Source organism: Mytilus edulis, chromosome 6 (genome assembly GCF_963676685.1).
Source record: "Mytilus edulis chromosome 6, xbMytEdul2.2, whole genome shotgun sequence".
In the NCBI taxonomy this organism is placed as follows: domain Eukaryota; kingdom Metazoa; phylum Mollusca; class Bivalvia; order Mytilida; family Mytilidae; genus Mytilus; species Mytilus edulis.
In genome coordinates, this window is record NC_092349.1 from 88,564,605 (window position 1) to 88,636,693 (window position 72,089).

The 72,089-nt window shown below is 32.4% G+C and overlaps 5 protein-coding genes across 6 annotated transcripts in view; 1 reads left to right on the forward strand and 4 right to left on the reverse strand.

Annotated features, from left to right (window-relative positions):
* Positions 1 to 358, reverse strand: part of LOC139526739 (carbonic anhydrase 2-like) — a 10,561-nt gene extending 10,203 nt beyond the window's left edge. The window contains exon 1 of the mRNA XM_071321903.1: positions 333 to 358. The gene's annotated coding sequence lies outside the window, so the exon portion shown is untranslated. The remainder of the gene's footprint in view (positions 1 to 332) is intronic.
* A 23,594-nt stretch (positions 359 to 23,952) lies between these two features.
* On the forward strand, positions 23,953 to 32,547 carry LOC139528813 (uncharacterized). Of its 2 annotated transcripts, none has more exons than XM_071325019.1 (8): positions 23,953 to 24,049; positions 24,532 to 24,679; positions 25,770 to 25,988; positions 26,958 to 27,251; positions 28,124 to 28,264; positions 29,199 to 29,279; positions 30,878 to 30,910; positions 32,112 to 32,547. In XM_071325019.1, the coding sequence occupies exons 2-8, from the start codon at positions 24,541 to 24,543 to the stop codon at positions 32,150 to 32,152; spliced, it is 948 nt and encodes a 315-aa protein (XP_071181120.1). In that variant the 5' UTR covers positions 23,953 to 24,049; positions 24,532 to 24,540; the 3' UTR covers positions 32,153 to 32,547. The 2 variants fall into 2 exon arrangements, with proteins under 2 accessions (XP_071181120.1, XP_071181119.1); XM_071325018.1 differs by having other exon boundaries at positions 23,955 to 24,049; positions 29,202 to 29,279.
* Positions 32,548 to 35,052: 2,505 nt separating this feature from the next.
* Positions 35,053 to 40,479, reverse strand: LOC139528814 (probable ATP-dependent RNA helicase ddx42). The gene is made up of 2 exons (XM_071325020.1): positions 40,184 to 40,479; positions 35,053 to 36,283 (listed from the first exon to the last, which is right to left on the reverse strand). Exon 2 carries the CDS (start codon positions 36,203 to 36,205, stop codon positions 35,303 to 35,305), a length of 903 nt encoding a protein of 300 aa, XP_071181121.1. The 5' UTR covers positions 36,206 to 36,283; positions 40,184 to 40,479; the 3' UTR covers positions 35,053 to 35,302.
* A 16,010-nt stretch (positions 40,480 to 56,489) lies between these two features.
* On the reverse strand, positions 56,490 to 58,355 carry LOC139526740 (putative leucine-rich repeat-containing protein DDB_G0290503). The gene has a single exon (XM_071321905.1). It carries the CDS (start codon positions 58,353 to 58,355, stop codon positions 56,490 to 56,492), a length of 1,866 nt encoding a protein of 621 aa, XP_071178006.1.
* Positions 58,356 to 71,797: 13,442 nt separating this feature from the next.
* The window catches only part of LOC139528815 (rac guanine nucleotide exchange factor JJ-like), a 12,864-nt gene continuing 12,572 nt past the window's right edge, over positions 71,798 to 72,089 (reverse strand). The window contains exon 2 of the mRNA XM_071325021.1: positions 71,798 to 72,089. This exon is cut by the window's right edge and continues 1,015 nt beyond it. Within this exon, the coding sequence (XP_071181122.1) occupies positions 72,048 to 72,089 (42 nt within the window). The 3' untranslated portion in view covers positions 71,798 to 72,047.

Genomic DNA, 72,089 nt, shown 5'->3' on the forward strand with positions numbered 1-72,089 from the left:
GACTAATTTATTTTTACAATTATAACATTCTTAGACTAGTATGATACTATACAATGTGATTTTTTTTCAATTTTTCAATTTATAATAAAACATTCAATAGTGTCGATTTTTATTTGAATGTAAATTTTTAAAATTTGAAATGCAAGAAAAAACTGGTCATTTATGTTCGTTTAAAACATATACATTTGTTTGTCATATCTTCACTTTTGTGTGCATCTTTGTCCCGATTTGTATGTATCGTTATTCTTATGTGTGTGTATTTTAATGTTTATATGGCATTAAAAACCCGTTAATTCCAATTATTGGTTATAAACTATGTATGTGTTACGTACGTACGCCATCTTGATATCCCCAACTGTTTCCTGCAAAAGTCAATAGTAAAAGTTTTATATGATGTAAGACAGTATATCACAATTAATAAATCAAATCTCTTTATTTCTGATGTAGGACAAAATAAAATTATTGTCTTTCCCTATTTTGTATATCCGACACAGTGAAAAGGTAGACGGTAATGAAATATGTAAAGAACAGCACACTAGACATTTTAATTTAGCAATTTTGTCCATTGACTTTGTTCTTAAACGACAATCGTCGAGGAAAAAATCTTTAACATATTTCCATATATATGTCTGATTAAATTTCATTTTACAAATATTAAACTCATATGATTTAATTCACTTTTAAGAAAACACGACAAAATAGGTTAAACATTGCCTAAAACGCTTAGAACTATGTTTTAAATGAATCATTTTAATTCTGCTAGTATTAAAGCTGTTGTCTAACTGCACCACCGGTGACTGATATCCGTCTTCCAGTAACATGTCATGTCGTTTTGAATGGGGGCTGAAATATTCGCTTTATTGCTTGGGTTCTTAAAGACAAAAAACGAATTACAATACCTATTATAGAATTTCAGCAAATTATATTCACAGTCTTTAGGGGAACACCAATATACACAAAATGGACGGAAAATGTTAACATGCTTAGTGTAGAAGCAGCAAAAATTAATTTTCAAGTTTTTTGTCTCCATTAGACTGGAGGTCGGACCAACAACTTCGAGACGAGCAGGCTACCACAAGACACACTCTGCTAATAAAGAAATTTTTCATATGATTGAGTTACTGAACCCTCTTGAAAAGTAAATCCCAAAACATTCCAAGAACATTTGTAAACACGCTCACATGCCCCACGTCCCTCTCATTGTAATTGGGCAAATAAAATCTCATCAAATTCCTAAGTTCACAGGAATATTACTACTTGATATAAATGTAACCAGAATATACTGTCGATTTGCACATTTACAAAGTATGACTTTGTCCTTGTAATCTACAAAGTTTCATAAAGTTCTGCAGTTTGGTTTCAGAGGAGTTGTTAAGTGAAACTGATACAGTAGGATATATATTTAGGCCATACTTCTTAATTCAAAAGAGCACAACTCCTCGAAAAAATTGAATCCAATTTTTTTGTCAATTAGCACATCTACATACATTTGTAATACATCCTTTAGTATCTACAAATTTTCGTTTTGAGGTTTTAAAAGAGTTGAGATGACCAAAAAAGAAATCCAGGAATGACGAACGAAGGGCGGACCGGTCAAAACATTATAACTTACACAATATTATAATTGTGGTTAGCATTCACATCATATATATAATATTAAAAAGTATACAAAGTGCGATGTAATTGAGTTTGCTTGATTGCTAGGTGAACACTTACACCTCACTACCAATGAAGAAAAGACAATCAGTTTAAATATTGGGGTTTTAATTAATTTTTTTTTTAAATGACTTACCTACGTTTCCTGACACATAAAACGAATTAAAACTGAGAGAAATCAAGAAAATGAACACATGTATTTGAATTAAATCCACCATGGCCGACCCCCGCAAACTTCTATGACACTGACCTGTTCGGTGAATATTCAATAATTTTATAGATAATAGTTAGGCCGGACAAAATAAATGATTTCTTACTTGATCAGTATATATATATGTTGAATGATTGGGGAAATGAATGAAGTAGTGGAATACATTTTTTTCTCTCGTTAAGATCCAAATTATACGTTGAAATCTCGCTATTTTGACATAACTGCCCAGGTTAATAAACTCCCAAAATACTGCAGTAAACTTCAGTTACGGTAGTCTTATTACATCTACTAGTGTCACGTATAACAGTGTTACAATACCTTGTAATAATGACTTATTTTTCCATAAAGTAAATTTTCAGCGATAGATTTCTTAATAAAAAAAACGACTAATTATTTGGTACGACTGTTCCACTGAAGCAATATTTTCGCAAATGCAATCTTCGATGGTGCTGAAAGAAGCTCATCCAAGTTCCAAACAGATAGATAACAAAAAGGATGAACATCATGCCAAAACATATAAAACATTTGAACTAAAGGTGAAATAAGGAAGAAAAGACAAAAAACCTTTCTCTTAAGTTCTCTAAAACATTCTTAAAATTGTCATACTTTTTATCTGAGTTAACTATTTGAAGCAACATTCCAGTCAACTATTCAGCCTAAGAGGTATTTTTGAAGCAACATTCCAGTCAGCTATTCAGCCTAAGAGGTATTTTTGAAGCAACATTCAAGTCAGCTATTCAGCCTAAGAGGTATTTTTGAAGCAACATTCAAGTCAGCTATTCAGCCTAAGAGGTATTTTTGAAGCAACATGCCAGTCAGCTATTCAGCCTAAGAGGTATTTTTGAAGCAACATTCCAGTCAGCTATTCAGCCTAAGAGGTATTTTAGAAGCAACATTCCAGTCAGCTATTCAGCCTAAGAGGTATTTTTGAAGCAACATTCCAGTCAGCTATTCAGCCTAAGAGGTATTTTTGAAGCAACATTCCAGTCAGCTATTCAGCCTAAGAGGTATTTTTTAAGCAACATTCCAGTCAGCTATTCAGCCTAAGAGGTATTTTTGGAAAATTAATGTGTGTTGTCATTATGTTTGTTTATGTGTTGCTTTGTTTGAATTTAATATATTGTACCTTGTTTTGTGGAGAAGGCTTACATCGAATATGCCTGTTGCCAAATTCAATTATTTGAATAAAATATACTGTTTAAAAACTAGTTTAAAATTAAATCTTAAGCTTTCTGTGTAATTCTTTGTGAACTTGTTTGACTTTTCATGGTGTTTTTTTTTTTAATTTTCATTTCGTTGTAGTATTTTATCTCAACTTAATTATCGGACATATTCACAATTTTTTAGTTTACTAAAAGCCTTCTGAAAAATACATGTCCTGAAAAGAATTGGAATATTAGTTTATCATGGCCTTAAATGCAACACACAACCATAAATTTCAGGTTATTGACACCTGGACACAAAAAAGTATTAAAATCTTATAAAACATCATCTTATTTCCCTAACTGTCAATAGTTTTTACCTATCTAATTGGTAGTGTGAGTTATAGGCAAACAAATATGATAAATGAACACGCTATATAATATCTTGTGATGTTTTTATATCCTTTTAATTGTATATTGATTGGTATCAACTTTACTAAATACTATTTCTAGGCATATCAATAAATACTAAAATACTATAGCCGATAGCCCAGCAATACTGGTGAACCCCATATTTTATTAATATAAATATAATAGATATACACAATATACATGAAGCATAAGTATCAATGCACTATAAATAAACTTTCATATAAAGGAATACTTTAGAAAAACGAGTAAATTGTTTTAAAAAATATGGGCTCTGTCATCAACGATCCCGCCGGCCAGGAAAACCAACAAAAACGAGTTACCTCGGTTCAAACTCCATTTAAACTGCTGTCAAAAGACTACATTTTAGATAAAGTGGAAAATTTTTGAAACCTGAGTGTGTCCAAACCAAAATGCCCGGAAGACCGTCTCGAGAGGTACATTTGGACCGAATAAATATACTATATGGAATATAAATAATAAATCAAGTTACTTTATAAATCCCTACTAAATACAAATTAGAATAACAATTCAATTGAAAATGAAATTTATTTCACTGTTGTCCAGTCTGATGCTTGGCTAGAAGTGACCAACAAGGGAAAATATTCCCGCTAAATATCAGTATGTATACATGTATGTATATACGTGTACATAATATTTGAAGTACCCGTATCAATGGTATTCACTAGTACCGTTATTACAATAATTTCCCACTATACTATCGAACCGTTGGAAATTATAATTCTTATCGAATCTACTCGAACGCTATGCGCCGGTGTTATATAGCCATTCTTCCCCCATGCCAGTTTTTCCCCCCGGGGGAAAGATTGGCATGAGCCAATGTTTCCCCCGGGGAGATTTTAGATCATTGTCATTCGTCCCCTGCGGAAAGTTGACAGTACGTATACATATAGTAACGTTTCCCCTATGCCAATCTTTCCCCCCATTGATATAGATTTCAATATATGTATATGCATGTCTGGAAATTAAACCGAACAGTGTTAGAATTATATTTAGTTGTATACAAATTTGTTGTTCATTCAAATTTACACAAGTCTGTCTACAATTTTATCAGTCTGTCAATGTGTCAACTAGACTGTCTTTCTGTTCAGCAGTTTTCTATGTTTTTTTTTACATTTTTAACTGTCTGTCTATATGTCCACAAGTCTGTCTACATATTCATCAGTCTGTTTACATGTTTACCATTCTGTCTATGTCCCTTAGTCCGACTAGACTACATTTTTACTGGCTTTCAAATACCTTTCAGTGTAAAAAGCGAATACTTTTTACTTTCATTTCGGTGCTTTGTGTCTATTGTTTTTATGTAAGTGATTATGGTGCATCGTACTAACATTTTAGTGAAGTCAATTGCCGATGATATTTTACAGTTTTTTCTTGCGGTTGGAGGAGGGTTGAGTTTAAGGCCGCCACATTCTTTATGTGTTATTCCAAAGCCAGGAACATGTAGTACAGTGATTGTTGTCGTTTCATGTCGGTCATGTTTTTTTCGTAAATTATTTTCTTATAAATAAGTCCGTTAGTTTTGTTTCAATTTTTTCACAATTTTATGGTCGGGGCATTTTAGCCGATTATGATGGTTTCTCATTGTGAAATGCCGTACGGTCCCAGCGGCCTTAAATTACTTACTACCACGTCGAATTTGTATCATGAATGCTGGAAAGTGTTCGACCCTATGCATCCGTAGGGCAGGTTGGATTTTTTTGTAGATCTTGTACAGCTCAAACTATACTGTGGTTAGTCCTTGTACTTCTACGTATCCCGTGCTGGCTAGAGAGGGTGTTCATATCTTCTCTGGGTTGGATGAAGTTTCATCCGTATCGGACTTCTTCTCCTGAATTAAAGCTTTAAGTCGACGAGTATGCATCTCTATCCGTGCTTTTGGTGAGTTCTGTTACTTAGTAATTATACTTTGCATGATTTATCATGTGAAGTCATTTCACCATGTTACTTTGGAGACATCATAGACGTCTGGCCTGGGAAAAAAAATACTACTTGACCAGAAGTGGTTAAAGTAATTGTATTCATCTAGTCAATGATACCAAGGATTCACGAAAGAGAATGGATGTGATCATCACATCAGATTGTGTTTCGTGTGTATAAATATAACATATATATCTCTATAAATACCTATCAAATGTATAATCATACGATGAAGCTTTGGTAACTATAAACTGATAGAAGAAAAGTGACTATTCTTTTTTTTTCATAAAAAAATCTTACCGTGACGTCGCCGACGTTATATTACAAGGCGGAAAATTTAGCTTCTCACGCTAACTGTGGGGAAAAATTGGCCTGATCCTGGTTTTCCCCCCATAACGCTGAGGGGGAAAAGTAGGATCATGCCAATTTTTCCGGGGGGGGGGGGGGGGGGGATATTGGATCGATCCAGTGTTTCCCCTCGGAAAATTTGGCATGGGGGAGAATGGCTATAGGACACCGGTATGCGAACTCTTAAGACTTAATTCCACTTCCTAAAAATTAAATAACCTGATAGGGCCATGCAAATTTACTTTTTCTAATTTTATATAACAAACTAAAAATCTAACAAAACATATTAAAATTTTGATATAATAGCAGATTATCAGTTTAATGCAACAGAATATCAATATCGGTTAAAAGCTCATTAGAGCTTAAATTAAAATTGAGAAAGGAAATGGGGAATGTGTCAAAGCGACAACAACCCGACCATAGAGCAGACAACAGCCAAAGGCCACCAATGGGTCTTCAATATAGCGAGAATCAGATATGTTTATCAGAATCAGAATCAGAATCAGAATAATTTATTATAGGGTCACATACCAATATAAAACACCATGAAGACATACTTATATAATATGCAACTACAAATTAAATATTACAATTAAAATATTGGTACCCAGCCAAATTACTGACTTACGAGACACTTTAAAAATATAACACATAACATTATAAAACAATTAAAACTAATGTACTAAAATATTACTATACACAATACCTTCTTCGATATATATATATCTTTATTCTCATCACCAAATACATAGGTACAGAGAAGACATGCATGTATAATACAATATATTAACTACATAAACATAAATATACAATATATACAACAACTACAACAAAGACAAAAAGAACTTATTCAGGAGGACACACTCGCTTGTTTATAATTCGTATAAACTTACATAAATTAATGAGATCTGTCCTATTTGTAGACGACATAATTTCAGTAAATACTATAATATTTGGCCTTATACTAATATTTCGATTTATCAATTTTTTTCTCTCATCTGTAAAATGTGAACAATTAATAATGTAATGAAATTCATCTCCAATATCTAGCTTACATAAATTACACTTTCTTTTTTCCCTTTCTATATTGTACCATCTTCCAAGTTCGACTGGAAGTTAATGGTTACATATTCTAAATTTACATAATGTCAAAAAATCTTTTTCGTCTAAAATATTAAAATATTCTTCAAAACACAATAAATTCTTACAAATACGATAATTCAAGGCTTTGGAACAGTTTTGAATAGTCTCGTTCCATGTTTGTTTGAATTGATCACACAATCTTACTTTGATAATATATTTCAACCATACATCATTTAAAAAGAGCTGTGTGTTCCAGATACAAGAAAATCCACATTCATCGAATATATTTTTAACACTTATTAACCATTTAAAATCTATGTGTTGAGAACAATACAAGTGGTACAGTAGCTTATAAATAATACATGAATACTTTGACTGCTTTCCCATGATTAATTTAGACCAGTAGGATATCATCCTTAATTTTACATCAATAGAGAGTGGAAAACGTCCTAGCTCACTGGAGTGGAAGATTTCAGATTTAGGAGCAACTTACAAAATTTTCAAACATTTGATATAAAGCGTTGGCTAAAAATGGTTGAATAGTATCATTTGACATTAAAAAAAAATAATTTGTCCTGTAAATCAAGATCGTTAAAAGAATCACAAATATCACCAGATTTTTTCATTGAATCATATCTTCAATCTGCATAAAAATCGCAACCTAACAAAAAATGTTTTTAATCCTCAACACAGTTATCTGTACAATATATACAAGTACGCTCATTTAAAGGAATTTTTGGCTTAGTGTATCTACCCGTTTCAACTGCCTGTGGTAAACAGTCACTTCTAAAATATGACAAAAAACGTCTATGCTGCCTGCTACGAACTAATTTTACATAAGAACTAAATTCTAAAACATTTTTATACTCTCTATAAATACGCAATTTATTATCATTACATTGATTTCTGTCATTTAACAATTTTCAACATTTTCACATAGTTTAGATTTGATCTCTTGCAGATTATGTTTGATGGAAAAAGTATCATTAATAGCAATTTCTATACCTAAAATTTGTGCTTTCTTTATACAGTTGTTATCCCATGACCTAGAACAAGCCTTATTCCACACATAAACCTTATATGTAAGTCTTGTATCGTAAGTTTTGCTCACTCTAAGAAAAAGACGAAAAGTTTCCAAAATGTCTGCTGAATTCGTACTTTTAAGTCACATATCACCTTGAAAAGCTATAGTTGACGCGTTTTAAGCACTTCCTAAGAATAACCGACATGGTATGTTCTGTATAACTTATACATTTATTTATATCTCTCCAATGTGTATGTCCCCATATTCCAGAACCATAGTATAGAACAGGCTCAACTACAGACCTATATAGTTTCGTAAACACATCATAAGTCATTCCACCACACGAAATCATGAATTTAGCATATAAGGCTGAAAGTGCTCTGCTTGCTGATTTAGTAATTTCTCGTACTGTATGTTTATAATCCAAAAATTCATTCAATTGTAGTTCCAAATATCTAAAGGATAAAATATAATTAACTAAAACATCTCCGCATTTAAATTCAACGGCAGATCTAGCCATGTTTTTATTACGAAAATGAATAACCTTCGTTTTTTCTGTATTAAGAGTCATTCTCCATTTCCTACACCAGAGGTGGTGATCTCGAAGCTAACTTAGGATTATGACTTGTCCTAAGACCATCTTATGACAAGTCTTTGTCCTAAGTCGTGTTCTCGAAGCTGTCTTAACTTAGGATGTATCGCATTTTTCGTCCTAACTTAAGGACACCTAATTAGATATCTTATGTTCATCCTATTTTCATCATAACTTAATAAAGCTTGAATTTCGCTGTTTGCTCATTGTTTTACGTGAAGATAAATGAAACGCATCATCGGTTATTAACGCGTATGTAAAGAAATTGTGCATGATTTTAAACTTTGAACTTATTAACTCAATTTATTTCACTTGACTGGGCGGAGTTTAACCGTTTCGCTCATAATAAACCATTCCATCTATAGATAGGCGTTTTAGGATAAACTCATCAATGAAGTGTCCAGTTATTCTTTTGTTAATTCCTTTGATGGCACTGATAGGTGATTAGAAATCAGTAATAATTATAACGGCAACATCCTTATCACACACATCTTCAAATAGACTGTCCTTATGCAAATTCAAACGTAAGCTCCGCCCGATCAGTTGAAATGACATTGGTACGTGTTTTACGATACGATGACACTACAAATTCAATACTCATTTCAAAACAAATTATTTTCCAGTTTAAATATACAATCCTTTTTAATATAATTTTATAATTACATTTTAAATCATGCATTTAATTCTATACATATAATTTTAAAAATTGTAAACAATTTTATTAATTGGTTTTTTTTTTCTTTCATTTATATATATGTTTTATCAAAAAATTGCTTAAACGATTTTAAATTTCTCACTTAGGATATGTTTAGGACGTCCTAACATAAGATGTATCTGAGATAGCTGCGAGAAACACCTTAACAGTGTCCTAAGTTGATCTTAAGTCCATAGGACGATTCTTAGGATACTTTCGATAACACCACCCCTGCAGGTATTTAAACAGTCCAACATCTTTTGTAAATTCTGCTCATTTGGGAGCTATCAACAAAACATTGTCAACGTAAAGAAGAATAGACACATTTTAGTCACCAATATCTACACCAGCATTAAGCGAGCGAACATCATCCGCAAATAGGAGACATTCTACAGCCTTGTTTCATACCGTATTGAACAGGGACATATCTGTCAAGTTGTTTCCTAATTTTACATCACTTTATCTCTGTTTGTATACCTTGCCGACTCTAAAAAAGCTTATTTATTTATTTATTACAAGATTGATCGTTTATATAAATATACAGTGTTAATTTCCATTGTTTAAGTTTAACCTAAGCGTACATTTTAGATAAATAAATTGATGAAAATTACGGTTCCTTATTTGTGCATTGGGATTAAAAATTCGAAATGTATCATTACTTTCTTTTGTTTACAACTCTGTCTTGTATTGTTCTGGTCGTACTATTTCAAATATTCAATTTCATGACTGTATCATGTGTTTCCATAAGTTTACCATAGTACTATCATATGGTTGGGTTAAAAAAAAATGGTAAACCCTAGTTTTTAGTGTTTTAAAGTCTAATCTTACCGTTTTAATTTATTGACATAACTGCACGACTCGATTCTCAATTATATATGGTAAGATAATCGTTGCAAAGAATCCTGCTCAAACTTTAGTGAAAGACAGGTTTAACTAAATGCATTGTTGCGAGAGTTTATATTCTTTGTTGAGGGCAATTGTAGTGACCTGCAATACAAGTACCATTCAATTGAGTTTAGTTATAGGTCTTGTGTTTCTGTCTCTGCCCTAGGTTTTCTATATTTTGCATGTGTAGTGCATCATGACATAAGACATTGTTACGTGTACCATGGTGAGCTTTCGTGCAAGACTGCTGTGTGTATTTTTTACATGGAACATTTGATCAGACTTTGACTTTTTGACTCCTGACCTACATGTATGCACGTTGGGTGTGTCATCATGTTGCAGTGTGTTCCTCGGTATATTACCTTGACCTCAAAATATAATTTTCAATTGACCTTGCTTTTGAATATGTGGCATGTAGATGTGTTGTCATAAGATGATGAGTCTATTGGCACGAAAAACTTCATGTGAGCTTGACCTTTGCCCTCAATGTAAAAATTGTATATTTTGTTTGAATTAAATGGATAATTAACTGTATGATTGGCACTCGTACTACATCTTCTTAGATATATTAGATATATAGATATATTGTTAGTTTTGTGTACCACGATGACCCTTTTCTGAAAATCCGCTTTGTGGTTTTTTTTTTGACAAGGATCTCTTGACCAGACTATGACTTTTTAACTCTTGACCTTTGCATATTGGATGTGTCTCTTGGTATGATTACCTTGACGTCAAGTCAGGAGTCTCTGGTTTTTGTTAGTCTTGTATGTTTTTAATTGTAAGTTTATTATATGATTTGGAGTTTGAACTGGTATACATATTTTGTTAAGGGCCGTCTGAAGCCTGCCTCTGGGCGAGGGATTTTCTCGCTTTGTTGAAGATATAAAAAAGAAGATGTGGTATGATTGCCAATGAGACAACTATCCACAAAAGACCAAAATGACACAGGCATTAACAACTATAGGTCACTGTACGGCCTTCAACAATGAGCAAAGCCCATACCGCATAGTCAGCTATGAGGACCCATTAGTGGCCTTTGACTGCTTTCTGCTCTTTTGACATGGTTACTGTTTCTTTTACACATTCCACATTTCCATTCTCAATTTTTAAGAATGTTTGGTTCAGATGAAACTAAATCCTTTGATTTCCGTGAAAATCAAGTAAGAAAATTTACTGCTTCAGTAGCATCGTGTGCTGCCAGTTGTGATAAATAATGCAAAATGTTTCAATCATTTTACCTTAGATTTCATTTCATGGACATGTAGGTATGGATATTCTGCTTTTACATCATAAAAATTCACACAGAAGGTATACGCATACCAATAAACTGAACTCAATGCTAAGAACCTTTAAAGTACACTTAGACAGAGAGCTCAATCTAGTGAAACACTTTGTTAAGTTGGTCACATTTAACTTGAAATATCACTGTCTGTTACCAAACTGCACCGAGATCCTGAAAAAATGTGCAAGTTAAGTCTACTAAAAGAAGAATTCAATGGCAGGAAATAAGCTGATTACTGAAATAAATGTAGAATGTCTATTGACCACAGATGCCCCTGCTTGTGAAAAAAATGAGTAAACTTCCACATATAGATGCAGGATTCGCGTCATTTTGACCCTTTTGTGACCATAAGCATTGTGAATAAGTTTCAAAACATTTGGTTGAGGCAAATTAAAGTTAAAGAACGGAAACAATAGATTTAGCAGTTTTCTATCTCAAGGCTCCGGGTTGACATTTGTATCATTGGTACTCGTACCACAACTTTTTACATCTAAAAACTCATGAACAGTGACGCCACGGGACCCAAATTCGAACTTAATAGATCTGTGTTATGGGTTAATGTGAATCGCGTATATGGTTCCTAACATTTGACTGAGTCAGATTTATTTAAGAGAAAGAAACGAAAGAGTCAGCTCTTCATATGTTTTTAAAGGGACATGATAACTCTTGAACGGTAAAAGTGACACTTAAAAATTTAAAATTTGATTTTTTGTTGAGGTGGGGATCCCGCTTACATGTTCAACCCCGCCTTATTCGGTATGTATGTGCCTGTTGTAAGTCAGGGGCCTGTAATTCAATGAATGTCGTTTTTTATGTGTTACATACTTGTTTTTCCTTCATTTTTTGTACATAAATTTGTTCGTTTATTTTCTCGTTTGAATATTGTTTTAAAATGTCATTTCAGTGCCTTTTATTGCTGACTATATGCGGTATTGACTTTTCTCATTGTTGAAAGCTGTATATGACCTATAGTTGTTAGTGTTTGTGTCATCTGGTCTTTTGTGGAGAGTTCTCATTGGCACTCATGCTACATAAGGGGGAGGGTTGGGATCCCGCTAACATGTTTAACCCTGCCTTATTTTATATGCATGTGCCTATCTTGTTTTTCGTTTATTTTTTGTACATAAAGTAGACCGTTTGTTTTCTCGTTTGAATTGTTTTACATTGTCATGTCGGTGCCTTTAATAGCTGACTTTGCGGTATGAACCTTGCTCATTGTTGAAGACCATGTGGTGACCTAGGCTACATTGTATAATTGTTAATTTCTGTGTCATTTAGTCTCTTGTGGAGAGTTCTCATTTGCACTCGTGCACCAGCTTCTTTTATATATCATGTATATTGTGTATAAGTTTCGTAGTATTTGGTTGAGGCAAACTAAAGTTAGAAGAGCAGAACCCGTTTTTATGGGACGTTCAGGACAGACGGACTAGAATAACTCTTTATGCCCCTTAATCATGTCGCCAACACAGAAGTTCTGACTATTGTGCTGGTGATACACATCCCACTAGCCCTTTCATTAACACATGTACACATAATTTTATTATAAAAATATTCAATCTTAATTTTGATTTCTTTATTTTTGGCCGAATGAGTATATGCATGCCCTTCACAATGACTGAACGAGTATCAAATTTGACAAAGGAATAGGTCCGGCAAGACCCCTTTTTGGCCCCAAAATATAGCAGTTTTACAAAATTGTTAAAATGTAAACTTTTAAATATATATTGGACAGTAGAATGCTTCTGCTACATAAATATTGGTTGTTTTTGGCAATACAATGCACATATATCGAGTACTAGCACCATTAAGTCACGCTAAATTACTGAAATCTTCACAATTCTATCATTTTAGCTAAATTTTAGACGGTTTTACGTGTAAAACGAAAGTGGCCGCATTCGTGTTCATACTTAATATTGAAATGTAAGTTGTATTTTATGAAAAAACATAACATATATAAAGATTTTGGATGAACACGGCTGCGGCCACTTTAATTTTTGACAAAAACTATCTAAAAAGTGACATTTTTCGACATATTTGGTAGATTTTTCATATTTGAGCTTCAATCGGATCGTTTTCAATGACTAAATCAGTTAAAATCTTTCACATAAACTAATTGATTCAAATGAAATAGACACTTAAGTGTTTAAAAAGAGGTCAAATTCATTCGTCAGATGAACTTGAAATTTGAGGCCAAAATTGATCCTTTATACCGGACCTACTCCTTTATTGTACATAATTATACATTTTATTATATATATAGTTTATAACTTTTTTTCCAACTAATTAAAGCTTACCAACTTATTGATCATCGCTTTCCTTTATATGTCTTTTAACATTCTGTTTTGAACAAAAAGATTTGTTACATATACTTCACATGTATTTCTTTCAAATCTGACATTATTAATAAAAAGCCGTTAAATAAAATTCAGTCGAACTTGATAATCAATGTGCAATCAAATATATATGCAAGTCGTCAACTGGTCAAGTGGCTAGATGCACATATCGTTAGCCATATAAACAACATGTCCTAATTGGGTGGTTTTAAAACTTCTAGAATAGGCGGATCCAGGGGGGGGGGGGCTTTCGTGGGAAAAATTTGGTTGGTTATATAGGGAATCATTGAAGCATGACTGGAGCGGGCCCCCCTTAGGAAAAGTTCTGGATCCGCCACTGTCTAGACATATTTACGTAAATAAGGGATGAGTAAAAAGAAAAACAAAACAAAACAAAACGACTGAATTAAATAAAAGGTGTATACTTCGGTTTGTTTTAAAGATCTATACGATGCTTTATTTTTTTCTAGTTTCCTTATCAAAATAATTAAAATGAGAAGATAAATACCTTATAGCTTCCTTTACCGTCGATGCTAAAATGTTTAATGTTATAAAATAATTATAGCGTCTTTGACCTACTTTACCTTTTTATTCGGAGACTTGCGGTTATCTTCTGTTATGTCCAACGGGAACATTAGAATGATCTAGAATAGAACCCAGATGGAACCAAGAAGTTGGGTTGCCTTAACCAAACAACCCGGATGTTGAACCAGTTACCATGGTTTCGAACCAAAGAACCAAGGTTCAGAACCAGAAAACCCAGATGGAACCAAGGTTTAGAACCAGAGTGCCCGGATATAACCTAATTGCTTTCGGAATTCTCATGACTTTTTATACCTTCAATGTATTTTCCAAATCATTTATTTATTTAGTATATTTATATATAATTATAATTTGATATAACAACTTAGCAAGTTATCAATTAAACTAAAGCCTCTTTTAAATAACATTTAGATTGTATTTTTTTTAATTCTATTTAATATTTTAGTTCATTTATATGTTTTGGAGTTGAGTTAGTCTCGATCATCCAGCCGCTTAATTTTTCAAAGTAGAGCTATATTTAAATATGCGTTTGGGTAATCGACACTAGAGTTGAGTATGACGTCCATTTTCATTGAACTGGTACCTATTTGTATTTAGGGACTAGCTAATGTGCGTTTCCGGGTGCGGAACTTTTCGCCGCATTTAAGACCCATCGGTAGCCTTCGGTTATTATCTGCTCTTTGGTCGGGTAGTTGTCTCTTTGGCATATTCCCCATTCCTATTCTCAATTGTGATATTCATGACAATGTAATGTGGGTAAATTTAGCTTTTCACCAAAAGCATTGATCATAATTGATGACGTTACTGATAGAAACACCCGCATTTTACAAAGCAAATGCAGTTTTTGTGAACTAGTTATCACGATAAACTTATAATTTAATGTTAAGTGGTAAAAATCATAGCCATCACACTAAGGTATTCAAAGAGTATAAATATAAGGCCATGTCAGCACCATTCAAAGTTACTTTGCAATGACAACACTATAAACTTTTGTTGTTGGTGTAATCAAGGATTTGTATAGTAAGTCTTACGAAGTTAATTTGAACTAGTTGTTTATCAGTCTATGGAAGAAGCGATTCGATAAAAGCTTTTCTTATATCAACAAGCGATATTGTCTTATATCAACGAGTTGCATTGTGGGAAATTTCAGACGAATGTTAGCATTTGTACGAAGAAAGGCATATTTCTCTGTATAAAGTAATGACTCTTTTCTTAAAACAGGGTGACATTTAACATGACATACGTCTGGTGTATAATTTTCATGAGTTATTTTATGTAATAACAAGCAAGGTGTATTTAAACGAGAAAATTGAATTATTGAATAAATGAAACATAAATGCACGATTTATCATTTGTAGATGTACACATTCTATAAATATCATGTAGCAAATTCAGTGGAATGCAATTGAGATGAATTCAATTGTTTGCTACGCCAAAATCACCTATAAGTCAACGATTCTGCTATATTTTAAAATATCAATGCGATATTTGTCATATATCATAGCGATGATTTTTTAATATCAAAAATTTATGAATGCGATACTTTTCTAATATAACTGCTATAGTTTTCTAATATAGAATCAATACGATGACACGTCACAATGCATGTCAAGAAAACTGCAAACATAACTCACAAACTTAGATCATGACCAGTTAACTGTAACACAATTAACGCTTACATGAACTTATCATTCCGAAAATGTTGCTTGAACCTATTGATAGATGAAAGTGTTAACAACCTGTTCAGTCTATTGTTTTCAATCACATGGTTTAACCAACTAACTAACATGTTTAACCCCGCCACATTATTTATGTATGTGCCTTTCCCAAGTCAGGAGCCTGTAATTCAGTGGTTGTCGTTTGGTTATGTGTTACATATTTGTTTTTCGTTCATTTTTCTTTTATATAATAAGGCCGTTATTTTCTCGTTTGAATTGTTTTACATTGTCTTATCGGGGCCTTTTATAGCTGATTATGCGGTATGGGCTTTGCTCATTGTTGAAGGCCGTACGGCGACCTATAATTGTCAATGTCTGCGTTATTTTGGTCTCTTGTGGACAGTTGTCGCATTGGCAATCTTACCACATCTTCTTTTTTATAATTCTATTTGAAGTGATGATGCAATGGCAGAATTTAAAAGCGGTTGCAAATACGTCTACCGACCTATTAGAAGCTAATTTACTGGTCACACTGCTATAGTCTACCCACCTTGGTAATATCGAAATAGACACAAAATATCATTACTTAAAAGAAACATTCATTCAAACAATCCAATCCAATACAGCTCCAAATTACAATGAATATTCAAATGGTAAAATCAATAATGCAAACAAATTAAAATGTACAAATGCTGATGTCCCGCTTTTTGTAGATACCAACTGAGTAGCCTCAGACTATAAATTGGACAACTTCAGATACAACGAAAATCAAAAATCTTGTACAAACAGAAAATATATTTATTATTAACATAGCAAAAGATAGTGAGAAGGACAGTTCTTTTTGGATATCAAAGACTTTTCCCCGTTGGTAAATCGATATCTCTATGAACATAATCAGCTCGCCGAGTGGACGCTCTTTTACATCGCGATGACCGTGAGGGTATTCCGATGTATTGTTGCCACAGAGATTTGACTTTCGTTTTTGGCTAGTAAACGATCGTATAAATACGCGAACTTTTCTTAGTGCAAAATAACAATCCGTATCGCTTGTTATAAATTCATTTCTTCAATGAGTACTAAAAAAAATGTTTAGAACACAAATAAATAAGATGTAAATGTCTTTTCACGTTAGAAATGTGTATATTCGTTCATTCGTTCATTGTGTATTAATTTACGTTTTTTGATTGAGTTAAGTCTGCCAATTGATATTTTATCGTGTGTTTTTCTATGTTGTGATGTTATGCTATTGTTTCAGAAAAAGGAAGAAGGTTTGAATCCATTAAAACGTTTAATCCCGCTGCAAATGTTTGCACCTGTCCAAAGTCAGGAATCTGATTACAGTAGTTGTCGTTTGTTTATGTAATATATACGTGTTTCTCGTTTCTCGTTTTTTTATATAGATTAGACTGTTGGTTTTCCCGTTTGAATGGTTTTACACTAGTAATTTTGGGGCCCTTTATAGCGTGTTGTTCGGTGTGAGCCAATGCTCCGTGTTGAAGGCCGTACATTGACCTATAATCATGGTTTACTTTTTTTTTAAATTGTTATTTGGATGGAGAGTTGTCTCATTGGCACTCACACCACATCTTCCTATATCTATATATCTTTTCTATATTCATAAATTTAGATTGTTCAGTTGGAGGACTGGAAAGCAGTTATTTATAAGGGGAAATTTTAAAGATTTATAGATATAAGAAGATGGTGCATGAGTTCGAATGAGACAACTTTCCATCAAAGTAATAATTTGTTTAAAGTAAACCATTACAGATCAAAGTAGGTCCTTAAACACGGAGCCTTGGCTCACAGCGAACACCACGCTATATAGGAACAAGAACATTGCTAGTGTTAAACCATTCAAACAGGAAAACCAACGGTCTAATTTAAAAAAAAAAAAGGGGAGATTCAAAAGTACAGGTCAATCATTTTTATACTTAGCTATTTGATTATTTGATTACGGCATTGTTTATTAAACTCTTATTTGATAAGATTTGCTTCAAAAACCAATTGAGAAATTTGTAAGATGTTACCAAAAACAATTTGAATTTAAGCAATGGTCTTAAAACTGCTTATTTACATACAATACTACTAAGAAGTAAAATAAAAAAAAATACTGAACTCCGAGGAAAATTCAAATCAGAAAGTCCCTTATCAAATGGTATAATCAAACGATGAAACACACCAAACGAATGGATAACAACTGTGATATTTCTGACTCGGTACTGGCATTTTCAAATTTTTAAAAATGGTGGATTGAACCTGGTTTTATAGCACTTCACCTCTCACGTGTATGACAGTCTCATCAAATTCTGTCATATTTACAACGATGCGTGAACAAAACAGACATAAAAGGTAAAATTGTCAAAATATGGGTACAACAGTCTAATATTAATACTAATCGGTACTAATATTGATATAACAAAAACACCGCTATGATATTTTAAAAGTATCGCATTGATATTTTAAAAGTATCGCATTGTTTATTTATGTATATAAGAAAAACACAGCACTTCAAATTTTACACTGACATAAACTTAAGCTTCTAACTAACTTCTGCATGTATATTTAGACTCAATTGTTTTTGATATTTGAACAATAAGTTTTAAAATTAGTATTTTCTTAATTTTTCGTTGCCGAAAACAACATTTTCCGCATGGAATGTCTGCATATTTACAATTGATATTAGACAATATCGCTATGTGATATAAGAAAAGTTTTTATCGATACGCTTCTTCCATAGACTGTTTATGTAATAAAAATGTTTTCACATTAAGTCCTTGTATTAGGCATATAAATTCTTTCAATAGATGTTATGTATTCTTGAAAGCAATGCATTACTTTTTCTTTTTGATTGTCTGGATGTTATAGCTTAGATTTGGCATTGCTCAAGATTGTGTCTATCTGAACTATTTTGTTTGTACTAATTATTCAATGCAGTATATTATACATACATTTTTTTGATTTTAAACATATTTTATTCATTAAGATATGAAAAGGATTGAGCAACAGGCACAGCCTATAAAAGCTCTCTCCATATTACATGTTCAAGGTATAATTCAATTATAACAACTGTATTAAAATAATGCAATATACATGTAGTGGAACATGCATGCTACTTATGAGCACACACGAGCAAATATATGTTTACAGTGTTACTTACTAAATGCAAAGTATATTTATATTTATAAGTATATTCTACAGTCCTGTGTTTTGTTTAAAACTTAATGAAACCTGTTTTTAATTGTAATTTGTGTCTTCAGTTCGCTGTCTCCTAGGCATGAACCATTCATCTGTTTTAAGACTCTATGATTGATTGATTGATTGATCATGACTGGCTGAATGTCCAATGGCAAATATTACATGCATATTCAGGAAGTTGGGAACGATTCATGCCAATCCTGATAAAAAATAAAGAAATATGCCTGAATAAAACAATAACAAAGTAAGTGTTCCTGCATTTTAACTTCAAATATTTCTTGTAGAGTGAGAAAAATGTTATGAAACACCAGCAAAAAAGATTAGATTGTTATTCAGTCCTGACTTATACAGTGTTTCTGAAGATGGAGATTAGGTATGTAATAATGAGTTTTTAATTTGATAGAGTGTTGACTTTTAAATTGTAAAAGTTCAATGAGTTACTGTACGTTAATCCCGTTAGTGTATAAAAATTCAACAATTGCTGTTCAAGTGTAACTCGAATAATTCAAGCCCTTTCTGTGTCCGATTTTCTCCCACACGATGGTTAATGTAGGCTTCGTAGATCAGCAGAATATAACGACTGAATTATTCGGGTAAGTTCAAGTGCATAGCATAGCCATCTTTATCTTGCTGTATCCAGAGGCAATATATATATATATATATAAGAAGGGTGCCAATGAGACAACTCTCCATCCAAGTCACAATTTATAAAAGTAAATCATCAAAGGTCAAAGTACGGACTTCAACACGGAGCAAGACTGTTATTAATGACAATTAAGAGAGTGAATGATATTATATAAACAAAATAGACATCATAATTAAAAGAAAGACAGACAGTTTCTTCATCAAATATAATAAATTTTGGTATGATAACTAAAAATGTTTTGAATTTGCCGTTACTTCTTTCAGATTAGGCCTATCCAGAAGCAAGAAAAGGAACAATACATAGCACGTACATCTACAGAGAGAGACATGTTTTAAAAAACAGATTTATTTTCAATTTTAGAAAAACCTGTCGAACTTTTACTATTTCTTATCTGTTTATTTTACATTAATTATATGTTGATATTTTGTTTTTTAAAATTGCTGCACAGTTTTTTCTATTCAGTCCCATATAACAAAATCAGATGAAGAAATTGATATTTTCATATTTCAAGGGAGTGTCCTTTTGCATTGTTGATAGCAGATATAAGTATTGTCTTAAGTTGGGTTTAAAAACAGTCAGATCGCAACTTCAAATAAAATACATTTTTTATGAATGTTATATGTCATTAAATAGACATGAAAGATGGAAAATTATATAGGAACACATTTTTTATGACCTAAATGTATTGTCAGGATAAATTTATTATGTGAACATATCAAATATTATAAAAAAAACACTGCTGGTTTAAGATAAAATTATTCTATGTATTCTAATGTAATCATACAGATCAGTGTATTTTTTCCTCTAAACAATTTTAAATATTTTTATAACCAGAATAAATTTATTCTGTGTCTCAACCTTAACATAATTACTGTACTATCAAAATAAATTTATTTTATATATCATAATACTTTTAATCCACATTGAATGTAGAATAAATTTATTCTGTGTCGCCTCCTTAATATGATAACTGTACTTTCAGAATAAATTTATTTTATATATTATTATACAAGACAAAAATCACATTGAACATAGAATAAATTTATTCTGTGTCTCAACCTCACCATACAAATTACTTTACTTTCAAAATAAATTTATTTTATATATTATTATAATCATAAATGACATTAAATGTGAAATAAATTTATTCTGTATCACAGCCTCAGCGTACAGATTACTGGACTTTCAAAATAAATTTATTTTAAATATTGTTATAATCATAAATTACATTACATGTAGAATAAATTTATTCTATGATTTTCTCGAACTGATAATAGATATCAAGGCTCTTTATAATAAATTTATTTTATAAATGATTATATACAGAAAGCACCATGCATTTAGAATGAATTTATTCTAAGTTGCATCATTTATGGAGAGTTGAATGAAAATGGACAGTAAAGTGTAGAATTCAGTATAAATTTATTTTGAAATGTATCAAATAAATATTAATAAAACATAATCAGCTGATAATTGTCTTTGTTTTTCATGATTTTTTCTCAAAAAGATGGGTTATAGAATAAATTTATTATGTTCTGGTCTTATTTTGGCCTCTAATTGCACTTGTCCGAAATTAGAGTGAAAAAAGAGGAAAATTGGTTTTTTCCTTTTTTATTCTGCTCTCTGTTGTATATAGGCAATTACTCATCATGTATTGAAGAACCTTGAAACATGTAAATATCCTTTATAAGTCATTAGAAATATATATATATGGCTTGAAAGAGACACTAAGCTTGCTTAGTGGATTAAATGAATTAATGTTTAAGTGGAGGAAAAAAAAATAAAAAATAAAACTAAATGAAACAAAAAATAAGTTAGTTTCAAACAAAACGTTGAGTGTCACTGATATATTTATGAACAGATTTAAAAATAGCAATATTCATATCATATGAAAATAATCTGTTTCCAAAAAGTAATAATTCAATATTTATATCAACATTATCAGCAATGGAGTTAATGGAATCAAGAAGGATCTGTCTTACATCATTGTACTTAGGGCAAATGAAAAAGAAATGTTTGTTATCCTCAACAGGGTGATTACAGTTTGCACAAAAAGTGTTCTCGGATAAGAATTGATTAAACAGATGAGATTTTAGGTTGCTAGCATTATTTCTGAGTTGACAATGACTTATATTAAGTTTCCGTATCCCATAGTTGAAGGGTTTAAATATATCATCAGTCCTATAAAACTGTTCCAGTCCACTTCTAAATATACCCAAACTTGGGGATTTTTGTAAACTCAAAGGAAGACTGTTCCAAAGTCTTATAGTGGAAGGAATGAAACTATTGAAATAAGAGCTAGTTCTAGCAAGAGGCGGATGAAAAGTGTTATTTTCATTCCTCAAAGTATAAGGGGTTTGTCTGGGAAGATATGGCTGGACTAACTCATATAAGTATGCAGGTGTCATCCCATTTAATATTTTATAGAATAGTACAAGCTTATGTTTGTTACGTCTATTCTCCAGAGTTTCTAAACCTAATTCAATATAAAGTTTTTGTCTGGAGGAATTACGTCGTAAACCTGTAATTATTCTAGCGGCTTCTATCTGAATATTTTCAAGAAGCTCAGACTCGTGCTGGGAGCAATTGCCCCATACAACATCCCCATACTCTAATATAGGTCTAACAAAAGCATAATAAATACGTATAAGTGAACTCCTATCTAATAAATGCTTAACTTGACGAAGCACGGATAGACGAGAGCATGCTTTTTTATAAATAATATCAATATGCGAGTTCCATGAAGCTGATGACTGAAATGTTATCCCAAGATGACAGTGAATATTTATTTTCTCTACCTCTTCCCCATTTATCCCAAAAAATACAGGTGGGTGTTCCCTTTCCCTTCTTGTAAATACAATATTTTTGGTTTTCTTAGAGTTAAATTGAACAGCCCATGATTTTGCCCAATTTGAGATAACATCCAAGTCATCAGTCAAAGAAGCAGCTGCTACAGCAGGATCATCATCTACTATAACAAATAAAGAGGTGTCATCTGCAAAAAGTCTAATATCATTAGAAATGTCATTTACTATATCATTTATATAAATAAGAAACAGAAAGGGTCCTAAAACTGATCCCTGGGGGACACCTGCATGTATACTTTTTAGAGTTGACGAAAAACCTTCTGAAACGACCTTTTGCATACAGCTAATGATATTAAGTGAAGGATGGTTTGCATTCTATTCAGCAGGTTAAGTACTTTTAGCTTGATTTCAGTAACTGCCGCATATTTCAAAAATAGTTTCACCCTGATACCAAGTAGGGAACATCCCCAGACTTATCGTATACATGTAAGATTGGGTTGATTTCGTTCATCGAAGATCTATTTGCAAATTTTGCATTATTTTCGTTAAATCTAAGTTGTCTCTGTACCATTGTTCTTTGGTTTATGAGAATAAAGATATATATAATTCAAATTTCTGATAAATTTATGACCATTGAGAGCTTTTCATATTGTATGAATAGTTGTTTACTGTATAATAGAAAAACAAAGAATATGGGGTACCAAACCATGGCACAAAATCAGTACATACACAGCCAAAACACCCTTCAAACAAAGAATATCGGGTACCAAACCATGGCACAAAATCAGTACATACACAGCCAAAAACACCCTTAAAACATAGAATATGGGGTACCAAACCATGGCACAAAATCAGTACATACACAGTCAAAACACACCCTTAAAACGAAGAATATGGGGTACCAAATCATGGCACAAAATCAGTACATACACAGCAAAACACACCCTTAAAACAAAGAATATGGGGTACCAAACCATGGCACAAAATCAGTACATACACAGCAAAACACACCCTTAAAACAAAGAATATGGGGTACCAAACCATGGCACAAAATCAGTACATACACCGCAAAACACACCCTTAAAACATAGAATATGGGGTACCAAACCATGGCTCAAAATCAGTACATACACAGCAAAACACACCCTTAAAACATTGAATATGGGGTACCAAATCATGGCACAAAATCAGTACATACACAGCAAAACACACCCTTAATTTCGGTTTACTAGTATACATATATTGCTACTCAGAATCACAATCATATTCACTTTATTTCGGAGTATTGCGTTTGATTATTGAAAATATATTACATGTACTAGTTAGCATTATACTGTTCTTCTATTGTGTCTAGTATACATAGTCATTTATGGACTTCAACTCTATTTTTATGATGTTCGGGTGCATTGTGCATATTTTCTTAATACATTTAGGTCAAGGAAAAAAGATGTTTAAGAAAAAAACAATCGTTTTTAAATATAACACATTTTACCAGGAAGTGATACTTGATCGGGTTTACATCACAATAAAAATATTTACCACAGGTATGGCAGGGAAGAGCATGTTAATCTATTAATGAGGTAAGTGTATATTTGTAGAAAATTAAAAAGAAACATTTATTTTTGTTTGCAACTTTAAAGCAGGATTATGATATAAATTTTTCATTTTTGTAGTTTTTCATTTTCTTGTAACTTGTAACAAACGGAAATTGATGAATATATAACAATTACAGTACATTCATGATTTCTTAAACTTATTATTGAGAATAAAAAAAACAAGATTGAGAAATATAAAAAAAACTAAAATAAAAAATCAATGAAGTCAGTAACAAATCAGGAACAAAGGAAAATAAAGAATAGAAAAACCAATACAACAAATATACACAATGAACGACACAGGAAAACAGTTTCCGTACGCTCTTCCGAAAAGGAAAACGACACTCATAGAATCACAGCTTCTGAACTAGTCACTCCAATACTAAAATAATTGTGAATGAATAATTTAGGGATTTGTACATATTTTGATTATTTGTTTATAAGCACATTGTTATTACTTATTTTAGAATTTGAATATGCTTATAATGTCGGGAACTAATGGAACTATTATTCCTCAACTTCCTTCACAAGAATTTCCACTCAATGTGTTTCTTCAGAAACTTTCAAAAAAGCTTACAGAAGAAGAATTTGAAGAACTGAAATTTCTTTGCCAAGGTAGTAATATCATATATGGTTCGACATCTGTATAATTTTACTTAAACATCAACAAGAATGCCAACTTTCCCCCATACGGAACCCATGTAATACAATTTTAACCCAAAAAATATATAATAAAGTTTTACCTTTCATTCGGTCAAGTGTGATCATATTAGGATGGAAGTTTGCGAGTTTTCATGTTGACTGATCGATTGAATGCGGTTTTCTGTACGTTCAGTGGTAAATTCTCAATGATTATCCGGGAGAACAAATTAACAATTTAAAATACAATGGTCCTGCAACAGGCCTGGATATCAACCTGGATGAAGGGCAGAACTGACTAAAACTGTTCTAGTCGTAGAACTGCCTAAACCTGTCAGGAATGTAGAGCAGTTCTAAATGACCTCACTGCAGTTAGGGCATATCACTAGTCACCATGCAGTGATAATATTATTGTTGGTATATTATATTCTTTTGACTTATTTACAATTGAGACAACGATTTCTTATTACTGTTCTATGGATAGAACTGAATTAATCAATACTAGCCGTAGAACTGACCATATCAGTTCTAATCGTAGAACTGTTCTAGCCGTAGAACTGTTCTAGCCGTAGAACTGTTCTAGTCGTAGAACTATTCTAGTCATAGAACTGTCTAAAACTGTTGTCAGGATCAGATCTAGGTAGAACTGTCTCAATCGGTTCTAGGATAGAACTGTTCTAGCTAGAACTGTCTAAAAGGTGTCAGGATGACAGTAATACATACTGTCCTAGAACAGTTCTCCTGACACAATCTGACAGATTTCATGGGAAGTTAGAAGTGATCTCCACTGTACTTCATATTTCTATGTGTTTGAAAATGTCGTACATGTATGTTTTTTTCATCTGTCAAATGTACATGTTTTCCTTGCTGTGTATCTTTTACATCTACATGAACACTTAGTGAATGTTAGTCTCAAAGAATTTTTGAAAAGTCACTGCTTGGTCCTTCTGAAAAACGTATCTCAATATTTTACAACACATTTCGAAATTAAAAAAAAAAGATACTAAATCTGCAAATCTACAAAGTCTTCAATTTACAATTATCATTCATGTAAACTTTCTTTTAGGTAAAGGCGGTATTAGAAAAGGAGACATGTCACAGATAAAGAACACGCTGGAGCTCTTTACTATTCTTCGTCAGAGAGAAATAATTACAACGGAGAATTTGCTCACACTACAAGCTATGATATGGCATATTGGACGAAAAGATTTGTACAAAGCATTCGTTTGTTTTTGTGAGCAATTAGATAATACTCTTTACTTTTGTGAGGCTCCAGAAAAATCAGGTAAGATACTGCAATATATTATTTTTTACGTAATAATAACAGAGAACGACACACAAGCGAGTGAACATAAACATGAGGGTCTTGAATTGGTTTATAGAATTTTAGAAAAATAGATTTATACATCAGAAGAATGGGCTGAAAAAAAGAGGAATAGACCAGAAATAATTGGGTATTAATTGTTAGGAAAAAAAAAAGAATAATGACTAATGCAATGATCATGCAATGATAAAAAATATAAACCGTAGCGATCAACAATTAGAGAATACAGAAATGAATAGCACTCTTTTAACACCCTTATATATAAAGCATACTTCCTCTATTTGTTATAGAATATGACAGAGATGAAAGATACCAAAGTTACATTCAAACTTCGACGTCGAAAAAAAAACTGACAATGCCATGACAAAACACAAAACATGATGAAAAGACAAACAACAGTACACAAAAACACAAAATAGAAAACTAAAGTTTAAGTAAATAGAATCCTACCAAAAAACAGTGGTCGCAGGATCCTCAACGCTCTTCAACTTTGTACTTGTTTGGTTTTATAAATATTTTAATAAGAGCGTCACTGATGAGTGACATGTAAACAAAACGCGCGTCTGGCGTACTAAATTATAATCCTGGTACCTTTGATAACTATATATTCTCCGAAAGGGTATTCATATCCTTCTCCACATGTCGTGTAATTCTTAAATATGTGTTGAAACTTAAAATAGTACGTTTGATTGTAAATATTCAGTTCATGAACAACTAGACTGGGCATAAAATAAGGTTCGGATTCCAACCTTTCCATTTAAATATGTCAATCAAATGTACATGTGTTTCTCTTATATTTGCTTGTTTGACGATTGAAAAGTAAACGATGAAGACGACACCATACTTTACGCACACGAATTTGGGGGAAGAATTTGTTTTAGTTTGATAATTCGCAAACCACAGTAAACATGTAACTATGAATCGTTTCAGAGGACGAGCAAGAACACGTGAAGTTCCATGTAAAGGGGTATAAATCTATGACTGATTTATATGAACTAAGAGGAGCAGTTTCTAAAATTCTATGTTGCCCAGAACAATATGTAATTATAAGAGGAATAGAACAAACTAACAGTCTGTGGATAACGTTAATGATACCGGACTGGTGTATAGACATTCTAGTGTGTCTCTCAATCCAATCATGGAAAATTTTAGAAGCACTGAAAGTCGACAAAATATTCATTCACAGTGTTAATAAAGAAATAGTTTACCCATTCAATATACAAGGTAGTATATCATACGATATAAAACAACTAACGATCTAATAAAAAGGACTTATGTAATTCATGTTTAGAATATAATTGTATGCTGATGACTTTTGTTGATGAAAAGAAATTTTGAAAATAGGCAGAAGATTAGAAAACAAGATGAGAACAGACTAACATCAATACATTAATTACACAGAAAACGAACGTTTAAGAATTACGAACTTGCCATAGCCCGAGGGTACGCTCAGCTCAGGTGCTCCTTATAGGTTAGCAGTTTATGCTTCGCATTTGTAGCCAATTGATATAAAAGTTTGAAATGTGGTATCATTACAAATGATAAAGAAACTGACTACACTGAAAGTCCGCAGTAAGTGTTATTTCATTGTTCGTTATATAAAAGAAGGACGAAAGATACCAGAAAATAAACTGACAACTCCATTGCTACATTTAAATGTAAAAATGAAAAAGACAGACAAACAATAGTACACATGACACAACATATAAAACTAAAGAATAAGCAACACGAACCCACCAAAAACTGGATGTGATCTCAGGTGCTCCGGAAGGGTAAGTAGATCCTGCTCCACATGTGGCACCCGTCGTGTTGCTCATGTTATAAGAAATCCGGTAAATAGACTAATTCGGTAGGTCACATTCCAGAAGGGAAGGGGAATGTAGTTACGACGTAAGGAGCATATCCGATATCATTTGTGAAACGGTTGTTCCATAACGGTCAACCAACTCGTGATGGCGTCCGTAAAATTTACGAAGGGATGATTTCAACTTCACCATTTGGAACTCTTACGTGACAATGTGTCATTGCCTATAGTTCAGTTTTTCTATTTGTTTTGTTGATAATATTTGTTCCATGAATTGTATCGTCTGTTAAAGAAAATGTAGCAGAAACTGAACATGAAGAAAGTACTGACATGACTCATGGTGTAGACATTGATCTTAACAGTGCAACCACCAGTGTGTCTGATCCGAATAACCAGAGTATAAACAAAAGAGAAGGAGGTATTTATTCACACGGTAAGCTGTTATGTTATTCGCTTCTTTAAATCCTCAATTAGTATTGTAATGCAGACAGACTTAGTTAATGCTACAGAATGACATGCGAACACATAGCATGCTGAACCAAACTGATAAGGTCTAAACCAATTTAATTTATTTGCATTCTCTGAGATCCTTTAGGCGAAATTGTGAAAAGTTGCATATTACATGATAAAATTGAGAATGGAAATGGGGAATGTGTTAAAGAGAACAACCAGACCATCGAGTAGACAATTAACTTATTCAGTTGTTCCTTTGCCACGCCTACTAAAAACAAGATTGGTGCCTAAGTCACGACTTGCAGGATAGATGATTTTTTAATTTAAGATTTTAACATATGATTAAAACAAAAACAAAAATCATCAATACTACATGTATTTCTGAATCAAATCCAGCTGTGAGGTGTTTTGTACAAATTATATCCCGTGTCCTGACGATTGTATGAAATAAATTTAAAAAATAAATCGTACGTGTTTCATTGCGCCTGTTTCCAAAAAATAGTCACATTTATGTCAAATTTATCTTAGTCTTAATCCCGATCTCTTGCCCTCGAATGACACCAGACAATGAGACTTTAACATCAATAACATATCATATGGTAAGTGGAACAGAATCTAAGCCCGTTTTTTTCAAAATACTTTTTTAAAACTAATAAATAAATAATTAATAAAAAGTTATATCACAAAAATACTCCGAGAAAAATTCAAAAAGGAAAGTTCTTAATCAAATGGCAAAATCAAATATTCAAAAACATAAAACGAGTGGATACCAATTGTAGGTACAGGCATTTTCTAGTTTTCTAATGTAGTGTTAAAAAATAAGCGAACGTTTAGCACCTGAATGTCGGGTGCAAATTGGACATTATTATTTTTAGGTTATGCTTGTAATACTAAACGTCTTTTTATTCAAATAGAAGATGAACCTCAAGAAAAAGTGTTTGAAGAAATAAGGAAGTTTTGGTCAAATCGAGAAGATCAAACGGCCACAGCTACAGGTAAGATCCCGTGATTATCTAACATATATTTTCACATAGAACATAAATGTGATCTTTTATTTTACTATATTCTTCCATTACTGTTCACATATATAGAACAGTATGATAAATGTAAAAGCCTCAACACATAATCTTATTTTATAATCGATTTCTTTTTAAAAACTCTAATATGAACGAAGAGTGGTTGTAGTACATTCTCGTATTCAATATCAAATAATTAATTTCTTAATTTACACGCATATTTTGGCATTTATGTCCTCCGTAAATAAAGGCAACAGTAGTATACCGCTCCGTAACTCGTGCTATCGGTATTGTGCCACATTTTATTTCTTAATTAATACATTTTCGAATAGCGTAAAATGTATCTCTGTTATCATCTAAGGAAGGGTCTCCAGGCAGTCCATTTTCATTATTCAATATACGCTGTTTCTTAATTTGAGAGATATATATGCCGTTAAAACAAAGTTATGTCTGTAGTTTTTTAAATATTAATATATGTATTGAATTCGGGTTCGCCATGAAATTTGAAAAAGACGAAATTTCGGATTTCAAAATAAAAGAAAATGAAACATATCAAATATTAAAGGAACGAACACAAACGAACAACAGCAATATAACCTGCAACACAAACAGACGCCAAACTTACATCGAAAGTAAAAAACTGTACACTCCCGTAAAAATATTAGTTACGTCGAAATGTTTGAATGTTGGATTGGTGTACTCTGTACGTCACGGAAGATATTAGACAGGTAAAACTACAAAAATGCCGAACGCCGAGGAAATTCAAAACGGAAAGTATCAATCAATGGCAAAATCGAAAGCTCAAACACGAATGGATTACAACTGTTATATTCCTGATTTGGTACAGGCATTTTCTTCCGTAGAAAAACGTTTAATAACAAGTTAAATGCTTGTTTTGAAGTTTGTGTGAAACCTGCTAAAGTTCATTCATTTTTTTTTCACAAGTTGCTGTCTCATTGAGATTAAACATACGTCATATTCTATTCCCAAGGATCATTGCAGTAATTGTTTGAAAATAAGCTTCTTTCTTAAATTGCTTTTTTGTAGAACTCCTTATGATTTATTTCGTTGGAACATATATATCGGAAATGTTTTATAAATAATATTTTATCGTTATCGCTTGTTTTTTGTTACACATTAACCTACATATAAAGGCTAAGTACCGAATTATACTGTTTGACAGATTTGTAATACCATAAGCAACACGACGGGTGCTACATGTACAGCAGGATCTACTTACCCTTCCGGAGCACATGAGATCACCCCCAGGTTTTGGTGGAGTTCGTGTTGCTTAGTTCTTAGTTTTCTATGTTTTGTCTTCTGTACTTTTATTTGTCTGTTTGTCTTTTTATTTTTAGCCATGTCATTGTCAGTTTATTGTCAATCTATGAGTTTGATTATCCCTCTGGTATCTTTCTTCCCTCTTTTAATGATAGATATCTTAACAATTCCCAACATAACTGGTAATCTTTCGCGTGCAAATCTTCGATTATTGTCTAAAGAGATTATACATTTAACGAATGGTGCTCCTGAACACTGAACATAAAAAATAAACTATATATGTTTTGACTTTGCAGGATATACAAAGAGTTCACGACGGGCAGATTCTGGTATGTAAAAATAACATTTGCGTCGGCTTTTAATAAACATGAGTGTCACCGACTGTCATATCTTCGCACCCGAACGAACTGGATTTGTGTGAAATCAACAATTTTAATCATTTTAAAGAGAAATCTGGTAGTTCTTCGTTTTCAAATTATTTGAAATCTGAATTTAAGGAAATAATATGCATTTATACAACAAGACGTACATATGTTATTGTCACATTCTAGTAACTGACATCGATGTCAGCAGTATATTCTATATGCTTTTTTGTTATTCTTAGTTACATAATATTTGTTTGTTTTATAGTGATTAAGATTATAACACAATATTGACTGCAGTCCTCCTATTTTTTGACAATTTTTACCTATTATGTCTGTTTGTTTTGTTCACGCATCGTTGTCAATAAAATGGAATTTGATGCGACTGTGAAACACATAAAAGGTTTCGCTAGCTTTAAAACCAGGTTCAATCCTCAATTTTCCTCATAAGAAAATGCCTGTGCCAAGTCAGGAATATGACAGTTGTGATACATTCGTTTGATATATTTGAGTTTATCATTTGATTAGGGACTTTCCTTTATGAATTTTCCTCGGAGTTCAGTATTTTTTGTGATTTTACTTTTTACCTACATTTAGAATATATAGAAGTTGTTTAAATTTCATAAGGAAGACGTGATTTGATTTCTGTTTGTAAAATCTTGAATGCATCGAATACTTGTATATAAACTTTATTTATTAATACACATTTTGAAAAAAGTATATATATAACGTTTTTTAGAATGAAAATAGTTTGTGTAATCTTTGAATAAAATCCTGCAGGATAAACCTGCCGTTAGCCTCCAACATCATATTTACCTGCTAAATGAACCGGGGGTGCTACATATTCGTCAGGTAGTTTGTTCGCCCGTCTTTAATTTTTGTCACACATCTCCTTAACTAATGAGTATGGATTAAAAAAAATACTTAAATAAAATTGTCAGTAATTTAAACACTCGTTTGTTTCTATAAATGTACGTTTATTGTCTTAATTACAAAAATTATTAGCATTTTCATAATAAGTATTTAATTGATAATTATCTTACTATTTCAAACATTATATTATCCCTACCGCGATATAAATTTAGTTTTGCCCTCATATGTTCTAATGAGACTGTTAACTTAGACTTATAATCTTTTAAAATCTATTGACTACCCTTTCTATTTGCAGGATTCCAAGATCTTAATGAAGATGTATCGAAAGAGACATGATCTCATTTAGAAAATATCAACATTTTATGTTTAAATCAAAATTAACATATTAACCAAATATATAGTCTCAACAATAATCGAAAAAATGCCTACTACAGCCAACATGAATTTTTTAAAGGTTCATTATGGATACAAACAGTCAGTCATTAAGAAATTAATTGACTTTCAATCATTAATCTGGTCGAGATTTGTCTCATTGGTAATCATTCCATGTCATTAAATATACAAACAACATGTAGAATTTAAAAAAAAAGCAGAAACCACTTGAAAGTCATTCTACACACATTTTAAGCAATTATTAGAAACTACTTTTGGTTTTCTTAAAACTATTATTGTGATTCATTATTTAATGGGGGCTTCTGCGTACTGATTAAAATGATATATTTTGGTTTCTATGTACCTTTTTTGAATAAGGAACATAATTTGCCTTATCCGGATTAAAAAATATCACTTCTGATTACATGGATTCCAAAAATATATGTTTTTATACTTTTGCCTGAAAACAGAAGACAATTTTTAACTGCTAACTGACAAAATGTCATTTCGAATCTAATATAATAGGTATATATACACTGATTTAAAAGTATCAAGAAAATGCAAAAACAAACAACAGTGACAATGGAGCAGATTACCTTGACCTTGACCTTGATTACTCAATTTCTAAGTAAGACTATGAAAGAAGAAACAACCTACGCATGCTACGGTACATTAATAACAAAAATATAACGACAGATTTTATTATTTATTAAAGGTAGATAATTCCTATACGATTTAATCACTTCGATTCAAATCAGAGAAAAAAAATCACGAGGATGTAGCCAACAATTAAGTAAAAAAACGTATCGTTATCAGTTTTGGTAACTGATGAGGAGATACATTAACAGTGTTAAGGGAAATAACTTCTACAAGAGAAAGTCTTCTGCTAAACAAGTTCAGTTTCAAAAGCCTTATAACTGTTCAATAAAGCACCCAATAACATCGACCTTTTATGAAACAACTGTATACTTGATACTTCAAGAGACGTGTTAAGTCGAAGAAGAAATAAAATGTTCTCAGGAAAAACAATCAAGAGATCTTTCCACAAAAATTTGGTAAGACCAAATAAGAATGTATATTTTCGAATACCGATATTGAAATCTTCTAATTGTTGTTACCAAAATCCGTCATTATTTGCCCGGATGTTACAGCCACGATTTATAATTATCACTGGTTGTGTTTCAACATTAACATCATGACGGGTAAAAAAGGTGGAGCAGGAACTACTCACCATTCGAGAACACAAGAAATGGTCAATAGATTTTGGTAGAATTCATGTCAATCAATGGTTGGTTTGTAAGTTTGTTGTATTTTGATTGTTGTTTGTCTTTCAGTAGTTTCTACTGCTTTTGGCCATGGCGTTGTTAGTCTCAACGCATCCACCTCTCTTCTTGCGTAATAATCAAATGAGCTCCGAAACGACCCGTAACATTTGCCGTGACTTGTCATGGATGTTCGTATTTAAGATTGTTCAGTAGTCGCCTATTCCATCTTGCAACCTGTTTTGGTCTAGACCGTGTCTGCTCATACATTAGGGTTCAATCGACCACATTTGACTGTCAACAAGATTACTTGTTACAGGAGACCTTATGATACAGTTATTTAGAATTTAGGATGACCACACGATCAACAACAATAAGTAAAAACCATACCGCATAGACGAGACCCCAAAATGACAAAAGTAAGACATTTTAAGCAAAAAATGATAACGGACCGATTTATGTATAACTAATGAACGGAAAACAAATATGACAAACAGGACCAAAGAATAGCTACTGAATTACAGGTTTCTGTGAAAATTAACGACAGTTGCTGAAATAATAAAATATACTGTATACTGGTAACTTCTTTTCAACTAAGATTAAGTGAGAAACAAGTATGATATCCCCTCCTGTTTCAACAACAAACATTTAAGTAAAGATACTTATTTACCAGTGCCTTTTATTAATGCGTCCTTACTTACACATGGTACTATTATCTGTTCGTAAATAGCAATGACTTCGCATGATACACTTATCAAACAGAGTTTGAATGAAGTGAATGTAAGCAATAAGAGGCGTTACAATGAAAAATTGATGTCTATGAATTAAACCAATCAATTCATTGTTATTCTAATGTTTATACATTATCATTTAAAAAGCAAATAAAAAGCACTGCCAATTACAACAAAATGTGTATAGCATAATTGTGCTTGATATTCATATCATGAAGACATAATCTTTCAATCGGTTTAATTGAGGTATGGAGGTGGCATGTCAGTAACTGCTAGTAGTCTTTTGTTATTGATGTATTATTGTCATTTTGTTTATTTCTTTTGTTGCCTATTTTGACATCGGACTCAGTTTTCTCTTAAACTAAGTTTTAATGCGCGTACTGTTGTGCATTTGTTTTCTTACATTGGCTAGAGGTATAGGGGGAGGGTGTAGATCTCAAAAAACATATTTAACCCCGACTCATGTGTGTGCCTGTCACAAGTCAGAAGCCTGTGGTCTTTGTTAGTCTTATATGATTTTAAATTTTTGTTTCTTGTGTATAATTCGGAATTTAGTACATGACGTCCATTATCACTTAGTATACATATTTGTTTAGGAGCCAGCTGAAGGACTCCTCCAGATGCGGGAGTTTTTCGCTGCATTGAAGACCCTTTGGTGGGTTTCGGCTGTTGTCTTCTCTATTGTCGGATTGTTCTCTTTTTTACACATTCCCCATTTCAAGTTTATGCATTGCTTTTGATATTTTGAATGTATTTTGATATGCATTTTCATATATTTTAATTTGTATGAATAAACAATATAAAGTATATCTTGATAATTATATGCTTTCAGATTATTAAACGTTGCACGATGTTTAATGATGATGAAGAATTTGAAATGCCGATTTTTATTTTCACCAACCATGCATTTCAAGTTTGGCTAGTCTAAAGATATCAAATATAAAAATAAAGAAGTAACAAAAATCGAAATGCAAAACAGATAGAATTATATAAAAAATAACACCACCGTAAAAACACAGGAATTATGAATGTTTTACATTTTAGGTTCATCCCACCTTTTAAACTTGTCATTCAGTACATGTCTCTAGTCTCTATTGAAGTAAACAAGTTTTTGAAAATTGTTATAAAATTGTACAACAACCTTTATTGATGTCACGTTCAGCTTTGAAAGATTGTTTGTTATTTGAATCATGTCGAGGTTGTTGTCTACTAGACGACCTTGAAGGAACACGATCTGTAGACCTATCTTGGTAACTAGATCCACCACGTTCATATGACTGATACGGGCTATTGGTTTCCATCGTCGGTGTATTGGTAGAATTACTGTAATATTGTCTGTTATCGACATTCGACGAGTCATTTCTATAGGTACTCCGATTTATAATCGTCGGACTCGAAACCCTATTTGTGTTAGCGTGAGAAGGACTTGGAACTGTGGGTAGACTCGGTGGCTGATATGTTTTTCTTTGTTCACTTCGACCCGAGTAGACACTTGACATGCTAGATCTGTTACTTAAAGACATGTTTTGGTGGTAATGATTCGTAGTTGGGTTACTGACAGGATAAGACGGACTTGTATTTCTTTGAGAATACACAGCGTTACTTGTATTCAAATTGTAACTTGTTGAAATTGATCGTTGACAGCTTGAATTTGGTCGTTTTGGTTTCCACGATCTCCATAAACTGCCACCAGGTGTTCTACCTCTGATACGAATAGACTCTCCACCGTTTTCCGTTGTAAATTTGTTTTCATTTAGGTAGTACGTTTCATTTACGTCAATAGTTTCTAGGAAGCCAAGCTCCTCTGCCTTTCGAAACACCCATAATCGTCGGTTGTCTGATGTATACCATTTCCCATACTTTTTCACCACAGAAATAGTAGGTATGCTATTCACATTACAATGGCCACGTAATAATTGGTCTAATGTTTCACCTATATATGTATTTCCATGGCTTGTGTAATCCCCAAATCTGTTCATAATGGAATCTTGTGAGTAAAATATTTCTGATGGTCTCAGCTCCATATTGTGGTTTTATTCTACAGTATTTTTACTCAGATTGTACTCTTTATATCCGTTCAACAAGTTGTATATTCAAACATTCTGTAAAAAGAAAATTGGTTATTTTTAGATGATCAAGAATTCAGTGTTAACATTTTAAAAGTAATAAATTGCTTCGCTGAGCGTAGCCTGATACAACCGCAGATGTTAAACCATAAACAGTTGGGACAAATTTGGACACAATATTCAAGCTTGATACTCTTTGAATTTTTGACAAAGTATAGGTTTCTGACACAAAATAAATGTCAAACTGTGCAATTAAAAATTCTTCTTGAAAATTTTCAAAATTTGAAACTTGAAAATTTTTGATTAAAAAAAATTGGAACACCTTAAAGAAATAGAACCTCCAAACTTATGATATTCATCAACTTACACACAAGTTATTGTCCAGAAACTACAAAAAATGTTTTTGGCCCCTTTTTTGTCCTTAATTCCTAAACTTGGCACTATAACCCCCAAAATGAATCCAAACTATCTACTTGTGGTATTTAGTATTGTGGTACAATTTCAGAGCAATTGAAATACGTATACACAAGTTATTCACCTGAAAGTAGAAAAATGCTTGTTGTGGCCCCTTTTGGGTCCTTAATTCCTAAACGGTTGGGACCATCATCTCCAAAATCAATCTTAACCTTCCTTTTGAGGTATTGAACCTTCTTCTTAAATTTCATAGAGAGATCCATTGACTTAAACTAAAGTTATTGTCAGGAAACCAAATGTGTCTTCGGACGACGCAGACGACGACGACATCATACCATTATACGATCCCAAAAAAACATTTTGCGGTAGTATAAAAATGATTATGTTGTTCTATCAAAGACAATTGTTTTCTATGTTTTCAGAAGTAAACTATTTCAATTTTGGTAAAATGTTTTCTGCAAACTAACAAAACATGAATATTTTTTTCTCACAGGAGTGTAGAATAACAATTTAGTTTAATATATGGTTATACCCGTTTGTATTTTTAACTACAGGTTTTATATTTTTTAAGGTTTGTTCTCTGTTAGCAAATTTACCAAAAGAAATAATGATATAGGTCCTAAAATTCTAATAAATAGTGGAAATTTGAAACCACCATGGTTCTGAGACACTGTAAGCACAAGCCATGATCACCATTTACCATTCGGGTACTACGCTAAACTCTGACGTCGTTGCGTTACACCATCAGTGACTACCTTTGACTAGTGAAATTTATATCCCTAATGACTAATGTATTTGTTGTATTAGAGAACGTGTTCTATTTCTATTCATGCTAGCCATTTTAGGATCTACAAACAATTTATATCAACCGTTTCTGAAGCGAAAATCCTTCAAATAAAACAGCAAGACGAATGGACGAAGTTTTAGACAGTAGGAAAAAAAACACTATCATAAGATATTACCCCTCTCCTCCATGTTAAAGGGTATAAAATAAGTATACAAATAATATTGCTTGACGAGGAGTATCCCTGTATGAACGCCTTCACCATTCTAGCCTATATAATATACAACAAGAATGTGTCCCTGGTACACGTATAACCGAACCGCACTACCATTTTCTATGTTCAATGGACCGTGAGAATGGGAGAAAATCTCTTATTTGGCATTAAAATTAGAAAGATCCTATCTTAAGGAACATGTGTACTAAGTTTCAAGTTGATTGGACTTGATTGTTGATTGAACGAACGAACTGACGGATGGACGGACGAACAGACGAACGGTACGACGAACACACGGACAAACTAACGGACGGACGGACGGACGAACGAACGGACTAACGAACGGACGGACGAATGAACGAATGGACGGACGGACGGAACGAATTTAAAAAGTTATAAATAATGTTATTTTTAGATATTTTTAGATAACACAAAAATAGTTATAATGGCGAAAGTAAAAGTAAAAGTGAAAGTGAAAGGACAAAGTGGTCTTAGAATAATCATACAGTATCCAATACATTTTAAACACATCATCGTAACTAGGTTTCTACAAATAACAATATTTATAACTATTTAAATTCGTTTCGTACTCTACAATTTAGATCACCGACAATTCAGTAGAAAAACAAAGGATGAAAACATTGTATTTATCTTTTTTTGAAAGTCAATACACAGAGCTACGTTTATTGCTGAGCGATTACTTTTTGTTAGTGTGTCGGCGTTTAGGCGATAGCTATTCAACGGGACAGGTTATAATGAGAAGAGTATTTTAAATTAAGATATTATGTAGAAAAGAGAAATAGGGTTAGAGTCACATTGATATCTGCTTTACACTATAGCATGCTTAGAAACTGGAGGAAGGAGATGTTAGCAGAACCCACCAAGACATTTGGTTAAAGATCAATTGTCACCAATGGCTTCCATGGTTAACATTACCAATGGCCACCACTGTTAACATCACCAATGACTAACACAGTAAACATCACCCATTATTATCATTGTTAGCATTACTGATGACCACTATTTTTAAAAGCAGCAATGACTGAAATGATAAACGTCATCAATAACCACCAAGGTGAACATTACCAATGATTATCATAATTAACATAACAAATGACCTACGTCATATAAATAACAAAAGTATGAAAATCACCATCTTAAAATACTCATTGTGAAGTAGACATAAACACTTTCAAGAGATGAGCACTATGTGTTTGTTACCATGTCTTGAATGAACTACGAGTAGACGTACTTTTTTTACGACTGGTGTCTTATATTGAATATAAAGTTTTACATGTGTAAATGCCCAAGTGTCATCACAAATTTAACGTCTTATCAGTACTTATTAGACCCCAGACTGAGCAGTTAAATTGTTTTAAATCACTGAAATCGTTTTGTATGAGCAGTCAACATAGGAGTACTGTATACGCGGTATAATTGAATGGATATATATACTTTTCGTACAGTAATATACAAAGGTGTTATTGTCCTATATAACCATGATAACTATCAAATAACTTAATATCATAATGAAATATGTCGTTTGAAACTGTTGGTTAACTGATTACTTTTATGTTTATTTCTATACAAATACAAATCACTATAAAAGCGAAAGTAAAATTTAAATGTAAAGGACACAGTTTATAGTATCTAATACATGCTACACACAGTCATCTACGTAATTTCCATTCTTAAAATGATCAGAATAATATCTTTGAATATTATTTTAATATTATCGCTCACTATTACATTTATTCTATACTCTGAATATACTTTGACCTGTATCAAAATAGTTTTGACCAAATTAATTAAGGCATTTCAATTCTGGTGGAAAAAAAGCATTATTTACAGTTAAGTCTTAACACCAGTTTCCCCTCCGCGCCATACTCACAAGAAGTAAGCGATAAGAAATAAACGCAGCACTCACTTATCTTTTAAAAGGAACAAATTAAGTCCTTCTCCTTCAAATTATAGCTAGCGATGTAGCCTATTTTTTTTTTTGATAAATTGCCAATGAGAAAACTCTCCATAAGGGACCAAAGGACACAGAAATCAGTAATAATAGGTTACCTTACGGCCTTCAACAACGAGTAAAACCCATACTGTAAAGTCAGGTATAAAGCCTTGAAAGCAAAAAAATAATGTAAAACAATTCAACAGAAAAATAATGCTTTCATACATGTACCACTCAAGTTTGATTAAATGTATCAGAAGGCCAATACCATGATTACAACGAGCTTTTTAGTGTATTGATCAGATACTAGTAATATCATTGATATAACTACAAATTTAAAAGTTAAAGTTGAATATCACCATATCAAGGTCAATTTTGAAAGAAGACCACGGTTTCGTAATTATGCATAAGGTATTGTTTTCGATATTTTAGCAATGGTGTATATATACGATGGCCTTTATCGTCAACTGTGAAATGTCCCTTGTTATCGTTTTTTTTTTCAAATCTCAGTTTTTGTTGCTACCGTTTGTAAAAAGTGTACCTTAATCGTAATTTTAACAATTATCTTACCGTCATTCGTCATGTGGTGTACCCCATTCCTGCATTTATACCCAATGTTTGATGTAGCTGTTCAACAGTTGTACTAGTATACTTGTCTTACTCAGTTTAACTTCTGTTTAACTTCTGTTTTCGCTTGTGTACACCAGCAAGTACCCGAACTATTTATTATCAGAAGTAACAAAAATATTGGTTTGCTGACAACCCGTCATTTTGGATAAATAATAGAGAAGGAAATGCATTTCCAGAAAATCAATTTATATATAGCCGTGGAAGCTACCTTTACACTTGTAATTGTCAATCGATTCTAAAATAATATCACTTGATGTAATGTATACTATTTTGTGAATGAACTGTAACGACTTATTTAGTATGTGCATCTTTTAATGGAGTATTTAATCAGTTAAATGCTATGATATTTAGATGCTTTGAGTTATCTGAACTATTTATGTCTAGGTGGTCATGGTAATAATGGGTATATTTACGTTTATCAAAGAATGTAAATACAAATTGTATGAATGTAAATAGAGAGATATGAAAGTGAAAGTACAGGTAAGTCGTTGATAGGGAAGTTATTATGATACCATTCTAATGTTATTAACAAATGGTTTGAATGACTTTTAAAAAACTTGTTTTAATGGGTCATTTTTCAGAAAGCGTTTCAATACACTACGTATAAATTTAGAGACGTCAGGACAATGCTCAAATTAATCATATTTATTTAATCAGTATTCCTGCATTATTGCAGTGTGTTAATTATAATAAAACTGCATTACATGAAGAATCGTTTCAAAGGACGAACAAGAACATGTTAAGTTCCTTGTAATGAGTTATACATCTATGACTGATTTATATAAACTGAGAGGAGCAGTATCTAAAATTCTGTGTTGCCCCAAAAAATATGTAATTATAAGAGGAATAGAAAAATGTAACAGTTTGTGGATTACATTTATGATACCAGACTGGTGTGCCGCATTTTTGCGCCTGTCCCAAGTCAGGAGCCTCTGGCCTTTGTTAGTCTTGTATTATTTTAATTTTAGTTTCTTGTGTACAATTGGGAAATTAGTATGGCGTTCATTATCACTGAACTAGTACATATTTGTTTAGGGGCCAGCAGAAGGACGCCTCCGGGTGCGGGAATTTCTTGCTACATTGAAGACCTGTTGGTGACCTTCTGCTGTTGTTTTTTTCTATGGTCGGGTTGTTGTTTCTTTGGCACATTCCCCATTTCCATTCTCAATTTTATTCTGATGTGTCTCTCAATCAAATCATGGACAGTTTTAGATGAGCTGACAGTCAACAGAATATTCATTAAAAGTGTTAAGAAAGAAATAGTTTGCCCATTCAATATACCAGGTAGTATATCATACAATATAAAAACCACTTTCAACCTGATAAAAGGTGTTAATATTTTACATGTTTACAATATAACTGTATACTGGTGACATTTTTTTCTAATAAAAATTAATTTAAAACAAAGAGGCAGAAGATACAAAACAACACCAATACATTACACAGAAAACTAAAGTTTAATAATCATGAACATCACGACAACCCGAGGGTAAAGTCAAGTGTTATTTTTAGGTTAGCAGCTTAAGCTGCGCATTTGTAACAAATCGATTTAAAATTTAGAAGATGTTTAATGATTTCCAATGAGATAACTCTGCACAAGAGACCACATGACATAGAAGTTAACAACTATAGGTCACCGTACGGCCTTTGCAAATAAACTCATCATTGATACCGGGACTAAATTTAGTATATACGCCAGACGCGCGTTTCGTCTACAAAAAACTCATCAGTGACGCTCGAATCCAAAAGTAACTACTGTACTTTTAGAAGTCATATTCAGTAATGTTACAATCGAGTAAAAAGGGACAATCAAAAGTCATAGGTCGACGATGAAAGACAATAACATTGCAATAATCAAAGAAAACCAAAAGTTTACCAACAGTCTATAAAACACTACATAGAAAACTAAGTTTTAGCAATACGAACCTCATATTAATCCGCAGACACTGATTCATGAATGACAGTGTAAAATTTGATTTACAAATTTTACTAAACCATGTAAGAATATAAACTTTCTTGTGTACAATTTGGAAATTAGTATGGCGTTCATTATCACTGGACTAGTATATTAGGGGCCAGCTGAAGGACGCCTCCGGGTGCGTGAATTTCTCGCTACATTGAAGACCTGTTGGTGACCTTCTGCTCTTGTTTTTTTATTTGGTCGGGTTGTTGTCTCTTTGACACATTCCCCATTTCCATTCTCTATTTTATTCATCCAACGTTCTTAAGCAATGCTTGTTAAATCGTTTAAATTGTGATGCATCTGTAACAATTCATTACAAATGTGAATGCTATCTACTATTTTTACAAAAGTTTTCCAATAGTGAAGAACCTCATAGGGGTCTCAGTAAACTCTAAAAAAAAAAAAAAAAAAAAAGACATTTGCATAAATTAACAAAGAGTTTTAACTAATGATAGAAAAACATCAGCAACAGAAAATCTGGTGAACGTAATGTCAAAAAAATTAGATAAAACAAAATTAAATCAAAGACATAATAAAAGCCAAAAGGACTTATTCATCATTTGATAATAACTAGTAATACCTTTTAATATAGAAATAGAAATGTGAATGACTCAATTTGTTATCACTCAATCGACACTACATAGTGTTCACGGTAACCATCTCAAATTGGTTTACCGATATGATGCGTTTTACGGTATTCTACCTAAAAAAAAACAAAAAACTCGCCTGCTCTGCAATATAACGAGTGTGTCTTATACCTGATTGTGATTTTTTTTTCTGAGCATAGATTTTATTTTCAAGTTCTTGCGATTCCTTCAGTTTTTGTTTGATTCTTGATTTATATAGCCATAGTCGATTTATAAGACTTGTACATTGGTAAAATACTGCTGCCTTTATTCAAGTTCATAAAACAACACACAATTCCAATGTTTTATGCGTTTTCAACTATAAGTGCTATTTCATTGTTATACACACCATTCTATAATTGTCATTGCACATGATTCATTTTTTCTATCTATTGTGTTGATAGTATTTGTTCCATGAATGTATCGTCTGTTAAAGAAAATGTAGCAGAAACTGAACACGAAGAAGATACTGACATGACTCTTGATGTAGACATTGATCTTAACAGTGCAACCATGAGTGTGTCTGATCTGAATACCCAAAATATAAACAAAAGAGAAGAAAGTATTTATTCACATGGAAAGCTGTAATGATATGTATATAAAAATATTTTCTTATGAAGTGTATATTCTCAGTTCGTAGTATAATGAAGACAAATTTAAGTAATGCGAAAGAATAACATTCTGAAACAATCAGATATATAGAACCAAACTGCTAAGGTTTTAACCATTTTAATGGATTTACATTCTCAGAGATCTCATAGTAGAAACTTTGGAAACTTTCATATTACATCTCCTTATTCAATTAACTCATTAATTTGTCCATTTTCTACTTGGTAGTATAGTTGTCAAACCATCTTGTGTGAATATGTTCCTTGACCACTCCTTCTAAAACAAGATTTGTTTTTCAGACACGTTTTTTGCAGGATCAGTGACTTTTAAGTCAAAGATTCTAACATATAAAAATGAATAAAGGAGACATCGATAATATGCCTGAATCACCTCCAGCTGTAAGGTGTGTTGTTCAAATTAGAATTCATGTCTTCACGACTGTATGAAATAAATTCAATATCTGCCCTAAAAGAAACTCGAACTTTTAATAGCGCCCGTTTCTAGAATAATAGCCACAATTAAGTCTAATGTATCTTAGTCGTAATCCCGATCTCTGGTCCTCGAAATTGACATCACCAAATTATACCTTAAGATCAGTAACACAACGGATGGTATATATGGTGCAGAATGTACTTTTACTTTGGGGCACCTGCCATCATCCGTAGTTTCGGAGCTCGGTATTTGGAAATACTTTTTTTAAAACTAATTGATACTGATAGTATACCAAACAGTGTTAATAAAATAAGCGAACATTTAGCACCTGAATGTCTAATGTAATTTTGAAATTATTGCTTCGCATCACGGTGCGGAGCTATTAGTTTCGGTCGAAATACACGCCATCTTGAATAAATTACTTATCACGTATAGATTCTGATTGGATTCGGCTGATAAGACACGATAAGACATCAAATGCCGGAAAATTAACTATGTGTATTTCAGTTCCGATCAACTGTCATTAATTCATGTTCGTTTTATTATGCATTCATTTCACAAATAAATTCAATATTGAAATATCAATTACTTATGCGTGTTTATTTGCTTTGTTACTCTGCAATTTGCACGATTTGCTTTGCTTAACAATGTTCCTATACAATGTTTACAAAAATGCATTATCTGTAGCTTATAACTTCTGAAAATCTAGGCACACCTCCAGCAAGGCACCCCACAAGAGTCGTGTCTATTTATAATTGTTTTAATTTTCAAAAAGATTTTTTTTTAAAGCATGGGTGGATAACGCACACTCTAAGAGTACATCCATTTTATATCAATCAATATATAAAATATCACATTACCAATACCAATTAACAACCACATGCACACATATTACCTTAAATTAGGGTAGAGCGAAGCACTCCATAGCTTTTTAGAAAGCGCAAACTTGATATGTCTATGTTATGCTTGTAATACTAAACGTCTTTTCATATAGAAGATAAACATGAACAATTGAAAGGTCTTTCCTTTTTTCTTTTATTAATTGCCTTCTTAGTTGGAAAATATATGGTTTCTAAGGACTTTTATGTTCATAAAAAGTGGTTGCTAAGGACAAAAATCATTCCTAAGGATAAAAATATTACTACCAGTATTAAAAATGTCATGTGTACTATTCATAGTATTTAAAGTTTTAAAAAATAAGTGATTGCTAAGGACCTTTATGTCGTTGCTAGGGACAAAAATGTCATTTCCAGTATTTAAAATTTCATATTTATATTATTCATAGCCTTCTAAGTTTAAAAATATATGGTTGCTTAGGTGTTTTATGTCGTTGCTAGGGACTTGACCTCTGACCTTGACCTAACTTTGAAGATTTTAATATGCTGAACATTTGAGCATTTCAAAGTTTCTTTCTATCTCTAACCACTTTTGAGTTATAAGCAAACAATCATCGTTTCGAACCCCAAGAACAGTGCTCTAGTTCCATAACAGTTGGTCCAATAATTCTGAACCCACATAACAAATGTAAATCTCGACAAGACACATTTTCTCCGTTACATTTTATAAGCCATCTTGTACGGTTATTGAGTAAATCTGATAACAAGCTAAGGTCAAAATCTAGGTCATGACCTTGACCTTTGACCTTAGGTCAATTTCCATGGTCACGTGAATTGATGAGCATTGGTGATGATCCTAGGTGGCTACAACTTACGGTTTTAGTGGCCAACCGACATTGGTTAATTTTTCAAGGTGCATAACCCTACCAATAAGTCGTTGAACCTTTTCGATCCAAATGTAAAGAAGAACCAGGGTCTGTTCCTGAACAAATTCCAGCCTTTGGTTTTTTTTCTAACTATCATGGTTATGGAGTTAGAATGATAACAGGTTTTCGGTGTTAGGGGAGATAACCGCTATAAAGAAAATGTTACGGAGGCATGCCCTCACCACAAGATAGCTTTTGGTCAACCGATACTAGATACCTAAAATCATTTCAACATGTCGCGTACTTTTTTTGGGAAATTTCGTTAAAGTTTGGAGGAAATAATAATAATAATAATCATTAAAAGTACAGTAAGGTCTTTTCTCATAGAAAAAGGAAAGACCTTAATTATTTGAAGAAATAAGGAAGTTTTGGTAGAGAAGATCAAACAGCAACAGCAACAGGTAACTCCAGATAAGTATAAATATATTTTCGCTATTGATTTCAATAGTTCCTGATGAGTTGTTCGTTTCATACTTAAGTCCTCTTAAAGTTGATTTGTTTTTCTCGGTTTTAGTTTGTAACTTTGATTTGTTTTTGCTTAGTCGATTTAATACTATTTAACAGCGTTATACTACTGTTGCCTTTATTTACATAATTAACGTCAATGTTTATCATTATCATCACTACAGAGTTGTTAAAGTCTGAAATGGGCAGTAGGTTTGGTACCATTAAAACGTTTAAACCCACTGCATTTGTTTGCACCTGTCATAAGTCAGGAATCTGATGTTCAGTAGTTTTCGTTTGTTGATGTGGTTCATAAGTTTCTCGTTTCTCGTTTTTTATATATATAAGACCGTTGGTTTTCCCGTTTGAATGGTTTTACACTAGTAATTGTTGGGGCACTTTGTAGCTTACTGTGCGGTGTGAGCCAAGGCTCCGTGTTGAAGACCGTACTTTGACCTATCATGGTTTACTTTTATAAATTTTGTCTCATTGGCACCCATACCACATCTTCTAATATTTAAGACTGTTTCATCCTTTGAAGTATTGTTAGGATAAAGGTCGAGTTCAAGTTCAGACTGTTCCCTATTGTTCAGACAACAGTCGAAAAATATTGAGTAAAATGCAGACAAATTAAGTCAAGTACAAATCAGAACAGTAGAGTACAAAAAGTGCCTTATTCAGACTAACTGGTTTGTAATGTATGTTCTCATACCTTTCGTACATTGTAATTAGTTCATCCCATAGCTACAACAGATAAGCTGGAATTTGAACAATGGAGCCAAACTTTCCGTGGTCCAACAACTAGCCTGGACACAACTAGTGAATCAAAAACATCTGTACAGAACAACATGCATGACGCATCAGAAGTACAACGCTCCGGTAAATATTAGAAACAAGAAAACCTAAAAAACCATTATTTTATGTTTTGTGTTTACTGTAATTTAGTTGGAATTTTGACAGTTTTTATTCTAGTGTCACTGATGAGTCTTTTGAAGACGAAACACGCGTCTGGCGTGCAAAACTATAAGCGTGGTATCTTTAATGAGGTTTTTTACACAGCATGCAAACTAGTTCTAACTAAATTTCTTAAATTTTATTTTTTGACTTGTTGAACATAAACTCCTGTGAAGAAATAATAAAGAATTTACAATATATCAGCATTGGTAAAATGTTACAAATAAACTCATCATAGATACCAGGACTAAATTTAATATATACGCCAGACGCGCGTTTCGTCTACAAAAGACTCATCAGTGACGCTCGAAATGTGTTTTTTTTTTAAGTGAAGCAAATATAACACTCGGTATGAATACATGTATGTCTAGGAAAAATATACAGAGCTACATCCAGAAAAAAGACATTTGCCTTGATCAATTCTTTAAAAGGAAAAAAAACAGACAATATATACAGGTCATGAAGAATATGAGTGAAATTTGTTCGGATATGCGTTAATGAAACGATAACCAAAAGACACAAACAAACATAAACATCTTGAGCTCAACATATTTACGTATTCAACAATATACAGTATGTATTACACAGTATGTATAAGCTTGATAAGACGATCAGAGTTTTAACGTTTCCTTTACTTCTGATCTGCAGTACGTAATTGAAGAAACTGCTAATCTTTTCAGAGCACTTGAGATCATTCCCAGTTTTATAGTGAGGTTCCTGTAGCTCAATATTCAGTGTCATGCGTAGATTGTATTGGACAGTCGTTTGTCTCTTCGGTTTGACTGTTTGGTTTTGTTTGTAAGTATTTTTTTTTCTTCTGCCATGGTTATGTCTGTCTTTTTATGATATTTTGTATTATCCTCTTAGAATTATCGCCTCTTTTTTATCGTTTTGTCATGTCAGTGTTTTTAAGCCAGTACTTGATAAAAGGGCATGTATTTAGATTATTTCTTTCGTTATGTATAATACTATTTTGATTGTTACAAAATGCCAATATTTCCTACAGCGTAAACTAAAACAGAGAGCGATTTTGCGAAAGCGACTATTTAAGACAAAGATAATAAAAAAGATATCAACAATATGACTGATATGAACAGTAAAAAGAAAGCTAAAAGAGAATGAGTTAATTAAACACCTGATAAGTTAAAAAATGTGAACATATTACTATATCTCAAATAATATTTTACAACACTGATATAATGGATAAGAATTACCTATATAAAACAATAAGAATATGTTTATTAACTTTTTAATGGAGAACTGAGAAAATTTGTATTTGAATATTATAAGAAAAAAGTAAAATAATAAAAATACTGAACTCCAAGGAAAATTCAAATCGGAAAGTCCCTTATAAATGGAAAATTCAAAAGCTTAAACACACCAAACGATTGGAAAACTACTGTCATATTCCTGACTTGGTACAGGCATTTCCGTATGCAGAAAATGGTGCATTAAACCTGGTTTTATAGCTAGCTAAACCTCTCACTTGTATGTCAGAGTACCATTTTTCCGTATTGATATATAGAACATGAAATGTTATCTTTTTTATATATATATTATACCATTACAGTTCACACATGAACATATAGATAAACTCGTCATAGATACCAGGACTAAATTATAACGACCTGAAAAATTTAAACGAATCAACGCATCTCCTTATATTTATATTCGTTTTGTTTGTTAAAAATTCTAGTATGAAATTACGATTACAGAAAGATATAACGGTCTTAACAAGGACAACGAGCACTTTTACCTTTGAATTTACTTAAGAGTAAGTTCATCCAGATAAATGGTTTTGACATCTCAGAACAACAACAAAAAATTAGAAAATATCTGCAACTTTGTATATAGACATATGTCAAGTGGTGCTTCGTTGGGTCTAAATGCAGCTTCGCGATTATATTAGGGAATCTATACCGTAAAGGAACACGTGTTCAACAATGGGCACAACTATTCCGTATCGCAATACCAACTTTTCGACGTAATGCTAGAACTCTAGTGTTTTAAATCATATCTTTTCATATCCCATTTCATTATTCAAAATAGGCTATTTATTACTTACTTATTTTGCATATTTTGGCATTTGGGTCCTCCGTAACCCCTCCAATCGGCATTGTGACACATATCTACAAATAACTTTTTTTCCTTGATCAATAAGCTTTTATATAGTGTATATGGTATCTCTGTTATTAGTGAATGAAGGGTTGCAGCAGTACATTGCCGTATTCAAAATTAAATAGGCTAATTCTTAAATTTTACGCATATTTTAGCATTAAGGTCCCCCGTGACTCGTCATATCGGTATTGTGGCAAATATTAAAATTGAGAATGGAAATGGTGAATATGTCAAAGAGACAACAACCTGACCAAAGAGCAGATAACAGCCGAAGGCTACCAATGGGTCTTCAACACAGCGAGACAATCCCACACACGGAGGTGGTCCTCAGCTGACCCCTGAATAAAGTTATGTACTAGTTCAGTGAAAATGGACATCACACTAACGAAGAGTCGCAGCAGTCCATTTCATTGTTAAATATTGGCTGTTTCTTAATTTTCACGCATATTTTGGCATTTAGGACCTCCGTAAGACCTATAATCGGCATTCTGGCACATATTCACTATATGCCCTTTGTTTATCTACCAATAACTATTCGAATGGCGTCAAAGGTATCTCTGTAATCATGGGAACGGTTGTAGAGGTATTTGCAAAAATGCCAAAAAAATCCAATCTATAGTTTTTTTTAAATGTTCAATCTGATGTACAGTAGTTGTCGTTTGTTGATGTAATTTATAAGTGTTTTTCGTTTCTCGTTTCTTATATAGATTAGACCGTTGGTTTTCCCGTTTGAATAGTTTTACACTAGTAATTTTGAGGCCCTTTATAGCTTTTTGTTCGGCGTGAGCCAAGGCTCCGTGTTGAAGGCCGTACATTGACCTATAATGGTTAAACTTTTATAAATTGTTATTTGGATGGAGAGTTGTCTCATTGGCACTCACAACACATCTTCCTATATCTATATACATATTTTGAAAATCAGGTTCTCCATAAAATTTTAGAAAAAAAAGGAGTTTCCGTTAAAAGTAGTTAAGGAAAACCACTTGTTTATCTTCCGAAACTAAATAAATACATTGTAAGTAAAGATTACAAAAATATCAAAGAGTGTTTGAAAATCATTTTTTAATAAATTTTAAAATATGTAAATATGCATCATGAATTGCAAATTCAGAATACGAGATGGTATAAATATTTAAATAATAAATGATCTATTTCTTCATTCACTTTTCACATTGAATACCGATTATAAACTTTTTGAAAGGAGTAGGTCCGGTAAGGACCAATTTTGGCCTCAAATTTCAGGTTCATCCGAAGAAAGATTTTGATCTATTTTTAAACATTTTTAAAAGTGTCTATTTCATTTGAATCAATTAGTTTATGGGAAATATTATAACTGATTTGGTCATTAAAAACGATCCGATTCAAGCTCAAATATGAAAAATCTACCAAATATGTCGAAAAATGTCACTTTTCAGATTGTTTTTGTCAAAAATGAAAGTGGCCGCATCCGTGTCCATCCAAAACCTTTATATATGTTATGTATTATCATAAAATACAAGTCATATTTCAATATTAAGTATCGGATATAGATCGTATACTATGTACACTAGAAGAGTCTGAAGCTAATCAGTGTGATATTGACAAAACATATGAAAGCTTTATTAATAGTATCAAGTCGGAAATGTCGGAAAAAATCCCAAATAAGATCATTAAAATTAGCAACGGTTCCAGTAATAAGCATCGGAGAATCAAGAAACCTTGGTGGAGTACAGAATTAACAGACCTTTGGAACGAGGTGTGCAAATCGGAAACTATGTATCTTAAAACCAAAAGTTGTCATTCTAAAAAACAGTTGCGCCATTTATTATGTCAAAACAGGAAATTATTTGACAAAAATGTACAACAGGCAAAGCGTCGTTATTGGTATAAAATGCAGGATGATTTGACCAGTTCATGTGATAATCCGAAAGAATTTTGGCGTAAAATTGGAAAGATAGGCATTGGTGCAGAAAGGCAACGTAACATACCGATGGAAATAAATTTAGAAGATGGTTCGGTATCAACAGATCCAATTTTAGTTTTGAATAAATGGAAAAATGATTTTTCTTCAATGTTAAATGTAGAAAATTGTATACAGCCTTCTGAAAATGTCGATTCTAAAGATCAAGATAAATGTGATTATTAATTGGATTGCGAAATTACAAGTGAGGAAATATTTAATGTAATAAGAAAGGCTAAAAATGGGAAGGCGCCCGGTCTTGATGAGCTACCAGTAGAAGTGTTGAAAAACCAAACTGCTTTATCATTTTTAGTTCGTTTGTTTAATGTTACAATACGGGAAAGGTTCCTGTTCTATGGGCCAAAGGTGTAATTGTACCAGTACCGAAATGTTCGTCGTCTGACCCCAGAGATCCTCTTTCATATCGTAGAATAACTTTAGCTCCAGCTACTTACAAGTTGTACTGTGGTGTTCTTGACTGTCGTTTGCGGGAAAAGTTTGATGCATCGGATATTATCCATGATGAGCAGAATGGTTTCCGAAAAGATCGTAACACCATTGATCACCTTTTGTCTATAACTAGTATAATAGAGTCTAGAAAACTACGTAAACAGTCTACATATGCTGCTTTTATTGACTTTAAAAAGGCATACGATACTATAAATAGAGCATTGTTATTTAGTAAATTAGAGTTACTTGGTGTTAGTTCTAAAATGATAAAGGCATTAAGATCTTTGTATAATAATGTTCAGTCTTGTATTAAGTTGAATGGTATTTTATATGACTGGTTCCCTGTTAATACTGGTTTGAAACAAGGGTGTATAATTTCACCATTATTGTTTAATTTTTTCATTAATGATTTAATTGATGAAGTCAAAAAGTTAAATGTTGGTATTAGCATAGGTGAAGAAAAAGTGTGTATAATGTTATATGCAGACGATGTAGTTTTCTTAACAGAAGTGAAAGTGAATTACAAATCATTTTGAATACTTTAGAATATTGGTGTGATAAAAACATGATAAAGGTTAATTTAGAAAAATCAAAAGTTATGCATTTTAGAACACCTTCTGTGCCATGTACTAATTTTCCTTTTGTTTTTAATGGAAAATGTGTTGATAAAGTATCAAATTATACATATTTAGGTTTATTATTAACCGAACATTTGAGTTATGAGGATATGGCAAAAACAGTTGCCAAATCTGCCAGTAGGGCATTAGGGTTACTAATAGCAAAATGTAAAGCTCATGGTGGTTTTCAATATGATGTATTTACAAAATTGTTCAATTCAATTGTATGGTCAGTGATTGACTATGGTGCCTCTATTTGGGGTTCTAAAGAATTTTCATGTATAAACGCTGTTAAACATAAGGCTATGAGATTTTTTATGGGAGTAGGTAGATATACCCCTAACTTAGCACTTTATGGAGATATGGGATGGAAACCATGTATTGTTAAACAATGGTCTTCCATATTTAGGACATGGTCACGATTTAATAAAATGTCTAATTGTAGACTTAATAAGAAAATTTTTCTTTGGAGTAATAATATCAGTTTTAATAAAGTAAAAAATTGGAACTGTAGAGTGAATACAAAGTTTAAAGAACTTGATCTTAATCAGTATTGTAATATTGAATGTATTTTGAGCAAGTCTGTTATTAAAGATATTGAAAACAAACTATTTATTATGTACCAAAATAATTGGCATTTAAATTTACTAGCTAATGAAAGCAGTAAATTGCGTACTTACAGGCTATTTAAATCAAATTATTGTACAGAAAAATATTTAAGTATTATATATAACTTTATTTCCTCTATTATAGAGATTTGGTGTACATGAAATATATAAATCAGAAAATTACAAAAAACAAAGAATTAAAGTCACCGTTTAAAGTTAATATGAGAAAAAAAATTAGCACTGTCTATAATATCGGTAACGGACACATCTTCTATCGATTGTAGAAATCTCTGCAGATTGTTTCAACATGACGAACACAAGTCTTAGAGAAAAAAGTTAATTCATCATTTTCTAATTCATATGACGTATTGCAAGAGAGAATTGTTGTTGTGAATTCATGTGCCGAAAGACTGTCCATATAAACACTGAACTGAATGGGATTAATGTTAATAATGTCTTCCCATAGATCATCTCTTTTGTCTTGAATAAAATCACAGGATACCAGTAAGTGTTCAACGATATTCAAGAAGAACTTTCCACATTTGTCGCAAAGTAAATGTTCATCTTCGTAGCGTACTATAGAACATAAGTCAATCACATACTTGGCGGAGACACGAAGTTCGGGAAACTGTTTCGCAATTGTCCATGCTTTATGCGGTTTGATTGCAGAATGAATATGTCTAAACATATAAAAGTCATTATCGCATGAAATTCGGTAAGACCACCATGTTTCTTCACTTGCATTTATATTCTGATTTACAATAATTGACCAAAGTTTTTTTGATGGGAAAGAACCAGTATTTGCAAAATTAACAATATAATCTGTAATGTTATATTTTTCGGCTGCTTTATAGATGTCAGGTATAAAACCAAGTTGTTTTGGAACACATTTATGTTTGAATTCCATAAGTCTGCTTATCATTATTCGTTTTGGTAACGCAGAAGACTTTAACCTACATAGTCTACCAAAAAATAAAAGTTTACATCTGTTGATAATGCTTTCAACTGAAAACCAACCTAGAAGACTTGTACACTTGTCAGAACGGGTTCGTTTTGGAAGCCCTTGAATAATTTTACACACAAATCTGTGAGATCTTTCTAACATCGTAAGTTCTGTTTGAGTCAAATTGTTCCATAACTCACAACCATATAGAGCTTTGCTGTAGCATATTTGAAGTATTATCTTGGAACACGTCAAAGGGTTTAAAATTGATGGATGAATTCCAGAATTTAGAACTGAAAGAGCAGTTGATCGCAACACTCTACAAGCATTCAACGTCTGGTCCATTGATCTAAATTTACAGTTCAGAAGAATACCGACATGTTTGGCAGACGTCACGAGTGGTATGATGTCATTATACAAAGTTAGATTGCTTGTAACATTCTTGTTCTTCTTTGAATAACGTAAGACGTTGCTTTTAGTCGGAGAAAACTTGAATGCCCACTTCTCGCTATATGTCTGACAAATGTTAATAAGTTGTTGCATTCCTTTTTCTGTTGTTGAGAGTAACGCAATGTCGTCGGCTTGAACAGAGCTGCTTACACTGATATCTAGAAGAACGCATCCCAATTTAGAGTCTTCAATGTCGCACAAAAGATCGTTTATGTATACTAAATATAACAGGGCGGATAAGACGCCACCTTGGCGAACGCCTCGTTTCAGTTCAAACCAACGAGATAGCCTACCATTGAACAGTACAGAACTACGCATGTCACTGTATATTTCATCTATGAGCAGCCATAAATCACCGGTAACTCCATATTTATGTAGTTTATATAACAATGCATCATGCCATACGGTGTCGAAAGCTTTCGTGCTATCTAACAGCACAACAATAACATCACTGTTACGTTCAATATAATGACGAATCGGTTCTTGTAAGTTAAATGAAGCATGAATACTTGATAATTCCTTTTGGTATGCCATCTGAGATTGATGTGGAAACTTTATGTGCAAGGAGTCGAATCGAGGATAAAGAGACTTTTCGAATATCTTGGCGATACAACTTGTTAACGATATACCGCGGTACGAATTGGGATCAGTTTTGTTTTTATTTCCACCTTTGAATAACGGTATAATTACACTTGTTTTCCAATCTAGAGGAGTATAACGTGTTTGTATTATTAGGTTGAATAGATTGCATAAGTGTTTTTGCAATGTTTTACCACCATATTTTATATGCTCATATGAAACGTTGTCTAAACCTGTAGATTTGTTGTTACATAAACTTTTACAAATGTTGGAAATTTCTTCAAACTCAAATGGGTTGATTGGAGCTTTGATTTCCTTCTGCGTTTGTCGTATTTTATTCACTTCATGTTTTACCAAATTTATGTTTGCTGAATTTGTTAGCTTGCTATCAAACTGAAAAATGGATTCAAAATGGTCCGCCCATGCTTCGCATATTTCACTTTCGTTTGTATGAGTTATTCCATTTAAATTTAGTTCACGACAAAAAGTTTTCTGTTTACGTCTGCTTTTTAAGACCGACCATACATATCTTTGATCATTGTCGATAGACTCTTCCATTCTGTTGGCAATGTTCATAATATGTTCGTTGTAAGCTTTATCCATTTCATTTCTGAAAGTCCGTTTTGCATGTTTGTAATCAGCAAAGAACTGATCGCTTCTATCGTGAACTTTTCCGTTCAGTATCCATAAACTGCGCTTATTTAGCATTGTTTTGTGTGATAGATCTACGACTTTCGTCCAATAAGGCTTTATATGTTTCACAAATTGCTTATGTGGGAGTGTTTCTTTGTCAGCTTTTTGAACAGCAACTATAATAGTCTTATAGTAGAGCTCGATATCTTCTTTGGTCGCTGGTAGTGACGGCATTTGAACAGACCATAAAAATTGTGAGACTGCAAATGAATAGTCATTAACTGAATTCATTTCTAACGCTTTGGTCCACGATACTTTGTCAGCCATAACACTTTCGTATAAGTTGTCACTATCAGCACGACATTGTTCGATTAGTAAAGTACACGCGATAGGCTTGTGATCAGAAACGTTAAATATGCTTTCGTCTGGGACAAACACATTGTAAATATCTCGTGTATTTTCGTTATTTGTGACTATGTGATCTATCCCTGTTTTAGGACCATCCTCATAAGATTGAAATGTACATACCGGACCTTTGGCAAAGTCCTGAACATGTAATGATATACTGTTATTGTCAATAAGGAGACTTTCAAGAAGTTGACTACGACGATCTTGAGTAAACGAATATCGGGGTCCACCAATCTTGCAATTGAAATCACCAAGAATATACACCGTCCCGTGGTTCGAATACGATTTGTATGTGTCCATTAAGTATTCAAGTTCATTAACGAATGCTTCGTTGGGTTGTGTAATTGCTGGTAAGTATATAGACAGAAAAAATATACTAGGTAAATTAGGAAGTTTAAGTTCGATACCACATATCCTATTGCTATCAATTACTAATTCTGTGACATACGGAGATAAAGTTTTAGAGACCATAATCGCAACACCTCCACGGGCGCTATAACTGTATTTTTCAGGGCAGTGTTCATCGGCGCATTTTCCAAATACTAAATAGTTTTGTTTATCGATTGAATTAAGGAAGTGGAATTGTGATTTTCTAAGCCAATGTTCAGATAAACAAATAATATCAATCTTATTATCATTTAAGAATTCTAGTAGATATGGTACTGCGGACATTATTCCGCGACAGTTCCAACATGCTATGTTTAAAGACATTTATGGATGTTCGGTCTTTGTAGATAGAAAAACTGACCATGGAAGCCATTCTTTTAGAAAAATGCCTTCAGGCCAAAAAGACGGATCCCGTATTAAGGTTTCACATTGAGCATCGATATTAAGTTGTGCAGAAGCTGTTCGTCGATTTTGTTTATCAAAATATCTTAAATGTGTTACATTAACACCTCTTGCAGCGAGATATTCACGCATAGATTCTTCACATGAATTGTGTTTGTCGATACCACCTACGTAGAATCTGGATACACGGTGTCTTGTTTTTTTAACAAATCCACGAAAATTGTCAACGGTTGTGGGATTACACATGGAAGTTGGAAAATGCACTTGTATATTTGTATTTTGTTCATTTCCAGTTATATTGTTGTTGGTGTTCTTGATTTTATTTTCTATTGAAGTAGACGGAGCTGGATTAACAATATTGCTTTGTGCATGTATGTCTTTGACTAAAACGGACAGATTCGTAACATCAGAGGATCTGACGTGTTTTGTGTGTGAGTCAACAAGAGAATTGGAATGTTCATTAATGGAATTCCTTTGAATTGGCTCTTTGGACTGACTCAAATCGGATTCGATCACATTGCAATTATCTAATGCTTCAGCCGAAGCTTTAACTTGTTCAGATTTAGATTTTAGAATGTCTGCGTACGATTTTGTAGACTTGTCAAGGACTTTGACATCTTTCTCGGTGTTTATGATACGCTTTCGCAAATCACTAATTGACTTCGCATGAGAACAACAATCAATATTTACTTTTTTGAGTTCATCGTCAAATTCTTTCAGTTTATCACTCATGATGTTTGTCTTTGTTTTCAGACTTACAACGCCTTGCGCTCTTGTATCACTTAGCTGGTTAATTCTACATGACTCAGATTTCACGCTTGAACGTAGTTCATTAACGTCTAGTTTTACTGTTTTAAAGTCGTTTTTTATTTTGTTTACATCTGTTGTTAACTGTTGAATGCTGTTTTCGTATTCATCCAGTTTGTTTCGGAAAGTTCCTGAACTTTTTTCAATTGCTAATTTATTTGATTTGCATGTCATTTCCGCTTCATGTGTAACGACACTCATGTTGTTTACTGTTTTAGCTAAGTTTTCGTTGTTTTCTCGTAAGGATGAAATTTGATTCTGAAAGTTCCGTAACCGGTCATTGTTTTTCTGGTTAGCGTTGACCAGTTGCTTGTTTTCTCGTACTAATACAGATACTGTTTTATTAAGATATTCGATTTCCTGAGTGTAGTCGCCTTTCAATGTATTAATTTCTCTTTCTATGCGCACGAGAGACTCTTTCAGACACAAGTTCTGAGAAAATTCGCTGGAATGTGTTTGGTTATTTTCATCTGCTGTAGACATTTTTCGGGCACTTTGCGTATGCGAACGAGTATTAAGTGTTAATCTTAAATCTTCCGTATATTCTCCGAGTGATGCTAAATAAAGCGCATAGCAATCGCTACCAAGTTTGTTTTCAACTGATTCACCGTTTGGTTTTCTAGGACAAAGACGCTTTTTAAGAGTTGCATTCAGATATGGAAAGTTATGTTGACATTTTGCAATTTCCAGAAGTGCGTAGCGAATGTCGTCAATTTCACAGTGAGCGTTTTGGCATTTATCAATTAATTTAGACACAAAGCTGTCTTTAGGTAAAGATAAAAGTTCTTCTTGGATAAATTTTATTATCGATTCTGTTATGCTTGTATCGTTGCTTATGTTGCTTGTGTTGGAAGGAACATCTATTGTAATGTTAGTTTGTCTTTGTGACGAAAGAAGATCATCAAAAGGATCAAATTGGCTATCTATAAAACTCGAGTGAACAAGTAAATCGCTAGGTCTAAGTTCCGTTAGATTGTTCATGATATATTATATATGTTGTGAATCGCTGAAAACAGTTCACAGTGATCTGATTTTGAAAATCAATACAGTCATGTTTATGAAGTAATAACTGTAAATGTATTTAAATTCTTTTTTTATCAATATGGTGCTGTTGAATGTATGGAATGATCTCACCAAATTCTTGATCTTTGAAGATGTATGAAAACTGTCCTATTCTAGAATAATAACAAGAGCACATTAACAGCACGTCCTTCACTAAAGGGACATAATCATATTAGCATAGGTGAAGAAAAAGTGTGTATAATGTTATATGCAGACGATGTAGTTTTCTTAACAGAAGTGAAAGTGAATTACAAATCATTTTGAATACTTTAGAATATTGGTGTGATAAAAACATGATAAAGGTTAATTTAGAAAAATCAAAAGTTATGCATTTTAGAACACCTTCTGTGCCATGTACTAATTTTCCTTTTGTTTTTAATGGAAAATGTGTTGATAAAGTATCAAATTATACATATTTAGGTTTATTATTAACCGAACATTTGAGTTATGAGGATATGGCAAAAACAGTTGCCAAATCTGCCAGTAGGGCATTAGGGTTACTAATAGCAAAATGTAAAGCTCATGGTGGTTTTCAATATGATGTATTTACAAAATTGTTCAATTCAATTGTATGGTCAGTGATTGACTATGGTGCCTCTATTTGGGGTTCTAAAGAATTTTCATGTATAAACGCTGTTAAACATAAGGCTATGAGATTTTTTATGGGAGTAGGTAGATATACCCCTAACTTAGCACTTTATGGAGATATGGGATGGAAACCATGTATTGTTAAACAATGGTCTTCCATATTTAGGACATGGTCACGATTTAATAAAATGTCTAATTGTAGACTTAATAAGAAAATTTTTCTTTGGAGTAATAATATCAGTTTTAATAAAGTAAAAAATTGGAACTGTAGAGTGAATACAAAGTTTAAAGAACTTGATCTTAATCAGTATTGTAATATTGAATGTATTTTGAGCAAGTCTGTTATTAAAGATATTGAAAACAAACTATTTATTATGTACCAAAATAATTGGCATTTAAATTTACTAGCTAATGAAAGCAGTAAATTGCGTACTTACAGGCTATTTAAATCAAATTATTGTACAGAAAAATATTTAAGTATTACTATGCCCGGTAAATATAGAAGTGCATATGCTAAATTTAGAGCAGGTGTTGCTCCGATTAAAATTGAAACTGGCAGATATGAAGGTATAGATGTAAATGAAAGGTTCTGTTTTAATTGTAGAAAAAATGATTTGAATATAATTGAAGATGAAAAACATGTTTTATTAGAAAGCCCAGAATATGCAGATTTGCGAACGATATTTTTTAACAGTGTATGTAATATAGAAAGTAGTTTTAGTAATTTAAGTAATGAAGAAAAGTTTTTATTTATGTTTCATGATGATAGAGTTTGTTATTTTACAGCCAAAATCTGCCATGAAGTACTTTTTAAGAGAAAGTGTATTTTATACTCGTAAGAAGTGTTTATAATGTTGTTTGTATTCTTTTGTATAATTGTTTTTAATAGTATGGTGTTTTATGCTAAGATATATTTATATATGTAATAGATGTAATATCAATGTATTTTAATCTGTGTTTTTACAGTCTCTCATAACTCTTTTTAGAGTGGCTCTTTTATAAATTGTTAATATTATATTGTGTTGTATATCAAATGTTTTAAAGAGGTGAGACTCTAATAAATTATTTGTGTGTTTGTTTGTTTGTTTGTTATGATATCACCTGATAACAAATAATTATATATATTATTAATTGAAGATGAAAAACATGTTTTAATGAATTGTCCTGTGTATGAAGATTTGCGTTGTTATTTGTTTTATCAAGCATCTCTATTTAATGTTAATTTTATGCAATTGTCTGATGACGATAAATTTATATTTTTATTCACAAATGAAAATATGTACTTTTATACTGCCAAAATCTGCAATGACATTTTATTGAAAAGAAAATGTATTTTATATAGCTAATTTTAGTGTAAATATTGTATATACATTTTAGATAGTCTCTCATAACTCTTTTTAGAGTGGCTCTTGTATGTTTTATGATGTTGTTTTATCAACTGTTTGTATGTTTTATATAATGAAGAGGTGAGACTTAAATAAAATATTGTCTTGTCTTGTCTTGTCTTGTCTATATTTTAAGAACAGTTGTCCCCTGTTCATAAACCCGTTTCGACAAGCTTACAATAATATGCAAGGTAAAAAGTGGACACCACATTAGCAATATGAAAAACAAATGTCGTTAATGCTGAAATATGAAAACATAACATTAGAATACTGACGGGTTTTAAATTGACATGAAAGTAATAAATCAAGATCGCTCTATATATATATAAGTTATTAGTACACATCTTTTTGTTTGAGCTTTTTAACTAAAGTGACAATGTTTGTTATTTTTGTGTGTGTAGTGCATATTGTTCTAACTATTTTATATTTTGTTTATTTATGGGAAGTTTAATTTTACATTTTGTATGAATGATATATGCCTAACTAATATCATAAATACGCATTATTAAATATTTTTATCCAACATCTCTATTCATGCATGTCACTTGGTATATTTTACAAAATGGAAACCCCTATTTTATTTCATACCATCGAATTATCACATTATTTATTCTTTTGATATCTTTCATACCAAAGGAACGAATTTACCGACGTTCAAGGGATATGGTAACTCAAAGTAGAAGAGATCTAAGTTTAAAATGTACAGTTAGTTCTCGCATGTGTTTTATTTTTTTTTCCTTTCTCTTACAGGCATGAACTATCTAAGTAAACGCTTAAATGACCTAATTCTCCCAAAAGTGGAATATTTAGGAAGTCAATAACAACTTAATTAAGACTCAGCGGCACGATTGGAATCAGATTGGCTCAAGTCATTTCACCCTGATATAATTATGTACCAATCTGCATGAATATATGCAAAAAAATAAAATAAAATAACAAGCATAATTAAATCATTCAAAACCTCATTCTCGAATTAGTAGCATCTGCAAAATATCTCGGCATCACCCTACAACCCAATCTCAAAATGAAACACGCATACAGACCATATGTATCAAATGGGAATAAATCCCTCGGTTTTCCGAAACGAAATTAAAAGTCTCAAACACTGAAATAAAACCAAGAGCATACCAGACACTAGTACGACCCAAACTTAAGTATAGTTGTTACAGTAGTGTCTAGGTCCCCATACGAAAGACCAACAACTAAATAAAAACGTAAAAAGGTACAGAGATGAGCGAGTCGCTACGCAAACAACGACTAAGATTATATAACTGGGGTTTTCCGTGTTATAGTAATTCAAAGATTGAATACCAATACCTTAAGGATGTACTTAGGTGAGCTTAGGTGAAAATTAATAAATCTAGAATTTAAAATTGACACTATAAGATGGTAGAGCATTCTTTAATGATAAAAATAGGCTAAAAATATGGATAGGTCATGGACCTCCTTTTCGAGATATTTGAGATTTAAAATATGGCGGGAAAAGGCTGACTCGGACTTTTACCTTATGTTTGCATTGGTATTATTTGGGTCCCAAAACAAAAGAAAGAAAATTAAGAATCTTCTTACATTTTGGTAAATGACCTTTCATGAGCTATTTAGTCTAATATGAAAAAGTAAATGTAAATGGGTGTTACGGGGCAAAATAGTTTACCTTGTTTTGTATAGAAAAACACCAAGGAGTCCGAAAATTTGACACGAATTCCAAAACCTCCCCTAAGTACATCCTTAAACTTTATTAGCAAGGTCCGGACAGTACCAGACCTAAGTCCTAAACTAACTACAAAATAACATACAAAAGTATATATAAAAACAGTTTCTATAGAAAAGGATTAATGTCCGACGGATTAACTTTTTATCGTCAAGGTGGTTTTCCATTACGACAAACATATATTTAACAATAGAATTAATTAAACACAAAGAAATGCAAAATGTTAGATAAACACGGTGGGTATGGTTGTCCTGCGAGAGAACGTACTGTGCTGGTGATTTGGTCCTGACGGGTGCTGGTGGGTCCTGATTCTGTGCTGGTGGGTTTGTTTACATTGTATCAGAACGGCAATAAAACGACTGTTTTGTTGCTTAATTTTTCTCTGATGCGTCATAAGTACCATGCAAAGTATATTTCAACAATATAAAATTGCAAAAGTCGTGCAAGTTCGTTAAACGGAATTGTCCTGACGATGTGCTGGTGATAAGAAAAACGGTCCTGGTTCTGTGCTCCTATGTCCTGGTTCTGTGTCTTTATATTTTAGTTAAAAGTGGCATATATTCAAGATCATTGATGCTGTACTGTTATTGACTAATTAACTGTTGTCTGCTTTCTTGAAATTGACATTGTTGTGAATCTGTTTACTGTTATTATGAGAGAAAAAATCCCCTATTCTTAAAAAAAACAATTTAAATTAACTGTAATCTTATTTATTGGCCTGTTAATGGAACCCTTCTTGCCCCCTTTTAAGATAAGAAAATATGTTTACGATTTTCGGGATTACGATCATCTTGCAAGATCACCAAAATACGTTGTAATTTATACAATACTTATATAAAGTAGATGATGTGGTATGTTTGTTGTCAATGGACAAATTTCCATAAGAAACCAAAGGAAGTATGTGTTAACAATCATACTTCATCGTACGACCTTCAATAGTAACCCATAAAATAAAAATGTAAAAGGTTTTGCATAAAAATGGAGAGCAAAAATATAGAACAAAGGACTTTCTGAGCGTTTGAATCATATGTCTTTAGCAGCTTAAAACACATTTGTTTGGGAACAATTTAGTGCTGACTATAAGAATGACAATAGTATTGCGGGTTTGTTTGTTTGGGGTTTTTTTTTTGGGGGGGGGGGGGGAGGGGGGGATAAGTTAGAGCTAGGTTACAGTGAAAGTTTTAAGCTTGGAATAGTTTCCCGTAAGATTTAAAAGTTGTATTTGAAAAGAAAAATGTATCTTATATCTATTAAGAATCACTTGCTGTATCTGTAAGATTTTTTCAAAATAATTTTTTTGTCTGAACGGTTATCATGAATTTTTCGATATAACACTAAAAAAAATCACTATTTATGAAAGTACAGACTAGAATATGTCAGAGAATGAAGACGAGATAACCTTTGTACAGAGATTTTTGTTATGTTTAGCATGGGATCAACACAAGCGTACATTATCCTTAAAGATCTATTTAAAAGTATTTGAAACTACCGTTTGCTTTGTTAATTGTGCCTTCAATTTCAAAAATTAAAATATCTCGTAGCTTCATACTACCAAACAAGTATATAAGTTTAAAAAAGAAATTCTTAGATTAAACACCTACATTTAATTTTAAAAGGTCATAACAGTTTAAAACAATACAAATCTACACACACACAAAACTGGCTTAATTTCAACTGGTTATCAACCCGAATCGCTACGAGATCATATATAAGCTCACCTGTGTCGAGGGGTCGTGTGAGGTTCATATATTGTCTTTGCGTCCGCAATTACAAAAAGATTTTTTCTGAAATTACTTGACCAAATGTTACTAAATGATTTTTCAAGAGTGAATCTAGGAAAAACAATATTCATCAACAAACATGACCACTGTCTGTTAAAATGTATTCCAGTTTTTAGTTACAGCCGATTCCATTGAGTATGTAGGCAAAGGTAATATCTTTGGGTAGCTTGCTTGTTAGCTAAACCGTGAAGTCATCGTTAGGTAAGGTATACTACCCTCCTTTCGAAGTAGCCTGGTCCTACAGACAGAAAGATGTGTCATTTGTCGGACTAGTCTACTCTTAAAGTAGGGTAGTTTACATAACCTAACAATGTATTTCCGTTCAGCAAGCAAGATAACCAAAGGTATTCCCTTTGTCTACACACTCATTGAAATCGGCTTTATGCAAAAGTTTAAGCAATTAGGGCAAAACTTACCGAGTAAAAAAAATCAAAAGGCCAATGTCTATCTACGTTGCACATTTCAGAAAATTCAGATCAGCTAACGAAACTGGGTCCAGCAACATTTATAAGCAATTTAAGATTTTGACCCTCACAGTTTCCATTCACCACAAATATTCTCATTTTAAATACAAAAATACCATGCAGTTGCAGCCTTTTGTTTATCTATCAATATATGTATACGGATAAAGTTATGAAAGGCAGCAGGGTCACCAGGGTGAGGAGTCCATGTCATCTGAAATAAATGCTAAGCATAGATCTAGAAAGCGACAGATAATCATGACATTAAAAAAACTCTCTTCTTTTCGACTTTTTTTCGAACAAATTGACACATAAAATGAATTATATAGTATTGTGGAATTTTTAACTTGTGTTCAATTCATTGGTTACACCTTTTAATACTAGGATAACAATCTTGTCAAGTATGAGCTGGGAAAAAATATTTCAGAAAAGAAGATGGAAATGTCTAAGTTTCCGTAAGTCAGGTGCAACAGCATACGAACTGCTAACATGCCTCGTCAGGGTGGAAGCTAAAAAGTCCACGAAAATTTGATTTAAAACCTGTATTCGTTCCAACAAAGTTATTGAGATTTTGTTGAGAATTTAACCATCTACGACAACAAGATTTTTTTTTATAGAATTAACAGCTCTTCTATAAATATATGCAAAGCAAACCATTGATCAAATTGCTTGCTATGATTGTTTGGATGTTTGTAAACGACAGGTTAGTAGTCTGTTTACTATATACTAGAATTTGTTTGGACAATAAACATGAACTTCAATTCCTGTCAGTTTGTATTTGTCCAATCAAATCCCAGTATGTATTGAAACTCCGCCTACCTATTGTTTGAAAACATTCAAGCAAACATAGCAAGCAAGTCAATCAAAGTTTGTTTTGCATGCTTTTATAGAAGAGCTATACTATATAATGAAAAGAAGCTTTTAAGTCTTTCGCAAAAAAATACTATCAATTTCTTTTTGTCCTATGTAAACTTTCGTACCATTTCCTTCCCTTCATGATCATTAAATTGAACTGTAAAATATTTCTTGGTACCTACTTAATTCCTTTATAAGTCTTATGTAAACATAATTATGACAATAACTGTTGTGAGCACAAGATTCACTGCACACTTTTAAAGTTCTACTTCATCAAACATTAAAATGCGAACTTAAGTCTTGAGACTTTTTTAATCGACACGATTGGAATTTTTGTATATGAGAACATGGTTTATCTATCAGTTGAAAATGCGGCTTTGAACTAGCTTTCAGTACCTGCGAGCATTCGTTGTTCAATAATGTGTCTTTGTGTTATTATTTTATGTGATAAATTGTTGTGTTGGTACACCACTGTAACAATGAAGGAGGAAATGAGGAGGGTTGGTTGGGTGGAAGTGGGGAGGGGTATGCGGAGCGCTAACAAACATGTCTATGCGGCATGGGCTTTGATCATTGTTGAAGCATCAATGTAAGGGGCATTTAATATCTTAATAAAACTATTCTTATTTTAGATACTATATATTGTTATCTGATATTGGACAAAAGATGTTGCCCTTTTATGTAATTATGTAATACAAGTTACGATCATTTGAAAACATATATTAAACAGCCAAATGGATGCACAAGAGCTAAAATAGGAGTCATAGATCCTATTGACAACAATTATCTGCCCAATTTTATTGATTTTGTAACATTTGTTTCAAATATGACCAACTTCTTATCCAAAATCACCAGCACCGTATCAGGACCCACCAACACAATGACAGGACCCACCAGCACAGTATCAGGACATGAATAAATTGAGAAAATGCTTAATTTTAATAAATTGCAATGTTTTTTCATAAAATAGTTTTGTCGTGTGGATTGCGGTATAGAAAGCGGACTTTATGAGCATTTTTGTTTTATTTTTTCAGTTCTAGATTTTCTGAAAATGAGCATTTTTGTGTTACGCTTACCGAAACAGTTTAGAGGGTCAACTTTTTATTGGTTTACATATGAACCCATAAGAAACAAAATTGAAAAATCTCAACCGTTTTCTTCCATTTTTTATGAGTGAAAACGTCAAAAATCATTATTTTCGTCTTTGTTTACATTTTTTCATTGATCACCAGCACCCGTCAGGACCAAATCACCAGCACAGTACGTTCTCTCGCAGGACAACCATACCCACCGTGATAAACGGATTAACAAATTGTCACTATAGCACTTAAAATAAATTGTCTAAATTGGCTTTATTTCTGATTCGCAATTGTCTAAATCTTCCTGATTATATTTACACGAGCAGTTTTACAAACATAGCAATCAAGCTATTGAAGCTAAAATGATCACCTCTAAGTGAGAGACGACTAAAACTAGACTTTTATTATTTTATAAAGTGATCCACTGTCTTGAAGCAATTCCAACCCATATTGCAGAGCAATAGAACAAGACAAACAAATACACAGACTTACAGAAATAATATCCATACTTCCAAGGTCAAATACTAATAGTCTGAATTCCCTCGCACAATAAAAAAACAAACGGAACTTGCTACCTCAGACCATCGTTGAAACCATTTCTGAGGAAAGCTTCAGAGATCAGCTAACTTCAGGTGTCCTCTCCAGTATCAAATAAATACACCTAAACCACAACGTTTACATAAAAAATCTTAATTTTAATAATAATTTGTATATATGTTACAGTAAGTAGGTGACATTAGTAATTACATGTAATCCTCGATGCACTTAGTAAATACAAGTAATTCCTAAAACAGCCCAGTTATTACCAGTAATTACTGATTTTAAAATGAATTTTTACACCTATTTACTAACTGTTAAAACAATGTTGTAATATGGTCAGCTGATCAAAAGTTATGGTAATACCAACTATAGAAGATCAGTGAGTACTCTCAAAAAGGGACCAGCCTAAAATGTACCTTTTTGTTATAGGAGCATTAGCTACAAGATATACAAAAACAAATATATATTTATTTTTTTTTACTTAAATAAGCTGAGAAACCTGGTTGATGAGTTGTGCACTTGTAAGTGAATTATTGGACCTCATTGAATACGTATTAATGTGACCTTCCATTCGGTTACAATTCAACCCCTAGCTGCATGTATTCAGATTTAAAATTGTAAGGGTTTCGCGGAACCCAGTATCTCGCCTACTTTTGTTGTTAGTCGCAGGCTCAACAAATATGGGGAAAAATAGTAAAATTTTCCTCCAGACACTATCTTTTGACTAATACTGTAAGAAACTTCTGTCCAAATTTGATCAAAATCCAGGATGGTTTATAAAATCTAATAAAGATTTTTAAAAAAACTTTAGCCGCAGATTGTATGTAGAGTTAACTGGAAAATTGGTCCATTCATAAGGAATATACGGAAAAGGAGGTTTTTTTGCGAACTTCTGGAGATTATCTTATGATCATAAACAAGTTTCTGTCCAAGTTTGGTAGAAATCCAGGATATTTTGAGAAAGTTATTAAAATTTTAAAAACATTACCACAGTGTGAATGATATGTTAACTGGCATACAAACTAAGTCCATTTATAAGTAAAATACTTCTTGAAAATTATCTTATTATCATAAACAAGCTTCTGTTAAAGTTTGGTACAAATCCAGGATAATTTAAGAAAGTTATCAGAATTTAAAAAACTTTAACCACATAATGAATATTTGTGGACCCTTCTGACGACAGAATGGTTTGTTATGTCTCGCTTTTGCGACTTAAGGATGTACTTAGGTGAGGTTAGGTGAAAATTAATAAATTAAGAAGTTAAAATTAATACTACAAACTGGTAGAGCATCAATTAAGGATAAAAATAAGCTAAAAATATTGACAGGTCATGGACCTCCTTTTCGAGATATTTGAGATTTATAATATGGCGGGAAAAGGCTGACTCGGACTTTTCCCTTATATTTGAATTGGTATTATTAGTTCTAAAAACAAAGGAAAGAAAATTAAATACTTCTAAAATTTTGGTAAATGACCTTTCATGAGCTATTAAGTCTTATATGAAAAAATAAATGGGTGTTATGGGGCAAAATATTTGACATTGTATTGTATGGAAAAACACCAAGGAGTCCGAACGTTTGACACAAATTCCAAAACCTCACCTAAGTACATCCTTAAGTCGCCGGCTCGACAAAAAGAAACAGAATGACAACATTGAAAGTAAAACAAAAGGGATGGACCATTTAGTTGACTTATTCAATCCACACAAAGATGATTATTATACAAGTAAAAACAATGACAAAAATTTTGTTACAGGTTTGGAGGTCTTAAAAAACTCATAAAAAGAGAAACACAGAAATATGAAATGTGACTCTTACACCATCAAATTGGATAAATTTGTTTGTAAAGAAAATCAGCTTCATCACAACAGTCTGACAAAAGCACTTGTTATATAAACCTATTTTGTAAAAGGAATTTAAATTGTGTCATTGGGCAAGTTTATATGCAAAGTATGCCTGATGGAGATTATAATTTAAAGAAATTATGAGATTTTATATAAGAAATTATGAGATTGTATGTAAGAATTATCAAATTCTGCATTATCAAATGTCTATCATCAAAAAGAGGTGGCGAAGTTGCCTATAAATTTCTCACAAATGTATTTCTCAATTTTGGATTGATATTATTGTCTTGCATACTGAAAATGATTTTAGGGAGTTTCAAAACTTTTAGAAAAAACATTTTCAACTTTCAATTCACAAACACTAAAGAGTATACACTTTCGATGTGCCTTATATTCCTTAATCCTTAATTAAGTAAGCACTAATTATAAAATACCTAACCTTTTACTTTCTTATTTGGTATCTTGAATTTTATCTTTAATTTTAAAACAAAAATATCAAGTTAGTAAATAGCTGTAAAAATGACCAAAAAAATCAGTGAATACCAGTAATCACTGAAACAACTAGTAAATACATGTAAATACTAAATTGGCTAGTAATTACAGGTATTTACTGAAATGTTTAGTAATTATGTGTAATTCCTAATTTCACCTATTTACTGTAACATATACAAACACTTTAATTGTTATCAGATTCTTGTTTGTATAGACTTTTCATGTCAAAACGCATGCGCAACACATGTATTTTTCAGTATTGAAGCCGTGTTGACAACAAAAATTAACCCAAAGAAGACAAAGCAGGACATCAATTTTCACTTATGAAGTGCTCCAAATTTTGTTATGCTTGAACCTTTTTTTTATCTTACTACACAGGAAGGATTTTACTCATTGTTGAGGACCTTGTAATGCCCAATCGTTTACATCCTCGTCCTGTGGTCACTGATGGAAAGTTGTCTCAATTTTTTGACCATGCTACCACATCTTAGTATTGTCTTATATATACAATTTTAACATATCAAAAATATACTTCAGTGGTATATACATATATATATATATATATACTAGTAGATATTTAGATAAAGATGGAAGACTTTTTACTTTAAACATGTTAAATGCACTCATGAAGTATTGCATAACATATAATACTTGTCTTGAAGTCAACGTCACCAAAAGATACAAAATGAAGCTAAGTAGTATTTTTAACAAATTTTAAAGTGACAATACCACTCCTTTTTTTCGGTAGAAAAATCTGTCATAATCATTACGTATTCAAATTTTTAATTGTAAGGAGGAGACTATAAACACGTCAAGTACTACAAACACACTAAACAGTTTTTATATAGTTGGGTGACACTCTTGTTGACGTATACTCTATATCTTAAATGCATGGAATATATCTCCATAATATAATTTACAGATTAACAGATACAGTTAATATAAAAAAGAAAATGTGGTATAATTGCCAATGAAACAACTCTTCACAAGAGACTAAAATGACACAAAAATTAACAACTATAGGACACCGTACGGCCTTCATCAATGAGCAAAGCGCATACCGAAGTCAGCTATATTAAAAGGCCCCGAAATGACTTCACATCTTGACTTACATCTCGAAATTGACATGAAAGGTCGTTTGAAAACAAACCTTTACGACAAAAAAGATGATTTCGGCTTCTCAATTGTGAACTTTCCATTTCTATGTAGCAACATTCCAGCAGCGCCTTTATACGGAGTACATATCTCCTATTGATACGATATTCACGGGCTTTTATTTCCTATCATGATTTCCTTGATAGAGGGCTGCTGCTCACAAGGATGCTATTAAACCAAGAGTTCTAAATTACGGACGTCATCGCGAGCTGGTTGACCGTTATGGAATATCCGTTTCACAGATGATAGCGGATATGTTCCTTATGTCGTACCTACAATCACGTCCCCTTTTCACGAATTTAACCTACCGAATTAGACGTATCACCGGGTTTGTACTTACATTAGCAACACGAAGGGTGCCACGTGTGGGTCAGGATCTGATCACCCTTACGGGGAACCTGAAATCGCCGTCAGTTTTTCGTGGGGTTCGTGTTGCTTAGTCTTTCTTTGTTTTCTATGTTTTGTTTTGTTTACTATTGTTTGTTCGTCTTTTTCTTTTTTTGGCCATGGCGTTGTCGATAGATATAGGAAGATGTGGTATGAGTGCGAATGAGACAACTCTCCATCCAAGTAACAACTATAAAAGTAAACAATTATAGGTCAAAGTACGGCCTTCAACACGGGGCCTTGGCTAACACAGAACAGCAAGCTATAAAGGGCCCAAAAAATCACTAGTGTAAAACCATTCAAACGGGAAAATCAACGGTCTAATCTATATAAAAACGAGAAACGAGAAACACGTATGAACTACATAAACAGACGACAACTACTGTACATCAAATTCCTGACCTAGGACAGGTGCAAGCATTTGTTTGTTTTCGACTTGTGGGTTTGGATGTCCCTCTAGTACCTTTCGCCTTTATTTTATCAATCATTGTCAATGGTTTTTCATAAACTCTTACGATAGTTACTTGAGTTATGAAAATATGTTGTATACTGTGTTTAAGTTCTTTCAAACTAAAATTAAGAGAGAAAAAAGTATGACATCCTCGCCTTTTACAACAACAAACCATCCTATCTGCTTACTGGTGAAGTACAAATAGTTATTTAGAAGTGTCTTTCATTACCGCGTGCTTACTTACTATTATCTTTTCAATAGATATCAATGAATTCGCATGGGACAACTATCCAACAGAGTTCAATTGAAGTGGATGTTAGCAACTATAGGCATCACTGCATGACCTTCAACAATGAAAAATCCATACCGTATAGGCGGCTATAAAAGGCCCCTTTTTAATTGATATCTCTTTGACTCAAATAATTCCCTGTTATTTCCTTGAATGCATGTTTTTATACATCATGAAAGCAACTACTTAGCAATTGCAACAAGATTTGTTTATACATTGTAGTATGCTAATGTAAATCAGATTTTCCTCATAAGTTTCAAAACACTAATACATACAAGATGCGAGACAACAAACACTAATACATACAAGATGCGAGGCAACACAAATATAACATATTTTGACAACACATTTTCATTGAATTTAATATTTTGAATGTATATTTTGGTATGCATTTGCATATATTTTTTGATTTGTATGTACAGACAATATAAAGTATATTTTGATAAATCTATGCTATCAGATATTGCAACACAACCGTAAAACCACAGGAATGATGATTTTTTTTTCATTTCAAGTTCAAGTATGATTCCACTATTAAATCATGTCAGTACAAATCTGTAGTCTGTACTGAAGTAAACGAAAGTTAGAAATTGTTATAAAATTGTACAACAACAATTATTTATATCATGTTCTCC

Bases quoted from the DNA above. Each gene is read 5' to 3' on its own strand.
- LOC139526740 (XM_071321905.1), bottom strand. From the start codon at position 58,355: ATGAACAATCTAACGGAACTTAGACCTAGCGATTTACTTGTTCACTCG.
- LOC139528814 (XM_071325020.1), bottom strand. From the start codon at position 36,205: ATGGAGCTGAGACCATCAGAAATATTTTACTCACAAGATTCCATTATG.
- LOC139528813 (XM_071325019.1), top strand. From the start codon at position 24,541: ATGCTTATAATGTCGGGAACTAATGGAACTATTATTCCTCAACTTCCT. The intron at 24,680-25,769 runs GTAGTAATATCA...ACTTTCTTTTAG, and splicing joins ACTGAAATTTCTTTGCCAAG to GTAAAGGCGGTATTAGAAAA. The intron at 27,252-28,123 runs GTAGTATATCAT...CGTCTGTTAAAG, and splicing joins TTACCCATTCAATATACAAG to AAAATGTAGCAGAAACTGAA.